Raw genomic sequence first — 64,545 nt, 5'->3', positions numbered from 1 at the left:
AAATTATTAACATCTGCTGCACAGACATCAGGAGAAGTCATGCATGCCTTAATGGCCCCTTGTTTAGTCATTTATGGGTAAGCATGTCATTATTTCAGGATTTATGATCAACCAGATAGAGAATGCATTCTCCCGGAGTTTCACCTAGCAATTATTTATTTTGATTTTTATGGCAACAAAGTTTCCTATCCTCCCTCACTTTCCAATTAATGCTGATGATCAAGCATGTCTTAGTGCTTCAGCTGCTTTTGCTTTTTTGTTTTTGTTTTTGTTTTAAATCCCCATTGGAATTTATCTTTTATCTTTTGCGATCGGCCTGTTTTAGGAAAAAAAAGTCTATTTGTTATGAAAGCGCTACTTTCAGACTAAAGCCACGCCGAATAAAGACGCTACCTGAGATGTAGCACAACTATGACTTAAACAGATGTGCAATTTTTGTGCTTCATTTCTGTTGCTGCAAATTTTGTTTACTAAATTTGGTTTTGCACATTACTGTGTACTGACTCATTGTTATCCAGTAACAGTTGGATACTAGATAACTTACAGTTTTGACTATGCAGGAGTAAGCTATGCACTAAGCAGTACAGTATAACCAAATTTACATTCATTATGAAAAATAATTTAAAGTTAGAACATAACAGAAATAACAGAACACTGGTGGTTTATTAACTATGTATTTGTCAAGGCATGATTGAATTCTTGTTTTATGAGTGTGCACAAATCATCTGAAGCCACAGTTCTCTCTCTCATCAAACTATTAGTATGTCTTCACAGTGAGCTCTGTGAACTGAAATGCTCAGCTATCTTTGTATTTGGGCAGCACACAGCATTTATATAGTTAACAATAAATCTGAGGTCCTATAAATAATCACTTAAATATGACCCTGTGGACAGTCACAACAAACTGACTCAGGGTCCATGTGAAGATACTAGTGTAAGCATTGTAAAGGATACACAGGTGATAGTCACTCGCTGGCCTGCAGGTCTAAAACAGCTTTGATTTGCATCAAACAATCAAAATGTGCAAATGTCTGGCGTGTCCATTATCCGTCTTTTGGTCACTAGTTTTGAAATTTGAATTAACATGATTTGCAGATACAGTATAGATTAACACCCTCAAATATTATTCAAATGAGGGTGCATATTATTAAATGTGGCGTTCAATGCATGCTTTCACACCCTCGCAGAAGCAGGGATGCCAGTAGATTAACCTATTAGCCTGAGTGGACTTCTAATGGCAGGTGGTTTTCTTCAAGCTGCAGTAATAATTCAAACACTGCCACCTGAAAAGTAGCGGTGTGCAGCTAAGCAGTTTTAAGTATGACATGGCAACAATGATAGCACACTAAAAAGAGGCTTATGCATGAAAATGCAGTTAAAAAAATATTCAGTCCTGCTACAAAAATAACACAGCTGAATACAAAAAGGGAACAGAAGTCTCGCTTTGCTCTCTTATCTCTTATCTTTTCCCTCACAACTGATCCCAACTGATCATGGCAGAAATCTGCAGCAGGTTTCTTCCTTTTAAAGGGGAGTTTTCTTTCCCACTGTCGCCAAGTGCTTGTTCATAGGGGATCGCCTGCTTATTGAGGCGGTTTTCTCTATAATTAGCAGGTTGTTACCTTACGGTATAAGATATAAGGCTATTGTTGTGAATGAGCACTAGGTCAGCTGAACTGATTCAGTCATCATAAAGAGCCAAGAACAGAGAAAAGAAAGCATTGTGAAGTCTGAGGTCATGAAATGAAAATATCCCATAACAGAAAAAACATAATCAGTTTACTTTAAAAATAACAATAATTTAAATTTTTTTAGATAAACATCATTATTGTAAAGGCTTGATTGGCATCTGATGTTGCACATATCATATTTCCTGTATGCATGAAATAGTACACTTTGATTATTTAGTAATTTCCAATTGCAGAAAGAACACAGTATATCATAAATACTATGCACAACTGAATCTCACAGTCATCTTGAAACACCTCTGGGCACTTATTGGAGCAGTTATTTGAAGCTTTAATTTAAATTAACTTTAATTTCAGCGGTTAGCAGGACATAAAAACTCTAAGTAGAGAAGTGACAGTCAAATCTGATAAAAAGCAATTAAAAACTTTGCTGACTTTGCCCTAAAATAAGATTTTAAAAGAATTTCCCCTTGAAAGTTATATTTCTGTCACTATCTTTGCTCCCACCGTTTGAATTCTGAATATTTTGAGTACCATATCTCTGTCTTATAACATTCCTGCCATTAATAATATGAAATCTGCACACAGCATTGACTGCCTGATTAATACTGCACATTTCTACATCCATGGGTTGGTGTTGTTTGTTGATGTATATGAAAGGTGCCAAGTGCATCTTTAAAAGCAACTAAATAACCAGCACGAAGACAGGCCCACAAGGAGAGGGCACAAACAAGTAAAAGATATGAACTCTGCAGGTTATTAATATGTACCTTTCCCCTGGCACACGCACATCCACAGGCTGGCACACATTTCTGCAGTAAGAGCATCTTGCACAAACCTTTCCTGACATTTTGTCCCTTTGCCCTGGAGCAGCCCCGAGGAGGCTGCCCCAGATCAAGGCCATCACATCACTCGGTCCCTGAAGCTACCACTACAACAGTCACTGAATGTTGTAGGGCCTGAAAACAGCCTTTACATCAACAGATTATGAGTCTTGCTCCAAAATGAGATTTGACATGAGGTGCACCTGCTGCTCCAAATTGACTGATGGGACAAAAGCTGAAACAAATGCCTCTCTGCAAGACCTCACGTTGCTTATGGTCTGTCTACAATTCGAAAAATTTGATTTTATTTATCAAAATCAACAGCGATCTTTAGAGAATCGAATCACCTTTGGCAAGCTGACGAGCACAGACGAGGCCTCTCTCTGACTTGAACCTAATTGAGGATGCACAGAGGGTGTGTGGGGGGTTTTGTTGCAAAAGCCACCATCTGTTGTCAGTGCGTGGTGTTGCTCACCATGACCAATTGTGTCATTAGATTATTGAATAATTAGAGGACGGATCATGTCTACTCAGAAAACATGCCTTTCAACTGTATTTGAGTGTTTGGCTAATTTCTTGAACACAAAGAGTTACATGATATCTGCAGGAATACATTTGGAGGGGGGGACATTAAAAAAATATGTAACTGAGCAAAGTTTAAGAAAAACTGCAGCTTTGATTAACTCAAATGACAATAAAACATTTAAGAGTGGGTGTTAGCGAAAAAACATTTATTTTTTTACACTATTTCATTTTGTAGTAAAACTCTTCATATGACAATCCAAATCCCAGTTTCCCTGTGCAGACACCGTATCTCCCTGTGAGTCGAGTGTCCCCACTGAGCTGAAGGAGGACTTTAAATGAATCCTACGTAGCTCAGGGCATTTAAGAATCTTTTATTAATGAAGATTGCACTTTGTCTTAGGTGAAATCGTCTCCAGAATGTCAAGGGACTGCCTTTGAAGCCACCCACTGCTACAACACCAAACTAAGTGAGTTTTCTCCCACTTTAAATCATAGATTCACTGTTAAACTTTAAAAAAAACTGGGCTTTAAGAACTTTCTTCGTGGCCAGGTGGGACAGCAGAATGAAAATAAGGATATGTATGAAATCCCAGCCGCTTATAGAGAAAATGAGATTAGAGTGAAGAGGCAGCTCTCGGATTTAAGTCTGAGTCGGCCACAAATCTCAGGTGGAAGAGAATTGTCCCAATATGAGATATCCATCATTTGGAAAGATTGACACCTACAGTACTCCTACAAAATGTTTATTGGCATGAAAGTAAAACATATTATGGTCTGCTTTAAAAGTTACAAGTCATCTTGAGACAACTACTTCCCACGTAGCTCTGTTTTTGAAAACTCAAGCCTATAAAATCTTTTTTTTCAGTTTAACATTATCTGTACATGTCCTGAAAACATCTGGAGACCTCCAGGAGTCATCGACTGTCACAAAGCTGCGTCATGCTGGAAATGAAGTTAGGCAGTTATGACAGCCAACTGCTCTATAAGCGGCTGTATCTCACCTTAACATTAGTCATGTAATTTACTTGAGATGGAAACAGACAAGACAAAACTATCAATTAACTCACAGAAGAAAGTCTAAAAAACACTATTTTGCTGCTGTATGTCAGATCCTATCAGAACATTTTCAGCAGCTAACCTTTGCCCCTGCTTATGCCACTCATGTCTTAGCATATATTCCTGTCGCAGAGGAAACTGCTGGTTTATCTAAATGTTAATGTGGAGAAAAGTGAATTTGTTACGTTGTGACCAAAGTGTACAACAAAACGGAGCATGGTTACTTATGGCTGTAACAGCTTTACAGTGACATTTGTCACTATAATGAGTTCAAATGTGAGTCCGTTTAAGTGAAAAGCTAGAGCTCTGACAGATGGACTGGACTAATTATAAATAATACCACTGGGGCTGAATGACTACTTAAAGAAAACAGGTTTGGGCAATTCAATTCGGTACATAAGAAAAGAAAACTTTGAGTCAGAGTTAATACAGTTTAGTATTTTCTGTTTCGGTTGAACTTCCATTGTTTAACAATGTTTGGTTTTAGTTTTTAGATAGAACATTTATTTTAAAAAGAAAATATACCAGTACTTTTGGAGTACTCCATGCACACATGGACTAGCAACTGACAAAAACTAGTCCTCTGTTCTAGTTAACTACATTACTTTCACAGCTAGTTTTAGTTTTTAGTTTAAGGTAAGTATAACTTCTTTGGCAATAATTAACATAAAAGATAATAAAACAAAATAATCACCGTTTAATTTTTTTAAATATAATTTTTACAAGTGCACGCTAGTTGACATTTCATGGTAGCTGTAATTACCGGAAGTGAAGGTCAATTAAAAATGGTGGTTCATCTTCCCTTGAAGTGAAGTCGTAGATGTGGAGACACTGTGGCAAGTTAAAGCAAATCCCACAGGTGAATAAACGTTTTAAGGGTTTAAATAAAACGTTATTAAAGTAATCTGCACACAGCAAAGGCAGCTTTAGCTGAGTTAGCCAAACGGAGCTGTAGCTTTACTGTTGTTACGAGTCAGATTTAATTTGAACTCGGAGCCTTCACCGGATTTAAAGGTGGATTTACACTTTACAGCGAGAACCAGCCGACATGCCACCTCTGCGTGCTGGGCTGCTGTGCACAGGTATGCGGCCAAAACTAATTCCCCGTTTTCAAAGAGTGAGATTGTGGGTCATATACAGTGTGTGTGCTCTGTGTACTAGGTATATAAGAAATTCCTACCTTCATGAGGCTGAATGTTAGCTGTTTTTTGGGAGTACTTGTGAAGAGGTGTTGATTCATGTTAGTACTGCAGGCTGTAACATAGCTGGAGGTGCTGTGCTGTGTTGTGTCTAATTGATACAGACGAGGTGGATGAAATTCAACCAACGCAGCATGTTTAATCTCAATACAGTGCTAATATTATCCAAAACTCCCAGTTACTGCCATTATGTTTTCTATACTTGTTACTAATTGCACTGCTAATCCTGCCATTATTAGCTTTTAAACATGTCGTTTGTGTGATTGACTGCTTCCCCTGAAACTGTATGTTACCAACGTAATCCTCAGATCTTTTACCAAGGAAAATTTATCTGTGGACGCAGGTAAGAGGTGGGCTGAACATTTACAGACCCAGTAATCAGCCATTTCAGCTTTTCTGGTTCCATTGTGTTTCCATTGCACTCACGGGGTGATGTAATAATATTGTGTCGCCTTTGCCCTCGATTTACAGCCAGACAAAACAACAATGGTGGGAACCAAAATGGGTTCTGCATAACTAGGTCTGTGTGGTGAGTTTTAGACTGTTGGTGGGGCTACGTGAGAGAGCAGCAGTCTGCTGTTGCTTCTGATAGATTGATGCCCCCTCCTCAAAATTCAGCTGTTACTGAATGTAACCACAGCCCTGACAGGGAGTTGTTTGTTTATTTGTTTGTTTGTTTGTTTGTTTGTCTTATGATGCTCTGAGCTGCTTACACTGATCTTAGAGCAGCAGTTCCTAATGTCGCCTGCTCTAAAACAAATACCATAATGTTATAATATTCCTGCAAAAGCATAATAATATAGGCCTACTTAAAGTGTGCAAGGTTAAAGTCTATTTGTGAGCAGTTCATCATAATTACTGATGCATGAAAATCTTCATTAATATAAATGAATGTTCATTAATTCCATTAATATTGAGGCTGGTAAAGGTGGTGATTATAGCTATGATTTTTATATTAACTGCGAAAATAAAGTCTCACTTTGTTATGTCCAACAAGACTGGTCAGGTTAGGTAGCACTGGCCGGTCGACCACACGAGCAGCGACCTGAACCAAAACAATGGAAAATGCACAACAAGACAAAACTACCTATACAGAGTCCATGTATGGTATGTAAAACAGTCTTCAATCATAGCTTTTTGCACACAATTCAACATTTATTTAATGTTTAACTTGTACAAAACAGAAAAGTTAGGTTAGATTTTAATGATAAATATTTAGATTTAAATCAAATTTTAAAAACTCCGGTGTAATCAGTCAAAACAAACACACAAAAAAGGCGACACCACATTGAGAACTGAGTTGATTTCAATCTAAAAGTTGGCAGCCGTGTCCCAAGTTAGTGCGAGTGTTGCTCACTACGCTGGTTTGCAACCTTTCCACAATACATGCTTTGATTCTTCACTCATTCTCATATTCTTCATTCTTCATTTGACAGTTTGTGGTTTATGTTGTAATCACCTATGTTGCACCTGCAAATCAGGAAATAATGCAGACAGTGCAGTGACCTTTTCACTTACCTTTGATTTGGTTTTGGCAAAAGCAGACAGTGTGACCCTGTTTGTGCTCAGCTTCAGTGAAAAATTTCAGCCACCTGTTTCTCGCTGGTCATAAAAGCTCAGAGTAGCTGATCTGGTTTTTTTTGTTCCCCTTGTGTTGCGGTAAAAGGTCCTACCCTTTACTGTGTGTGCCGTTGTTTAAGCTTTGCAAAGTCAAATTGCATTCATTGTAAGTGACTCCTGAAGGCAAATGTAAAACAAAAACAATGTCTGACAGTAATTCGAGCTTTCATTCATGTATTAAAATCCTGTGTTGTGACATTCTGGTCATATGCTGAGCTATTTTTTTTCTAAACCAGTTTATTTAACATGGTGAATTAAAGTGTCAGGTCTAATGTCTGTTATCTTGTCATCCCTGCTGCCCTGAGATGCATTCGACAGGCTCTCTGGCTCCTAGTCACATGGGTTTTATGGCATTTCAAGTCTCTCGTTGAAATGATTTATGTGGTCGGCACAGATGTTGCTCACATCCTGATTTTTCATTCAATTACTGAATCTATCTTGCTGTTTTAATTATGGCTATGAAAAGTCCCATATTCCTCCTCTTCAGCTGCACTCCACAGCCCATATTAGGGCCCTGAGATAATCTGGGCATGCGTGTGGCTGTCAGGTACTTGTTACTTGTTTCCTTTCTTCTTTGTTTGTTGTTGAGTTGGCAGTTTGTCGTTGAAGAAAGTTTCTTGTGCTGGTAGACGTAGATTAACTTGGCTCGAGCTTTTAATGATCCACACTGCAACATGTCAGGTCCTGTCATGGGTTTTTGTTAGGTACGAGCTTCCTTAAAGCTGTAAAAATGTTGCAATTTAGGTGTGGCTCTTATTTACCTACATAAGGAAAATAGTCCACTTAGTGATAAGAAGCCTTTTCCAAAATGTCAAAACTTTTTTTATTTTTAATCACAATCACATTTCTGTTGACTTATCTGTTGACTTGACGGATGTTATGTGATTGAGGGAAGTGTTAGGGTTTTTCAGAAACTAGATGCCTTAAAGTTCTGCTGTTATAAGCTTTTATATTTAGAACAAAGAAGGCCAGGTTGTAACACCAAAAAATTTGTCAACCTCCACCCTCAGCAGAGCACTGGGCAGTGGTTAACTTTGTCCAAATAAATGTTAAATGATTTAGCCTAGTCGATTTTTAATGAGTAGAAATAATTAATCAGATACTGACTGAAGAGTTCATAAGTCATAAACTTTGCCTTGTTTTTTTTGTTTGTTTGTTTGTTTTTTCTGTCTACCTTCTTTAAAGCTTTTGGAGCTGTTTTTATGTGTGTGAAATTGCTACGAAGACTCCCTGATACACTGATGGAAACATTGTTTCTCTAACCCTGTCCTTAACAGTTGCCAGCAACCTTGTGGTTTTAAGAGGTTAAATGTAGCAATATTATTCTTCAAAAATAGTATACAGGTAAAAAAAAAACTAATTTCTTTGCAAACGTAATTTTTCATCACGTCAGATTCATTTCATTTATGATTAGTCAAAGTTTGGAGTAGTTTGTAGTGTTTACATTTTTTTTCTTCTTTTTTTGTCCTACAAATACTTGCCGTCATTTTAATCTCTAAACTTTGTAAAGTGGCAGTTTTTGGTTTTGTTTTTTTGTTTTTTTTTCTGTCATTTTGCTTCAATTAAGGCTGCCACTTCTTTCAAACAGGGGCCAACTTGTTTGGAGGCACAGCTCATTCACGTCTTTCCAAAGTTTGTAACACTGCATCCTGTTCATCATTCTCACTTCTTTGAAATGATATTCAAAACATCCACAGAGCATTACTCTTGACAGTCAAATGGCAGCTTGCATGGCATAACAAGATGACACATCTGAGGTTGATAAGGGAGATAACAAGATGCACATCCTCAGTTCTCGGAAGTGCTCGCCAGCAGTCGTAGTGGCGCTGCACACATCTGAAGCTCTCTCCCCGGTCCTCGGAGTATCAGCTTGGCGACACTCTACCTGCTTTCCTTTCTCTCTGAGGTTTTGTTTTTCCTCCTTAAGTGGCTGAGCTGCTCTCCACATCTCCAGCAGACCTCATACATTTTTATTGCCATCTGGAGAATACAACAGGTCTTAACAATGGGGCTCTTGCTGAAAAAACTGCTTACTGTGGAGACCAACTCAAAGTCAACTTGACTAATTTGGCTGCCCATGACCTAGTGCGTGTGTGTTTGCATCTGGCCTAAGCATGGGGGAACATGAAAGTATGCTATAATTGTATTGTTTTCTTGGATACCTGCTAGATTGTTAAGGTAGCTATTGTTCAGTTTCTATCAGCGGGTTTTACACATACAGTAAAGGCTCAGAAGTGTTAGTAAAACTGTAAAGAAGTAGAAAAATATTGTGGTAAATGGCCTGTATTTATATAGCGCTTTACTAGTCCCTAAGGACCCCAAAGCGCTTTACATATCCAGTCATCCACCCAATTACACACTGGTGATGGCAAGCTAGATTGTAGCCACAGCCACCCTGGGGCGCACTGACAGAGGCGAGGCTGCCGGACACTGGCGCCGCCGGGCCCTCTGACCACCACCAGTAGGCAATGGGTGAAGTGTCTTGCCCAAGGACACAACAACTGAGACTGTCCGAGCTGGGGCTCGAACCGGCAACCTTCCGATTACAAGGTGAACTCCCAACTCTTGAGCCACGATCGCCCCACGCCCCATTATGCCTGTGTACCGCTAGCTGATGTTGAGCCATTTATATTAAGCTGGAGTTGACTAAAACAGTGTGCTTGGCTCACCGGATACATCAAGTGAAGAATTACAGGGATTCAAACCAACGTCGAGGCTGCAAACCCCAACTTGCCTGTAGTTAAGCCAACTTTTCAACCAATCCTCATTTAAAATGTGAATGTGCAGAAGGCTAATTTACCAGTCTTATTTATTAGGAGGAAAAAAACAAACAAAATAAACAAAAATCATAAATGAGGTTAAACAGTGTCAAACATTACATCTCTATGTAGGTGCCAGCTGGAACTGTTAATCACATTCAGTAACACGACTGCCATACGGTTGGCTTTTTGAAGGACTGCATACAAGTGGGTCTCTGTATCCTCTGCATTAAATGTCCATAATATTTCTCTGTGTGTTGCCAGAGAACTACACAAATAGACATCAATGGTGTCGTGAACAAAGTTCACTGTGATTGGGTTCACACTTTTGTTGAATGAAACTATACAGGAGGACCAGACTGAAAGTGCCTTCTGTATATGTATGCATCAAGACTTTGTGCGTTTCAGCAAATAATCTTCTCACACTGTGCCTCCCACCTCCCCCTCCTTCCCTTCCGTTTCCCAGGAGCACCGTAGTTTGATGGGCCGTCCCAGACGCCAGTTGACATTTTGTCCCCAGTCCGACCGGATGCCACATAAAAAATTCACTCAGGCGAGAAGCCAGGAGGAATACCCAGCTCCCCCCTTCCCCCAGCGTGTGCATCTCAGTGGGGAGTGCAAGGTGAGCAGAACTTGAGCTTGTCATGGCTGCACGCCTCTGACAAACATAAGTAGATGCTAATGGCAAAATCGTGACAGAGCAGAGTCCCACCACCATATGGCTAATTGCCACAACAATATCCTCTGTGTTATTAATCACGTTTTCATAGTGTGCCATGATAATTGGAATAATTAGGAGGGGAACAGGCACTGGGACGCCTCTGCAACATCCCTTGCTTGGAAAAAATGAGAAACCTTGCAAAAAATGTGACACTTTCCTTTCTCTGTCCTCCACGTTTGATCCTCCCTTGTGCCTGCAAGTATTCTCACTCACCTTCTTCCCCTTTCTTTTGCCTACAGTTTCCTCCCCTGTTCAATCCCTGAGCCTCCTTTAGCTTGCTAATCACTCTCTTGCTCCCCATTTCCCCATCTTGTTTACAGTTTTGCAGTGAAAAATGGAGTTGATAATTAATGAATACAGTGACTTATCGTGCCTATCGTGGGGACTTTGGCTATGAGTCGTTCTGGGGTGTGTTGGGGGCATTTCAGGTAGCTGAATGAGGCCACATGCACTACTGAGTCTGAACAATGACTATTGCAAGGGGTTAACTCTTTATGGGTCAGGCCATTGCTTTCTCACTTATTTGTTTATTTTATTTATTTTTTATTAATTTTTTTTTTTTACAGTAGTGCAGGTTGCCATATTTTAATTTGGTCTGCTATAATGTGTGTGTGTGTGTAGGGGGGAAGAGGTCAGTGAGTCATAGCTGCATGGTTGTGCTGCAACTGATAAATGTTTAATACATTATTCAGAATCATACTGGTTGTGCAGGGTTTTCAGACCTTCACAATTCAATAGGTACTCCTCGAGCACTTTATAGCATCCTGTGGGCTATGATTTACTATTCAGCAAGCTGCTCTGCAGTTTGGCCCATAAATTTCCCCGTTTATCCGGAAGCAACCTTAATGCCTCGGTGATATCCCGTGCATTTTGAGAACCTAACTCTATTGATTCTGACAGCAAGTCAATCAATAGGACATCTGTAGCATTACAGGGAATTCCGGTTGCTTGTTTTTCCTCTGCCGAAACAGTTCAAGAGAAGAATCCAACTTTTCAGTGCAGCTAGTATTAAAGATGCCATTCCTTGAGCTGCGTGGCCTCCATCAGAAAAATAATGGGTGGATTGAAGGAGATACAAAGATGGAGGTCATCAGTGGGACGGGCGAGAAGTAATCATAGAAAAGCAATCAGAGTAAATAGGGTAGAAATATGGAGTCAGGACATAGATTATAGTAATGATCTATAAACAGAAGCAGCTCCTGTTGTGGCTGTTGTTTCCTGTTTATTGGAGAAGCACTGCTGAGGTACTTGAGACGGCGTTGCTGTAACAGTTTTCACTGTAGGTTTCTTCGATGCCTCCTGTTGGTTCCAAACGTCTTGCCCTGACATGTGGAAACGAATCAATCGGTTTATTAATGCCGTAAGGCACAGCGTCACTACAGCAAACTGTAACTATGCCTATTTCTAAAGCGAAATCTGAATTACATTTCATCTGTAAATTACTTTCCCTATGTGTTAATATGTTCAGGATTTTTTTTTATTTTTATTTTTTATGCCTCACATATTTTCACTCCAATAACAAAGGGTGTGCTTATGCATTTATGCGGATTAAAGCTTTGAAATATAAGATGTCTTTTATGTATCGCAATCATTTCATATAGGTAGTTTCGGGTAGGTTTTGTTTTTGCCTGTAGATCCTTCTGATATTTTTTTTGTGGAACACCTTGAGCAAGGCCTTGAAATATTTGGGGGGGGGGAAGTGGAATGAGGTTTAGAGAATCACTTGTTGTATTTTATAATTTCACTGTTTTCTCTAATCACTCTGAGGGTCTCCATAATGACTAGACTCTCTATTTAAGCAATTAGCCTCTCGCGGGCACCCTGTTAACACCATTCACACCTCCCTCAGTATCACTTATCAACACTTCAGATGACACAGCCGAAGACCAAGCTATTTTTTCCTTGCCACACTTCCCACTCATTCACTTCTCTTTTTCACAACTCTCTCTATTTCTTGCTCCATCATCCTCTCACTCTGTCATCCAAAGACATGTAGTCTACACTCTTACAAAGGCACAGATCCCCACACCTCATCGGTTTTGTGCAAATACAGATAATAATTGTTGTTAAGTTAAACCTCAGTGGGTCAAGTTTAAAAAGCACAGATTTTAAAAAGTGCTGCTGTCCCAAGGTCAGCATGCTTTTATGTCAACGTGTGTCCTCGGCTAGAGAATTGTACCCTAAAATATCTGAAAGTAAAAATTTTGTTTTTTCTTACTAGTAATTATCAACTCAAATTTTAATGAGGCTGTAATACTGGAGTTATACTCATGAGATACACAATTAGAAACATTAAAACCACTGACAGGCCAAGTTAATAACATTCATTATATAATTACAGTGGCAGCTGTCAAAAGGTGGGATATATTAAGCACCGAGTGAACACTCAGTTCTCGAGGTTGATGGGAAGCAGAAAAAATCAGCAACCTCCAGGATCTGAAATGACTTTGACAAGTCCAATTGTGATGGTTAGATGAGTAGATTGAGTGGGTCATCTCCAAAATGGCAGGTGTTATGGAGAGTTCTTGGTATGCTGTAGGTCTGGTACCTACCAAAAGTGGCCCAGGGAAGAATAAATGTTGAACTAGTGACAGGGCTGTGGGTACCTAAGTCGATGCATGTGGAGAGTGAAAGCCGGCTCATGGAGTCTCATAGAAAAGCCACTGTAGCAGTTGGTTGTACCTTTTGTGTGGATGAGGTCGCTCATGTTGTAAGTGTTTAAATGGTCCTATTTTAGTCCAACTGACTTTAATTCATACGTTGCAGACACTGCAACAGCATATAAATCCAAGCCAACATGACGAGCTGATTGATGAGCTACACAACTTTGTCTTGGTTGGGAGACCAGGCCTCAGCATCACCTGATGTGTTAACACCAGAGGAAGTTTGGAACTATTGTTGAGTCAGCAGAGAGTTGGTTACTTCTACCCACCATGCTCTTCAGCACTCAGTCACCCCATCCTGTAAATTCATGTGGTCTGCCACCTGCCACCTTGCTGTGGTTCCTATGCTTTCACTTTGCAATAATACCACTTATAGTTGATCATGGAATATCTAAGAGGACTGACATTTCACAAACGGACTTGTTGCAGTGGTGAGATTGTATTACAGTACTGTGCTCAAATTCTGTGAGCTTTCTAGAACAGCCCATTCTTCCACATGTTCACCTATTTGTAAAAACAGACTTCATTGCTACATGCTGGATTTTACCTGTGGCAACAGGACTGAAAGCACCTGAATTCTAACTTTAAGAGGTGTGGCCTAATACGTTTACGCACATAGTGAAGTTAGTGGTGTATCAGCAAGAGGAAGCCCTACATAACAGTGAAGGTCTGTGCATCTCTAAAACCAACTCTAGCCCTGGCTCCTCCACTGGTGCCTTCCACAAACTTTAGCTGCTGTTGTGTTCATGGTTTCATTCACTGACCACCTGCCCTTGAGCATAGCTTGTCAAGGGGTTTAAGTCAAAAATCATCCTCACTTGTGAACTTTCAATAAGTTAGGGAGAATTAGGTGGAGATATTTCCCCAGTTGTCCTTTTCCACATGTAGCTCACCTTTAATCATTCCTATGATTGGCACATTACCCCAGAACTTGATTATAGAGCAATAAAAGAAGGCAGCCTGAGCTGATGAACCAAGCTTTCTTTGAAAAGGTGTGTGTGTGGGTTTTTTTTATTTTTATTTTTTTATTATGTTGCTCTTTGTTGTTTGCTTTCTCTTCTGTTTTTTTTCTCCATACAGGTGATCCAGGTGTTTTTTTTTTTCTTTCCCCCCTTCTCACCGTCTCTTCTCCCCTTTGGTTTTCTTTCTCTCCCTCTCTTTCTTTCATTCTTTCTCCCTGTCCTATCCCCCAGTCATGTCTGTCCCGTTTGTAGCAACTGAAAATAAAATAAATTCATAATTATAATAAAGGTCAATCAAATGGACCAATATGGCAAGGCCATGATGATCCACTTGGTAAAATAAATCCGCTTGGCATCTTTCTTGGCCTTAAGACAACAATTCTGATGGCTAAAGATCCAAACGGGACACAAAAAAAAAAAAAAGTGTGTCCGATCGACCGACACAGAGGTCAGCACCACGGTACACTAAGGGAAGGGCACAGGCAGCGTGACTCTGTGGAAAATGATCTGCAGGGAAACTTTGGTCCCAATATTATTGTGGATGTTATTTTTACTTGTTCTGCAATAGCGTTTAGGTAATAATACTGCTTTACGGCAGTTTCATTGCAGAAGGATAAAATACCCTGCAACACTTCAAAAAATATCCAGGGTTAGTTTGTGTCTTGCTGTGTTCATGTATCTCTACTTTGAGCATAAACGTATTTACACAGACTTACTCTTTTTGATTCAGATGAAAGCACCATATATCTGTACTGTACTTGCTGATCTTTTTTAACTTTTGAAACTAATTGTAACTGAAATAAGAAAGGCAGGAAGTCACCTAAGCCACTTGAATACTGATATATCTTGAGGTTAGTGTGACTAGGGTCTGTTTAAAAGCTCAAAGTTACTGTTGGGATAAATAAAACGGTATAGATTTTAGCTGATAAGCAGACAGCATTAAAAGGAGGATTGGCGTTTGTTAGTGGGGTATGTTCTGGTCAGTCCTCAGTTTTTAACAGTGTTTGTTAAATAACTGAAGATTCTTTGTATACATCCTTCTCTTCAGGCACAATTTTAGCTCCTTTAAAAAAAGAAAGAAAGAAAAAAAAAAAACACAAAACCTGTTGCCTTCTTCTCTGGACTTGAGTTGTTTAGAAAAATTATGGCTCCTCAGCGCCACCCACTCAGGTTAACTGAACCATCCTAATTATTTGGCCTCTTCAGCATCTGCCTGCAAGAAATGTTTATAGCCTGCCAGCAAACTCCAATCTGTCACAGAGACATCGAATACTATCTGGTGTTATGTGTTTATAGTTGTGTGTGATATATGCTGAATAGGCAGAAGAGAATTATGGTTCTTATATAGAATTAGGAGGGGGGGGTGTTGCATTTCTACCCCCTGTGTTGTCATTCAGACAGTTATGGACCCAAGAATGGCAAAAAGCAGCTGCTCCTCTGACCATAAAGCCCCGAGCCGAGCCCTTAATTGTTCCCGCTCGCACAGGGAATTATTTTCACCCTGGCCCACCCTTGGGAACAGGAGATGAGGAAAGAAGAGGAGACAGTACGGTGGGAGGGGGGCAGGAGGGGATGTGAGGGATGGACAAAATGGCAGTATTGATGGCAAGGTGTGGGCAGATTTTGGCACAGCCATCTGAAGGTGTGGGTGGCAGGTTGAGAAGTCTTCCTCTTTCACAGCTCCTACAAAAACCTAAAGACTTGAGACTGAAACTGGGTCATGACGGAAATTGGGGTGCTGTATATGGATTTTGAATGTTGCATGTAGGCTGCTACTTTTCAGCTGCATGTTTTTATATTTAAAAAAGAAACCGTTTATTCAGTACAGTGCCACTGAGATATAGATGAGTCTCCCTGGCCTAGAATAGCTCCGCTATTGGCCAGGTAAAAATGTTTTAAATGGTTCACAGGTTTTATAACATGACACTTTAAACAAATTAATTTCATGATACACCAACCTAATTACAAGGTACATTATAGGTTCTTAATACATTGCTATTTTTATTCTGAGTTACTTGTCTGTGCAATAATTCTTGCTCTGTGTTGGATTAGAATGGACTTGAGAAGTCTGAACCTATCCTGCTTATTAAAGATGTAATAATTTTATTTGTTTGATACAACATAAAAGCTACACACTTACTATTTTCTGACTCACTTCAATCCTTTATTTATATATCACCAAATAACAACAGTTGTGTCAAGGTGCTTGATGTTGTAAGGTAAACACTCATTGATACAGAGAAAACAGAAAACTCCAACAATTAGATGACCCACTATGAGCAAGCACTTTGGCAACAGTGGCAAGGAAAAACTCAATTTTAACAGGAAGAAGCTTCTGTCAGAACCAGGCTCGGGGAGAGGTGGCCATCTGCTGGGAGGTAGACACAGTCACTAGTCTGTACAGTGTCTTATCACCCATAGCATGCTAGCAGGGTTAGCTTTAAAGCTGAGCAGATGCTGTTCGAGTTTAATGAACACGTGTGATGTGTTCCTTCCCGAGCAGTCGTAGTTTGTTAAGAAAGAGAGATTGGAAAGGTCACTTGGTGGCTTTAATTTATGGCTGTGCAATTAATCAAGTTTTAATCTTAATGACAGTTTAATGACAACAATTAAATGAATATGATTGACTGATACTGAATATGCCAATAGAATCCAGAGCAAAAACGAATCAAATGCTCCCTAATTAACCACGTGCCCACATGTGGTCAGGTAGCACAGGTGTTCCTGCACCGCACAGCTTGAAGTTTCTTCTAAATCAAAAGACGGCTATAAAACCAATAACAGACTGTCAAAAACAAAAATCAAATGTCTGGGACAGCAGAAGGCGAAGAGCTTGTCTCTTGAAGCAGATCATCATCTGTTGTTTAAAATTACTTTGGATTTAAGCCAAGTAATGTTAACCAAGAAGAAATCATGTGCAAAGTTGAGTTGTGTCTGCGCCGCAAAGCAAGATAGCGACTTATTCAGCCACATGAAAACGCAACAGACTGCGTGTATAATGATTGCATCAAGGCTGCGAAACAGTGCAGTGGCTGCTGACGTGAACAGCCCAACATCAGCTCAGACATGCGTGCAAGAGCGCCGGTAGAACACGTCAACGTGTCCGTCAAGCTCACAGACACGCTGAGATCACCAAGGCAGTCTCATTACGTTTGGTCAAAGATGAGCGTCCTGTAAAGACGGTGATTGGCTAAGACTTTACGACAATTTAGATTTTTCTGTTTTTCAGATTCATTGAATTTAGGTGAATAAGGAGGACCAGTTTTATTTTGATGCAAAGATTTGTAGATCGGTAGCAGTAATTCGATCAGCATCGCACAAGATGGTTGTATAAGCAGTACAATATTTCTGTCTTTCATATCTGAGAATTCAGCTGTACTTAGTAATTTAAGCTATGAATATGTTGTGCTAATTCTATATGAGGGACATACCTTCCAGGTTCGAGAAGTGAAGCCAATGCAAAACTGCCTTAAACCTTCATTCTTTCTAATGACCAGACGGAGCTGACTCCTCTGGTTCATTTTCTATGACACAGCAAGCCGTTACCTCCCTTGATACATGCCCTCATTAAACATTTCTCTTTTGCATTTGCAGGCTCAGTTACTAGTTTCAAGTCTTGTTGAATACAACATGACTTTTAGCTTTAACTGTAACATGTGGGCCTACTTTGTTCAAGTTACAATCCACCCCTCGCTCATGAGTCGGTTTATAAAAAGCTGTGACGGTGATGACAAAAATTACTTGAGGTTTCAAAGATGCGACTTTGCAAACCAATAGGTAACGTCACATTGGCTGCTGCTGCTCTTTGTATTCAATCTGTGGTCTCGCTGGACTTTTTTAAGATCATATTTCTATCATTCGTGAGTGTAAACCACTCAGTATGTTGTGACTAAAAGAGGAGCCACGGTGGAGCATTTGAGTGCATTGGCTGTTACAGTTAAGCTTGTGGTGAATTGCGCACCGTGTTTTGTGCGTGTTTCATCTGTATGGTTTATTATATATGCCATATGCCTCTCTTTTTGCTCAGTGCCGTTGCTCTCGACTTTCTTAAAAACAATCTGCGGTGGGATGAAACAGAAAAGAAAATTATCTTCTCATCTGAGAAACTGAAACCAGAAGTTGTTTAGTGATTATATTTTTTTTCCTTAAAAAGATAAGTCGCTATCAAAAATCAGTCATTGAATTACAACTAATCTATATATTCTGCCTACTCCTCTCTCCTGTTCTCGAAAAAGCACACTATGCTCTGACTTGTGGTTAATCACAAAAAATAAAAGACATCGGTACACTATCAGAGGATTTTCTGTCAGTGATGGTGTTACTGCAGTTCAGACTGCAGCTCCATGTTCAGTCCACTACTGCGCATTTATATCTTACACCTTGGTTCAAGCCTTGTGCACCAGAGGCCTCCTCCAGATACCGAGTCACTGTGTATCTGTGTGTTCCTCCCTCTCATCTCTAGAGGTGAGCTCTAGGTTGCTCCACATATTAGTTTGCTTCCCACTTAATGAGGCAGTGGAGCGTGAAGGTCCAAGCAATCCTAAACGCTGCGTTCATTAAACCAATGGTGCTTAATGATGACGGCAAAGGCGCCCGCGACCCGTCAGCTCCTACTGAGGGCGACCATTAGCGTTAGAGCCAGCCAGCTGGGGGGAGACAGTGGCACGGAGGGAGGGAGCTGTCAACTGTCAACACCAGTGTCACAAGGACGTGTTGGCTTCAGTAAATGGCTGCAGCAGAGTCTGTGAACGATGCTGAAACACTGAGAAGTCTTTAGATGATGTTGAAAGTTGGGGGATGCATAAAGCTACAGTTAAAGAAAATGTGAATTTTGCCAATGTGGCATTCTTGATTGAAGTGCTTGTAATTTGGAGCAGGGTTGAACCAAAGGCCTCCTACAGATACAGAGTCGCTATGTTAAGTTTAAAGCTGGTAATTTTCAAGGCTGAAAAATGCATTTAAATGCTGGTAAAACTGGAATAAGTGTTTGGGTTTTTTTTTTATAATTTAAACCCAGGTTGTTTTCCATAACTAACAACGATGAGATATGTTATAATTTCAACAGCAAAACCTCACTGGCATGTGATGCGTAACATAATCAAGCACTACGTGTTACTCTGGATGTTTTACAGATAACATCTGTGAATCTGGCTAGACGCTGAGCCTGAAATTAAAGTACCGGTAAAAAGAATATGGTTTTTAACTTGATTTAGGATCAGGATCATACAACCCACATGGTTGTATGATCTTGGAATGTTTACCCAAAGCGCACTTTGTGAAGATTTAGACTGGAAGTTTTCAGACTGTATTGAGCAAACACAAATCTTTGGTGCCCACCTCTGAATTGTAGTGATCAAATGTGCTATGTGGTTGAAGATATGCTCAACGGTTGTGTTGTATCTAAATTGACTGGCATGCAAGGTACCAATTATAGTTATATAAGTTTAGTACAAGTGTTTTGTACAAGCATATATTTAATTAAAGGGGTACTAATTACCAGAGTATGTTTTGCACGATGCTTTAAAGAACACCCCCATCAAACAGTAAGGCGACGTGAGCTGTAAACCGGGGTATCTTTTTTTTTTTTTTTTTTTTTTAAAACAAAAGAGCTCTTTCTTTTCTGCCGTCATGTTCACTAAACCTCTTAATGTTAGCTAGCTCCATTACTACCACAATCAGCTAAAAAACACCAACTCACACAGGTACATAATCTGTTAAATATTCATCGCTGCAGTACGACAAACATTGACTAATTGCATTAGCACTGATGTTGAGCAAAAATATAGCTGCAAAAACAAACTTGGTGAATACAGAACATTGTAACAGGGACTCAGTCAGACGAGACAAGTGAGCAATCGGAAAAGCTTTGATTTTTGCCTTTGTTCAATCACGTCCTTTGCAATGTTTGCTTTTTCTCAACTGTATAAAAAAATACACTTACAGCAGCATACCAACCTAACAAATGTAGTCTTTTTCTTGGCCTATATCATAAGACAACATAAAGACTGATATTTATAGAAGCTTTAGCAATAATAGCACCTTCTGTCAACCAATACAAGTTGCTATTTGTCCGAGATATTGATGTCTTTCCCACAACCCTCTAAAATAACTTGTGACAACCAGCCAATCAGACAAAATACTGATGACTGATAATAAACTTAAGACAAAGTTTATTGCAAAACTAGTGTGTTTAACCCCAAATTTTTTGCGGATGCAATACATGATAAAAGTATTGGACCACATCTTCAAAGTTGGGTGTTTTCACTTCCATCACTACAAATGTATAAAATCAAGCACCTAGCTATGTAGTCTGTCTTTTGAAGAATGAGTAGTTCTCAAGAAATCACTGATATTTTTTTGCATTGTACCATAATAGGATGCCACAGATGGGAAGTTACTGAGCGGCGTGGTGTGTAAGGATCGCCAACGCTCGGCTGACTCAATAACTGGAGAGCTCCAAATCTCCTCTGGCATTAACATCAGCACAAAGACTATGCTGGGAGCTTCATGGCGTAGGTTTGCGTGGTTGATCAGCTCCTGTAGGTGGTCCAGTACATTCATCCATGAGGTTTCACACAATCAACTGGTCAAACTGAAGCTCGAAACAGGAACTAAAACAAAACAGGATGTCAGTGATAAATCTGATAATTGTGAAAAACTGGACCAGATTCGGATAACCAGTCGCTCTCTCTGGATTAATTTTGATATTATGTGCAGTTGACTTTTATGGGCTCTCAGCCAGTGAACAGAATTATTTACTAGTCCATGTGTTAGGAAATTTAGGGGGAAGGCCAAGGAAGAGCTAAAAACATTTTTGAGTGACTTGAGGTATAGTGTGAGATATGGCATGGGTCTCGGTGGAGAAGCACAACATTTGAGCAGCCTTCTCGTTATTGACAGCTGAGCTTGACGGTGCATCCCACCACTGTCTTACTTAAAAGATTATAATAATTCTAATAGTAACTTCTTTCAGTAATGTTATGTGTATTATATGTTTGCTGGCAGTGTGTGAGATCATTTGCTGCCCTGTCGATCAAATCAGATACAGCAGTGTCCATTTTGGAGCATTTCAGTAGTTAATATCTTCAACGGGTTAGATTTTTTTATTTTGTGCTTATTTAAACAACAAGTCACGCCTAAACATAACTACTTTACACATGAGAGTCGCTTGAAAAATCTTTCTAGGACACTTATCTTTTTTTTAAAGCCTTGAGCCTTTTGTGTTTTTTGTGAAAATGTAATTATTGTAATAAGGCACTTTCTACTTTGTTTACATTCATGATCTGTCTGCCTTATTACTGCATTTGTCCTTTCTTACTGCTCCAGACAGAAGTTTAATGCTGAAGTACTCCATCAAAGGTACTTCATGAGGTATTTAACAAAAGGCTTCTGGCAAAAAGAAGTCCACTGCTCAGTCCAAAGCTCTGTTCTGCCTTTTGCTTAAAAGTGTGTGCGGCCACTTCAGCACATCAATGATGCAGGCATGCTCACGCGCACGCACACGTACGTGCACACGCGCACACACACAGGCTGCCAGTGATTTCCATGTGGCCCTCAGAGGACACACTAATGTATCCAAATATATTTACAGCAGATGTTGCATTTTATTTTTCATGATAAAAACCCATTTCAGAAAATTTACTTCATAATGGGCAAAGCAAGTTTTTCTCTCTCCCTCTCCCTCTCATATTTTTGTCTTCTCTTGAGGTCCCTCCTATTAACAGTGAGGGAAGTGCACCACCTAATGGCTGCAAATGTCTCTTTTGCCAAACTTGCACATTCCAGCATAGAGAATTGAATGATTCATTAATTGTGAGACGGCGTCAGAATAATTTCAGCAGATCAATTCATTGTTTCAATGCTTCAATATTTAAAAGCTCAAAATAGCATTGCACATGTTTTTGTCATGAAAGCAGCTGCAGAATAATTTCTTTATTGAAGAACGCAGCTTTTACTAATTGTTCATAAAGCAAACGCCATCATTTTAAAAGGGTATTCTCAAAATCGTTCTGTTTTCTACACTTAACTAAGTTTAAATTGAATAAATTTAAAGTTTTGTTTTGTATGCCGTCACTTTTTTGGTGTTAATGCAAATATTATGTCTCTTTACAATGAAAATAAAATGAAAATTGGTAGACTTTGAGGGGTCTGTAGCGCTGGAAGCAAAGCAATGGGTACAACTGTGGAGGATAAAGGGGAGAGCAGGGGACCAGAGAGGTCTTGAGCAGAAGAAGAGGAGGAGATGAGGAGGATTAGGTGAGGAAGAGGACAAGAGCGCTCTCCCTCTCAGCCAGCCGGATGGGGAGAAAAAGAGTGACGAGAGAGAAGGCAGGAGGAGGAGGCGAGGGCGTAGCAAAATAGCTGGAGAGACTGTAAGTGTGTGTGCGAGGGCTAAGTGAGGCCTTTATAAATGAAAGCAGATGCCTGGCATTATGAACTTGTCGGGTCGCAGATGGGGATGGCGGTGATGGAGCACTTGACTCCCCGGATGGTTATCACTCACTCTCCTCCTGCCTCTCAGCTGCCTTCCTCATGAGTGTAAGAGGGAGAAACAAAAAGAGACGGCAAGAATATCCACAGAGTGAAAGAAATAAGAGGACAAGAAGGTGGACTTCTGCACTAAGTGATTAGTGGCCTTCTTTAAATAAAGGCCATGAATACACTATAAAGAGAAAAGCTTCAAGTCTTTTTTTCCCCCCCCTCCTTCCTCTTTTTCCTCTTTTGATTGATCTTCGTGTCGGTGTGCGGTGATTGATTGGATTGCCTGCGGAACATCATCCCGCTAACTAGTCGCTCCAAGAAGGGTGTTTGTCACTGCCATTGATCTTCTTGTAAATGAAATGTTCCATTTCCAGTGCATTTTATTGTTAAATGCAGTTCATTAGCTACTCTGAGATTTATGGCCGTGTCTCCTCTCTTGGGCTAGAAAAAGAGGAGCTTTGAAAGGGGCGGGAGTGGAAGGGGAGAAGGGTAGAGACAAGTGTTGATGGTATAGAGTTGCTGTGGACTTGATAGATATAGCCCAAGTTTGCCAAGAGATGAGAGATAATGATGGGAAACTGTGCTTCCTGATATAGTGTAGTTACTCTGCTTGTCATCACTGTAGGAACTTCCACGCTGCCCTTTCAGTACTGTAAGCCCTAACACATGAGTTCTTGGCATCATACCTTACATTTCCTAATGTTATCGGCCTTTTTTCTTTCCACTGGAAAAGATGATGAGATGGAATTCTATTTTTAATTACTCAGTTGTGTAGTTCTTAAACCAGTGTGGGTGGACACGTTTTGGACTTAAAAGCCTCCACATTTGGCTACTGCCCAGTTCACAAAACACTAAGCTGTGGGGACAACAGGGCCCTACTCTGCAGCCTGAGTGAGGTTACTAGATTCCTTGATTTCGTCATCATATGGGTCTTTTTAAGCCCTGTCCTGGGACCATTTTGTATCAAGGAACCCTACTAGGAAATATGCCATGATTAAAAACCTGATTCATTGAGGGGTGGTTGGTTTGGACATTTCTCTGAGATACCTTGGGAATGCCACAATAATCCCCTGTTGAAGAGCTGGAGTCAGTGAGCAGGTACAGTGAGGTCTGTGCAGCCCCTCTTAGACTGCCGTCCTATGACCTGGACCCAGATAAGTGTTAGAAAGTTGCTGATGCCTGCGCTGTTCTTTGCTGGGGTCTTGTTACTGCTCTCAAATCCCAGAAGAGAGCCATATTGGCAGAACACTGCATATGAAAGTAACAATCTTCTTTTGAGTCAGTAGTGAGTGAAATGATGCAGATGAAGCATGAAAGTCTTTGTCCATGAACCCCGAGGCCCTACAAGGATTAATTTCTGCCTTTTTAAACTATTGGAAAAAAACCTCAGTGAAGTGCTTTTGCGTTTGAGTAGCCCTAAAATATGTGATTAGTAGCCCGCTTGTTCAGATCCCCTGACCAGTTTCAAATATCTGAGCAGAGAAAGTAAATGAGCAACTCTCCACACTCCCTCAGCAATTATCGCACATGTGCCCTTGTTCAAGGCACTTACACAAAAGCTCAAGGCTCCACTTACTTCAGTGGAGGAGCTGAGTGGCCAGCAGCAGAGAACTGTGGTTGTACTGGGCAGCTCCCATTGGCATCTCTAAAAATGCTAGTCTTTACTGGTCAGGAAAGGCCAACTGTGCTCAAAGCAACATTTGTTCGTAAGTAATCCGCCTGTCTTACCTGTGTAAATCACATAATTGGGCTACAGCACAGAGCACAGTGTTGTTTTCTGCTGAAAAAGGAAGCTTTTACATGCGCTTCACTCCCAACTGTAAACTTGTGATTTGACATAGCCTTGCCTCTGGTTAATCACTGCTTGTTAAGGAGTTTCTGGCACATTAAAGAGCCACACCACTGTTTGCCTGTCAAACGGTGTAAGAGCAGTGCAATTACAAAAGCAAACTTTACTCACACTCCTGGCTCTTAATGAAAAAGAGCTGTGTGTGTGTGTGTCTGTCTTCTGTAGATACATACATTTATGCACAAACTGCTGATGCTCTGACTCAAGTCTCCTTGCTGTTACATAAAAATGTGACCCAGGAGGTTCTAGATATTTGTATGCTCAGCTTAAATTTAATGCAACATTATCATAGAGTTGTCAGTGTACCAAAGAATGTGCATGTGTGACTCCCTGCTTACTGTCACCAGTACTCTTAGAGGAAGAGTACTGGTGAGTGTGTGTGTGTGTCCCACTTGCCCCTGTGGGGTGGTCTTTTGTCCTTTGGCAGCTTGAGGGGCCTGCGCATTATCTTTGCTGCTCCTGGGACAGAGTTCTGGAGTTCCTGGGATCTGCTGGACCCACTTGCTCAGTTTCATATCTTCTCTAGCTACTCTCTCAGCCCCTGGTATTCCTAGAGCTTCTCTGTGTTTCTTCTTCTTTGCCCACGACTACTATGTCCGGTTGGTTAGTCAACACCAGCTTGTCCATCTGGATCTGGAAGTCTCACAGGTTCTTAGCTTTGTCATTCTCAACCATCAGAGGGGGCATATCCCATTTTCACCTTTTTTCCATGATAAGAAGACAAATCGCCACAAACTCCTGTTTATGAACAACTAGTGCATGTCGACAGTTGGTGCTCCTTACATGTGTTGCAACATATAAATATGTTTCCTTGCGTTAGAGCACATGTTGGGACTGCTGTGTTGCACTGGGAATATAACCCCCCCCCCCCCCAAACCCAACAGCATGTAAACTGCACACATGTGCTATATATAATGCTTTTGTTGGATTTAATGAACCCATTGTCTGCCATATTGGAGGGCTCTCGACAGCTGCCTGTTTCCAAAGCCCTGAAGTTAAATCAGAACTTTTGGGTCCTGTTTCAGTAAGAGAACCGCATTTTAAAATTTCACCAACTGGTAATAATTCAAATAACACAACCGCATTGGAATGGGGCCTTACTGGGCATTTTGTCCTGCTGTTCTATTCATATATTTATGTACATGAGTAATGGTGGTTTTAAAAAAGCATTGCTTATTCAATGTTTCTGTTTTTAGCTCCTGTTTACACAACCCATTTCCCATAAGTCTAAATGACACAGAAGCCACAGCTGTGCAGTAAATATTAATGGTAGCTGTTTTTTTTTATGTATGCTAAAAACTGCATTAGTAGTTGTGGATGAAGGTAAATAAAAATACACCAGGAGAGTTGCACCAGGACTTCAGCGATATAGGTGGTCACAATGTTAAACTTGAGACATGAAGGTTTAGAAGAGCAGGGACTGTACAACGTCCATTTTAAGACAGACGTGGAGTTTTGTTGTTGTTTTTGTTATTTGTTATTCACTGCCTCTGTATATTTTTTTTATGTCTAGTTGTCACCATCACCATCTTGGTCCTTTGAAATCAGATTTGACTAATGAGAGGTGGGATCAGACTGAGGGACACCACTGATTTGCCAATCACTAGGTAAGCTCACCCTAAAAGATTTTCTTCTATTTTGACATTAATTGGAACCATAAGAACATCATGTTGTCTTAATTGAAGCATAAATTTAGTGATTAAACTGCAGCATACTGTTTACTGAGGTCATGGTTCAATAGAGCAGAGAGGTCATTTTTTTTCATGTACATCTTTAGGTCTTATGTAACCAGATGAATCACCACCTCCTGGACTTTAGTAAGAACCCTGAAACTATGTCCATCTTTCATGTACAGTTTGTGGTTTAACGAAATATTCATCTTATTTTCCCCTGTAGAACGCTTAAGACTTAAAGTGGACTTTGATTACAATCATTATGTTTTAGCTAATTAATTAGGATTCCAGTAAGACTGTTTTATATAAAACCACAGTAACTACCAGGTCAAGTACGTACTCCTTACTACTTTCAGCAGTGTCACCTTCTTTTAAAATTTTAATTGACTGAAAATAAAGGCTCAATTTTGCCTTTTTAATAGGTGTCATTATACACAGTGGGGTAGTCTCTCTTTGCAAGTTGACACCACTAAGGTTAGCCTGGCATTTTCAGTAGATGTGGTACTTTTTGATGGTGGTTGAGAAAACCAGAGGGACTTACAGATCAACCGAAATGGGAACACTACATAATTGTAAGAACAGAACCTCTTTGGAATTGCAGTTTCTGCAAAAGGAAGAGCAGCACTGGTTACCGAATATGCATGCAGCTTATACGACTGTCTCTGAAGTAGAGATGAGCAGAATAAGTCAAAGAACTCTGAAGCTGCAGGGGAAACAGATTGGGATACTGCCATGAAACCCAGGAGACATTATAGATTATATGCATACATTTCCTGAAGCAAAGCTGCTAACAAGCTTTGGAGCCAATACTTTATTCATTACCTTTTCCCCCCTTTTAGCTCAGTAAAAAGAAACTATCTGGATCTTTTGGTAAATATCTTGTTCTCTTAACAATTTTTTTTATCTTGCCTTTCCCACTATACTTGCCTGTTAACGGTAATTAATGCACCATGGGACTGTGTTCATCATTCACGTCAAACCATAAAGAAAACAACTACTAGTAAATTTACTGTTACACCTTATTATCGCCTCATGTTGTCACCTCAACAACAGCGGTAACCCACAAGATTAATGTTTTGTTTAGGCTTGTGTAACTACATACTAGTTTTGATTGCTGCCATTTTTCTGCACTGCAGTTAAATCTGAGTGAGAATGATTGTCTTTTTTGCTCGCCCTGCGATAGACTAGCAGGTGAAATAGTATGATATGCTTTGTGACATGTGCTGGCATGTGTGTGTGATGTTCCAGTCCTCTGATCAGAAAACAAGGAAAGTAAACAGCTGAAAAAGATGACTATTCTGTTAACTTGCTGCAGCACAAGCAGTAAAAATTAGAATTACACAGCACAGGTAGTTCGGGTCTGTGGATGCTCTGCCAATTTCAGTGAGTGGAAAAAGTTGAGGTTAGATATTTGAGGGCTTTGACAAATTCGCAAATTTTTGTTGCACATTAACATTTAATAAAGTATAAATAATTAGTTAAAAACATCTAGCATTTCTAATACTGATTGGTAAGGGTGACAGTGTTTAATCATTTAGTCCTCTAGTGGTGCAGATCTGTGTCCATGGCCCGTGATTCGAAACAGTTTTGCCTTACAGTGCAGATCTGCAGCCTTATAGAAACTGTCAAAGGTTTGATTGTGCATGATTGGACCATTTGTGTCAGTTCACTTTCAGCCCTGGTGAGCTAATGTCTTTGTCACTTTGGAAACTGTTGAAGAAATATCAGAGGCATCTTTTCACACAGTGGTTGTGGATGACACCCATCCCACAGAAGTTAGACTCTAATGCCTTTCCTGCATTTCCTCCAGTGTGGACTTTATTTTGGGTCATTTACCCCAACCAAAAAAAGTCTCTGCTGCTTTGTCATGTAGTTGCCATGCTCCCTTTTAGCTACAGCAAATGCTGTAATTGATGATGATCAAATAAAGCTGTTTCAGACACATAAATATGACACACAGAACCTTGCTAGAGATTGCCAGACAGGGCTGCAAGATTGGAAATGTCAGACGCAGCTGGATTGCACATTAAAGGACTTTATCCTGTCAGCTCCTCTGTACAAAGTTCATATAATGGTTGATTTTACCCATGTGAATATAGTACTGATAATTGTCTGGTGCATTTATAGTGAGACAGTAGGAGAGCCTGGCTGTGCAGACTATTCAGCTGAGTGACACAAAGGACATCTAAAACAGTTCTCATGTTGGACAAACAGAAGCAGACACAAGGAACTGCAGATGCACGCAAAAGCAGCTGCATTTCTCATATGGACACAAATTGGACTCTGCAGTATAGAATCAAATATTGTGAGGATACAGAATGAAAGAAACCTCAACAGATTTGTTTCAATATCTCTAACCTAAATGTGTCACAGAATCTGCTGAGTGAATGTTCAGGGGAAGAGGAAGACTTGGAGACCTTGGAGAGGCAGCAGTCCTGTGTTTGCTAGTGCTGCTCTTTATACTAAAGCTGTTGATTGCAGTAAGCAACTTTGGCAAGAAACCGATGTCCAGCATTTAAGTTATTTAATTTTTTTGAGGTAATAAACGACATGAAACACTCCTGCAGTTTAGTTTCAGTTTATATTTACCAGGTTTTATCAGTAAACATGAGATAAATATGACGTTTTTCAGCTAGGATAGTGTTAGATTACACATTTTTACTAGAACTAACAATCCGGTTCATGCAAACTATTTACAATTCCTTCCCTTTTGTTCATCATATTGTCTGGAGCAGTCCGTTATTGGGCATTACACTGGCAAAGAAGCACGGAGGCCAAAGCCACTGAATCAGTTTTATCTTCATTAACGGAAATCTTGCTGGTGGTGTCTACAACTCCACTTCCTCCCCAATAACAAATGAGCACACACCGTCACAGTCTAAACCTGCTACCGGTGGCGACGCCAGGAACCCGAGTTGTTTCTCATCCATATTCAATCCCTCTGAATTGGGGATGGTGACATATGGTTGGTACTCGCGCTACATCTCCCCCTCCTCTGTACAAGAGATACAAATTCAGAATTGGATTTAACACTTCAATTCCCCACTGACCAGCAAGGCTGACACAATTACTATGCTGGAGATGCCACACACACATACACACACACTTGCAAACACACACAGACGGGTGTAATCCAATTAGACCACAGCAGTGTTTGTACTGGTGTGTGAGCTGCGGGATGTGTGAGAAAGCCGGTTTGCTAGAAATTCATATTGCAAAAGTTTTTGTGATGTCTGTGTTATAAATACAAGAAATTTTAATTAGGCTTGAACATGATATTCTTACGAAATTGAATCATTAGGTGATTCATTTCTGCTTTTCAGCAATTTGAACTGCTGAAGTATCACTGAGCAAGACTGCCTGCTGGTTGCAGGGTCAGGTACGAGGACCCAAATCTGACCTCTGACCTTTCTCTCGCTTGCATATAAATATTAAAAAGTGAAACGGATCAAATAGTTTATGTTTGATCAGCCTCTCACCTCATCCATCCATCCTAATTCAAGGTCATGGACTGTGGGGGGTCCTAGAGTCTATCCCGGTTGTCATAGGGCGAGAGGTAAGTCACACTGGTGATGAGCAATTGGCTGGTCTATCGCAGGGCTAGCACAAAAAGACAATCATTTGCACTCATGTTTAGTCCGCCGTATCATTTTCCATGACCTAATAGCCTAATAAAGTTTTAAATTGTCAAATTTCTGCTGTTTCTCAGTTACAAGTTGTCCTGATGTGTTGCTCTCTGGTTTTATGGCATTAGCGGGACATGTCTGTCGCTTCCAACTCGTGTTGGGGTGTGTGTCCTGGTGTGGTAAAATCCATAAAATGTCCTTGTTACATGTGTTGGGAAGAGGCATAGTATTTAGGACAAGGGTGTCCAACCCCAGGTCTCAAGGGCCAGTGTCCTGCAGGTTTTAGATGTGTCCTTGATCCAACACAGCTAATTTAAATGGCTAAATTACCTCCTCAACATGTCTTGAGGTTCTCCAGAGGCCTGGTAATGAACTAATCATTTGATTCAGGTGTGTTGATCCAGGGTGAGATCTAAAACCTGCAGGACACCGGCCTTTGAGGCCTGGAGTTCCCCACCCCTGATTTAGTCCCTTAAATCTAACCAGCAAATGATGTTCAAAGTAAAAAGCGAATAGAAATGAAATAAATCAGTAAGTGGGGAAAAGCATGTACAAAACACAGAAGTCAGAACTGGATGCAGGCGTCACAGTTTTGTTAGTCTATTGGCTAATAAACCTGTGACTTATACCACCACCACCCCTTTCCTCCCATTGCAGACATGGTAGTTCAATCAGCCAGCGCATCAAGGCTCAGGGGTGATGTCTGACAAAGTTAAATTATGTGATCTCCCAGAATGAAAATGTGTTGTTTTGATACCTGAGAATATATGGTAATATAAGTCATTTATGGCATTCTGCCTTTTCTTCATTCCCAAAAAACGTTTTAAAAACACTCTGTGTGACTTGACCATTCTTTACTGTAGTTATGCTGTGAACCTGAAGACGGTGGTTCATGTTTAAGTGGTATGAATGAGGATTCATGTAGGCATCTTCATTAATATTAACTGTATAGCTAGTGTTGCATACCAAATCCCAAATTGTGCGCAGTGATATTGTTCAACATGTTTACGTGGCCCACATAAGATGCTTTAGCAATCGGAAGCTGCTCTTGTTTGAGAGTACACTCATTTCAACACACACCGTGTACCAAAGGGTAGCGATGCATTTCAATAGTTGCTGACATTAGAGCTCAACCTTTAGTGCTCTCCAACAATACCTACAGCATTGCATTGTGGGGTATTTAAGCCAGTGTAACATCCAGTGCTTTCATACTCCAGTTTTCTCCAAAATATAATATTCTAGGTGTGTTCTACTTGGTATATTTAGTTTTTGAGTTGAAGAAAAATCTTCCTCAATATTATAGTGTAATAACTCACAAGTGAGCAAAAAAATGTGGAAGATAACATAGTTTTATGAATATCAAATAGACTTCTCTGATGAAGAAATCTGCTGTTCTTCACCTCTGAAAACACAGCCACGCTCTCAGATATCCCCTCACAGGTTATCGATGGGAGGGTCAATATTGTCTTTGAGTTGATCTTTGGAAGTTAAGGTCATGAGACAACAGCTAACAGGGATCCCAAGAAAAACACACACAGAGAATGTGCTGATTTAGGGGACTTTATAGTCTCTGCTGTTTATACTCTGTTCAGTTCATCTCCTGTTAATCCCCATGGTGGCAATTGGTTTACAGGAGAATAGAGCACCAAATCTACCAGCAAAGTGCATTTTGACAAACCTCCCATTGCGCACACAGTTTAATAGCTGACGCTAGATGATCTATATCCAGCATGCTGCTCGTCCAACTCCTGAGTTCAGTTCCCTGCTGAGTGATAAAAACCACGCTTAATTCCTGTCTTAAAAGTCACTGTGGAGCATCGGCGAGGACGCCGTTAAGAAAATCTGCCACCGAGGCATCAGCTTAAGTTTCACAACATTACATCACCTGTCTAATTGATCCGCTTGCTTGAGCTCATTTCATACCTGCATGGAAGTGCTGATGAAGGGGGTCTGGTTTCTCCCCCCTGGCTGCGTGTGTGTGTGCGTGCGTGCATGCGTGTGTGCAGGGCGGCAGGTATTAGCCCTGACAGATCGCACTGTTAATTGCTAATTGTGTTTCTCATTAGGCGCAGGGGTGACAGGTGTTGTTAGAGTGTTGTGAGTTCTTTCGGCGCTCTCCCATGAATTGCACTCGCTCCCTGCGCACCACATTGCCGATCCGCTCACTAATGGTTCCCCCGAGAACTCCCATCAGCCCCTGGGCTCGGTGCAGCGAGGGGTCGGCTTTAGATACTGTGTAGCAGCAACAGCCGCATTGGGAAGTCTCCTAACAGAGGGCTTTGTGAACTAGCACTTCCTTTTCTAACAGTCTGAATATTACTGTGCACATATATATTATTGTATATATTACAGTAACCTTAGTGCATTTTTTCCTTATTTAATTAATAAATGATCAAGAAAGGTATCCTAATCAGACCGTTTTTGCAGATTTTGCAGAATATTTTGGTGGGCTGGGTTGGGGCTTTAGATTCAGAATAACAAAATAGCAGAGCATGTGAAGTGTTCCTGGTCTTATTCAGGTTGAATTTCAGATCATGTTATCGCTTTCGATTTTTCACTTATTTGATTTCTAAAGTGCTGCTGCTTGAATGTTAAGTCAAACTACTTTAGTGGGACGAGAGCATGAGTGACAAAGAGAATCAGGGTCACATCCTCGCCCTGTCTACTTAAGCTTGAGACATGTTTGACGTCCTTAAGACCACATTTACTTCCACAGTACAAGACAGAGAGGATGCTTATGTGATGCATGCTAAATGTGTGACATTCATATTTAAAACTACACTCAGCCAGTTGAGCTGAGCAGGTCAGTAATTCCACAACTGAGTCATGTACTCACTGGGGACAATGAAATATGAAAATGTGTGCTGTTTTATTGGATGTGGTAATTGCATCTTGGGCCATCAGTGAGGACACAAATTGTGTCTTGGTGAAGGCCTGATATGTATTTTGAGGAAGGATAATGGGCTTCTGCCTCATTTTTGTTAGATTCCTAACGAAAACATTTGCACTTGCTATGCACTCATTTCTACACTCATCACGGGGAAAAAAAAGACTATTTGGTGCAAAATGAATAAACACTGAGCGGGTTAGATGCATAATTTCTTTGTGAAATCAGAGCCACAAAAATTTGATCTCTTGCTTTTCTTCATTTTGTTTATGTTTTGTTAGATTATTTCAGCAGGGCAGGACACAATTTGCACAATTGAAACGAGAGAGTCCTGGACCATAATTACGAAAAATAAAATAATAATAATAATAATAAACTTGTACTTCATGTGCATTGAAACTGTTGCTCCTGCTGGCCTCCTTCCCGTTTGAGCTCTTGGGCAAAGATAACATGTCATTTGCAGTACACTCTGTGTGTGCGCGTGCTGGTTTGGTAAAATCCATAAAACGTGCTCGTGTTTGTGCTACTGCAACCGTACACATCAGTAAGTCAACAGAAATCATACTGATGTACTGAGCAAAACCTGAGCGATGGTGTTGCCAAACATGGCACTCCAATGGAAACAAATGATTGCGTTCCTGAAAAGAAGAGTCGGAGGAATTCTGTTGCGTGGATTTTGGCTCTTTAAAGTCCAACAACAGAGTAGCATGCACTGCAAACTGTGTTTCCATAAAGGCAGGGAACATGCTGCTAGTAAGCACGGTTGAAAATGTCAGATTTAAGTGGCTGACTTAAATAATTGACCCCTGTTAGCAACTCCACTTTCCCAGCTATACACAGAGTGTAGACGGATAGTTGAACAGCTGTTTTGTGGACCTGTGGTCAAGTCTCGCATGTGAGTCATATACAAACCTCAGTGTCCACTTCATCAAGATGCTACTGAACTTATGCCTTTTCAAGGCACAGGTATTTATTACAGGTGAGAGAATTTTCAAAGGATGCCTTATTAATTTTAACATTGATTAACCATATACTTAATACCATTTATTTTTTTCCTTTTTTTAAAAATTCTATAACTCCTCAGCCTAAATCCTTCAAACATACACGTGACAATCATATAGGGTTCTGTAGGCCCATTTAAAATATGTGTGTGGGAATAATGGGCACAGTGTACTTTTATAAGTCATACCAAATTATTTTTGTGGTCCATTGGCTTTGGGTTCAAATGTGTTGAATACAAGCCAATAGCTTTAATGGACAGTGCTGTTAGACTCAGAGGCCTGATGTTTGTTTGACACTTAAACTGAGATCATTTCTAAGCTGAGAAAAGGTTAAAGCTGTTGTTTATTGTGCTGCATAATTACATTGCATTCATTTATTTATTTACGCTAGATCTTGTGTTTGAGGGCTATTCTAATGCTACTGTGAATTAATTTTAAGTGGCAACAAATCCGATGAAAAGATCAGAACTCTGATACTTTTTCACTTCCATACCTTGCTTGTGTCAGTGCGTCTAACTTCTTCTTGGTCTTTAGAAACGGGAACTTGATGCAGTTGTTTGGGTGTGGAGTAAAACATGTTTAAAGGATGTAAAGATGAGAGGTTTATAGGTTCCACAGCTCTGTTGTTATTACTCATATTGGTACATTTTAAAATTTCCAAAGTTGTTCTAATCTAATTTCAGGCTTTGTCCTACTTCATCCTACTTTGGTAAACTTCACCTGCATGTAATAGATATTTAGCTCTGGGGATTGATTATTTATTTATTATTGCTGCACAGATCCCTGTGTACCTGCTTGGCATGCTGCTTTTTCTCTGTAGAGCTTTGTTGTCACTGGCTACTAATTACAGCCTGAGGACTATGCCTCTGGATGGCCAAGTCTGAGTGAGGCGTGTCCCCATGGTTTCACCTGCCTGTCCCTCATTGCTTCTATTAGCTTACTGTTAGCTCCACTTGGCAGCCATTATTAGCCTGGGTATTAACGTCTAGCTGACTCACTGTGATACCTAGATAAGTGCCTGTCGCAGCACCCACGTGCATGTTCATTGTTCTTTAGACCTCGGGGGGATTTACTGCAGCTTGGAGCGCTAATAATAATAATTACCCCTCTGAAGACTGTTGGGTCCCTGCCCGTGCAGCCATGTTTACAGTCAACTCCATCTGGGTCTGTGAGCACTTATAAGGCTTTGCTCAGGGGATTTATTGTGAGTAAGTCCTGATCTATGCACCGATGTTGGCCTGTAAAACTAAATAATGACAGTCGAAGTTATCCCATGCCGATTAAGGTGAGGAAACACTGGTGTTGTGAAAACTAAAAATCATATGTGTATGAAATTACCAGAGTCCTGTCTCCCTGATGCATTCTCTTAATCTTAGCAGACTCTGTGACGGACAGAGTTCATCGACGAAATGTTTTACCACACATTTTTTTTTTCTTTCTTTCTTTTTTCAAAAGTAAATTAAACTTTCAAAAAGAAATGCCCTTTACTCAAAGCCATATCAAACATGAACCCCTGTTGGAACTCATGTAGTGCTTGAAAAGGCTTGAATTTTTTCCGAGGTATACCAAGAATATTTTTATTGTGTCTTTATCTGTGGGGATGTCTGCACCTGTATAAAAACTATACATTTTGTTTGTGTTCTTCTGTAACACTTGAAGATTCTGACTGGTCTGAATGAAACGTTTTATTTTATATCCCTGTGTTATTTATTTAAAATTCTACTGTCAATTTAACATGTTTACTACCTTAATATTAACGTTCTGCACCTCTCATTAATCGCTCACCTTCACGTTGCCACTCCTACCTGCACTCTGAGCTCCTCCTCTGTTACTCTCCTTTTACCATCTGCTCGCTCCTCTCCATGAGCTCACTCAGCCCTAAAAAGTATATAAAGTCAAATCTGTGATTAAGACCAAATATTAAACATTATTTGATGAAATTGAAGTTCCAGATCACCCACATGAGATACTCCACTGGCTGTCTATGCAAATCATTTCTTCTGCTGCTGCTTCTTAAGTTTAAAATAAAGCGTTTCTGAATTTTAAATGCGGTCAGTGGTGTTCATGTTCATAACCCTTAAAAATTACAAAAACGAAATCTTCATCGTCACATTTCTCTTTCCGTCTCCTCAGTTCGTTAACTCGCACTCTCCCTTTTGACCTTTGCTAATGTGTCTGTTTCACATGGCTTACACACACACACACACACACACACACACACACACACACACACACACACACACACACACACACACACACACACCCTGCCAGCTCCCAGTTGGAGGTGACTTGCGATCTCTGGAGATCTTTTTATTTTCCAGCGCACACAGCAGATCTGTCCAGTGCCAATTAGCTTTTTATCAACGCTAACAACTTCACCAACAACCTGTACACTGGGTGACTGATTGACAAGCTGCCAAGCTTTGTTTTTACAGTGAAATCAAGTGGAGAGAATAAAAATTGTCCCAGTTGATTAAATTACGTCTTTCGAGCATGGCCTATTAATAATAATCTCTGTGCCTTCACACTTATTTCAAATCTAAGGACATATGTTCCCCTGTGGTTTTCTTGAGGCTTGAAATTAAGTAGAAACTGAGGTAGAGATGTAAAGATGAAAGGTTTTCTGCCTAATCGGTCTAAAACTTTATTTATAAGACTCACGACCAATAAGTGAGCTGCATCAGTATCCTGTTGTCTGTGTTTCTGAGCAGTTCATGCTTACACTCCATGAATGAGCTACATTGGCCAAAATGCTGTCTTGGAAAAAAAAAACATGTAGTTTATGTATTTACAGTATTTTGCAATAGTCTTGAGCTGCTTTTCATATTTGGTTTCCAAGGAGCCAGAGTGTCTTGCATTTATTTATTTATTATTAATTGTGTTTTTAATGGGCTTGAGGTAGTTCTCCAGGCTTTCTGAAGGTCTTTCATTTTGACATTGGTTGCTTTTTCACTCATTTTCAACTTGGCAAAGAACCCATTTTAAATGGTGTCTTCAGGCTGTTTGTTACTGACAGCGTTTCGGAAAAACAGTTTGTTCCCATTTATTCAGGTAACTCTACAAAAAGTGGCAAGGATGCAAGGTACAGAATTCTATACTATATGTTTGAGTCGTGACTTTACTTTGGGTTACAAAGTTTGACTTTGTTTATGCTTTATATGTTTTCCCTGTGAATTGAATTTTAGACCCAAATATTCCCTCAATTATTTTGCACTCCGTTGATTTTAAAAGTAGTAAAGTTCCAATGGCAGGAAGTTTGCTGTGTAATATGTTACTTTCACTTCCTGATCTTCTTCTCTGTAATTTGTAGAAAATGTGTGCCTAACTGTTGACATTAAGAATGCAATCATTTGTTTTTCAGTGAGTGTTTTAGAGTAGTTTGTCTGTACAGCTGCATTATAAATTATGTTTTGTAAGCCAAAGCAAAAAAATAAAAATGAAGCTCTAAAGGGGAAGGAGTGACGAGAGCGGGATGAATATATCGCAGGGTTTTTGCATTTGAGCAGTAAAATCAGTGACTTTGCAGAGTGAAATTCTGATGTCTTTGTATTTTTTGTGGACTCATACTGTAATATGTGTGGGATATATCTAGGAGCTGGTCCATGGCTGGAAATGACTGTTGAGTACGTGAAGGAGAAAGAAAAGCAACTAGACTTATTTAAGTTTCTTAAAGACCCTTTACTTCACATCTGAGGAGCTCCTTCAGTTCAGTGGAGAGTCCCAGGTATTTAAACCCTAGCAGGAGTTTTTCCCTTAAGAGGGTCACTGACCTACTATTGATCATGTGCCTCATCACATGATCCAAGGTGTGAAAAAGGGTGTGGGTCATTAGCTCTGTCCCAATTCGTAGGCCGCATCCTTCAGAGGACCTGGCCTTCGCGGTCTATGTGGGCCGGGTCCTTTGAAGACCCAGAAGGCCGGAAATGCTTGCTCCTTACTTGTCAAGGCGCCAACTAACAACTCTACTCCCAGTCTGCTTGTCCTCGTTGTTTAACAGGCTCTACTTCCGTCGGTCACACTCTCGCTGTTGTAAATAATCTGACAGAGCTGACAGTGATTCAGAAACTATTTCCATTTTCAGTTTATTAAATGATGCAGGATTTTTTTCACTATGCAGAGACTGTAACAGTGACGCTGACACTGATCCTTACATGATCGCCGCTGTCAACCCAGAGAAGGTTCACCACCCACTTAGTGAGCCGTCCTGGAGCCGTGGCTGGTGTGAATGCACCACTTCGATGATGGGATGTGACAGCAGATCCCTGAGCAAGCCTGAAGTGTCCACACACATCTTTATCCCTGTCATACGCATAAAAATGCAGCCACACTGCACCACTGGGCTCACATTGCTGCTTTTGTTCATGCTTATACTGTATCTTTGCTTGTGTGCCTTACTAAACGCTTGAGGTTTTTAGGATTAAATGAACCTTGGCATGTGTGTTGTGTGCTAATACAAGAGCAATTCTCAAATACCTGACATGGTGTATCTTTCCAACTGTATGTAAATGATTTAAGATGCAGTCACACAGGCCTTGAGACTGGTTGATGAACCTTGACAAACTCTGGTCGCAAGAAACAAATGTGTATTCTACAACCAGTTTATGTGATTACTGGGTGTTGCCACGAAATTGGTGTGAAAGAGAGTGCTTCACCAAAAACCCTGTGATTTGCTTGCTAGCAGATTGCTAAAATCGCTTTTATTTTGGATGAAAGATGCGGACTTCTCTGCAAACGCATCTCGTTTCTTTGTTTTTGTTTGGAACCTGCTAGCAACCAAAGCAATTGCAAGGAGGTTTTCGGTGCAGCGCCATATACCTCATTGTTTCCAGTTTCACCTAGCAACTACCTGCAACCTTCATCAACTACTTGCCAGACGGTTGCGGAATACACAGTTTTCCCTAGTAACCAGTATATTAGTATTAGTATATTATATAGTAACCAGGGTATTATTGACCAGCCTACAGGCCTGCAGCCTATTTGGCAGTGACTATCAGAAATCAGTGGGGAACATATATTTCTCCGTTACAAGTAGTGGTTGCCAGATGGCCTCATATTGGTTTTTGGGACTTTGCTAATTGGACTTTTGATGACTTTGATGAAAGAACTTTAATTGGCAACAAAGCTCATTTTGTTACAGTCAGAGAGGAGAATTATCTTGTTAGACAGAAGTTGCGTGCTGGTTAGAGTGTATTGTAGGTGATTTACAGCCACGTTTTTATGATCACACCCAGTTTCAAAACACCAAGATGGTCACAGTGCAAAACACTTAGTTTGAGGCCTTATAATCGATCTAACCAACAAATAACATAGACATAGTTAACAATGATATTAGACAATTTATTGGTCTATCCTTATTATATCATTGTGAACTGCAGCATATACATTTTCCTTTATAAAATTTAAGATCAGGCTTAAACTGGGTTGGCTCATATTCACGGACATGTTCAACACTTAACAAGATCAGATGTTCATCTTGAAGCAAAGCTTCTAGTAACCACCAGTTACAAAGCAACTTTAATATTTAGTAAGAATAGTTTTTTTTTTTTAGGCAGCACAGAGCTGCTGGAACATATATGGATAAAACTTGCCAACAGGCACCACTGACTTCACGTAAATATGATGTTTAGGCTGTATGTCTGCTTTACCAGAACAAAAGGAAAAGAAAATTGCACATTGTTCTGTATTCTATTCACTGCTTTATTGCAGCTTTTGTTTTTAGTGCACAGACATAGACAGTCGACACTGTCAGACTCCATCTGTCATCCAAGGATGTCAAATGGAAAACGGCTGAATTCCAGTGTATCCTGGAACCATTTCCACCTCTTCCATTTGAGTGAACCTGGGCAGTGATTGTACCACGCCCACTCTTTACACTTAATTATTTAATTGTGGAATTTGGTTCAAAGTGTGTTAGGTGTGCTAACTAGTAATGTTGGGCACTGTATTAAAATACTCTAACAAGACAAGGTCACCTACAAAACTGGAGACTGTAGATGCATTTGCTTTAAAAAAAAAAAACACACACACAAAAAACTAACATGCAGTTAGCTTAGCTAGCATGATTTCCAGGGTAGCTTGTTAGCTCAGAAGGTTGTTGATTTCTGTGTGCAATCAGATAAAGCCATGTCTTCACTGCACGTCACTCCAAAATCATACACAATAACCCTTTTCAGTGTTAACAAATCAAAAAGGAGCCCCTACCTCGTGCTAGTATTTAAAAATTGCCATTTAGAAGATTTTTATTATTATTTTTTTTTAACCAAACTGAAATCTCAAGGAGGTAAACCAGAAATTAGTAGAACAAAAGTCACAGAAAACCATTGCTCTCAAAATATCAACCACTACTGGACATGGACATTTGTCATCATCCCTGCAAAAAGTGGAGTGTGACTGCACCCTCAGTCACCGTCTTTCTTTGTCTTTCTCTTTAAAATGTTTTGTTTCAAATGAAAGCAACTATGTTTACTATGTGCTAAATGGATCTGAAATTATTGCTAGTGAGAATGTGAAGCTTTGGAACAATTGTAAGATTTAAAAGATAAGTATCTACAAAACAATGGCTCATTGGGGTTTGTTTTCTTTCTTTAATAAACCTGACTTCAAATGCCATTTATCCCACAAGTCTTCACTTAGCCGAGGACTCCCTCCTCCTCACGCCACCACCAAACAGCAGTCCATCTAGATTCCACCCAGTCTCCTTCCAGCAAACACTATTTAAACAACCCGGTAAACATGTCTGTCTTCATTCATTACCCTGCTTCTCATCATGATCAAGCCTCCCGATTTAATGAGGCAAATAGATATTTCTGCGGTGATTGTCTCGCTCTCCCACAAAGTATTAAGACTATTAAATGGACACATCTGTTTTTAATTAGGAGCTAAAGTCACCTCGACGCTGCCTTCCATGTTAATGGACTCTGATTCCATCAAACCTGCCTGACAAACAATGCAGTGCAGTGCGGTTAGCAGTAAACAAAGGGCTCTGGGTGTGAAGTAAAAAAAGGACTGAGATACTAACACACAATTCTGTGCAGACAAAGATGCAAAAGACGTTACATCTTTTCAGATATCTATAGGCTGTTTTTAGAATTGAATTTCAGTAGCTTACTTAAGTGTGGTTGTAAGAGGCCACAGATTTAGTGACGGCACATGTTCCTGATTGTGTCAAATTTGTAAGAAAACTGTCTTACAGATATCAGTCCAGCATCATTGCTATTCTAGCTGTTCAGTTAGAGCCACTCACTGTTAACTGTCTCACCCAGATGAATATAATTCAGCTATCTTGTGAATAAAGATGCAAATAAGTCCTGTATTTTCTGTTTTATTCACATGAAACTTGATTACGCTGAGCTTTGATGAATTGCAAGTTGTAGCAACAGTCAGTCTCTCAGAGGATCGATGGTAAGAGTTTCACACGGTTACCATCAAAAGTTACAAGTCTCACTTCATATATCTTGCCTTTGAGGAGACGGGGGAAGCTTGTATTCATATGCAAAATTTATATTTAAAAAAAAAATATATCCTTCACACCCTGTGAGCTTCCAAGCCTGTCAGCTTTTATATACAGCATGCCATAGTAAAGGTTAAGTTCTGACTTATTTTGTTATTTTTCTTTTTTAAAGAAAGTGCCATATGCTCACAGTGCCACAGCAGTGTTTCCTCACGGAGGGCATCTGCGCTGCATTGTGGGAGCGGGTTACTGCATTCCCCCGGCATGTAGGCAGAAAGGAAGTGGGCAGGTGTGATACTCTGGGAGGCAGTTCCCAGCAGAATAAAACATGATTAGATGGAAAACTCAGGAGCATCTTCAGGGGACGGAGAAACAGGCGGCGATTCTGAGCTCCACCTGCCATCTAGTGGAAATGAGATTTATGTGCAAACAGAAATAAACCACACATTATTTTTTCTTCTTCTTCCATATAAATTTATAAAAACTACAATCATGAGAGCAAGCCAGCATTCTTTTTTTTTATTACCAGGAGTAAGCTGTACGTAAAGATAACTCTGCTTTGATTTCTAATACAAAAGGTCTTGTGCCTTGCCGTGCTGCAGAGCGTTGGCTGGAATGTGCTGACGCTGGCCTGTTCTCACCTGGAAACGGCAAACATGAAAAATTAAAACAGGTCATGTCTTTATTTAGAGTAGGAAGTGCTGTGTGGACAGGGTGCAGTTGATGTGCGCAGCTGTGCGTTAAGTGTCTGACTCCCCTGTGACTGCACATGATTTACACTACAATGCTCTCCTCTTACCACCAGGTGGCAGCAGATAACCACGTCAGACTCTTCTTCCCCAGGCATCAGTTTCCTGTCTCAGTCTGCATCACAGGAGACGTTCCAGACAGTTAAGGATTGCAATTCTGTTTTTTCTTTTTCTTTTCAGTGAGAAAATACCAGCTTTAGTTTGACTGCAATCTTTATTATGATCATAACTGCGTTATTTGACACATTTTATGCTCCAGTTCGGAGTTATTAGTGACCAAAGATTCATGGCCAACTGTAACTATAAGGGCAAATGTCAGAACTATGCATCTGTTACGGGTTAGCCACAGTGTCTATATTCACATCTCATTGTCACGAGTAGTTTTTTTTTGGCACAATACACAGAAAATTGTGGATTTTGGACACAGAGGATCATTTATCTTATGTTAGAACAGTTTTATAGTTGTTTTTATTAAATATTTTCAGTGGTTTGGTTCTTTGGCTCTTTACTGTAGTCATGTTATGTCCTAACTGACACCATTGATTTTGTTAGAAAAAGATATGAGCAGATTAAATCACTTAGAACGTTTTATGTCATATTTATTTGTCCAAAAGCGGTCTCCGAAGCTCCTCAGGATTGTCTGGTGCTGCTGTTACCCTTTTCTTGGACAGTTGCTCAGCATATTCTATGACCTACTTGTCTTTAAGGTTTGCTGTCATGTTTTCTTACAGAGCAGCTACTTCTTATTGCAGTACAGCTCGGCTGTGTTCTATATTTTTGCTTACTGAAGCTAATGTGTGTGTCTACGTGACCGATACAGCTTCATCTTGTTTAACATTAGGCTGGTTTTTGCTGTCTTCATCGTCCCTCGTGACTGAGTTACACTGGTTAAGAATTCTAGCTGCAAGCAAGGAGGAAGCATCCCAACCTGTGTGTGTGTGTGGTCTTTGTGAATGAATCAAAAGACTGGATATATATTAGAAGGTCATGATGCTGATTAGACCATTTACTTTGATTTATAAAAAGAAACAAAGAAGAAAAACTTAGGCTTCTGACAAAGTAAGAGATAATTAAATAGGATTCAATTACGAGTCCAGTGACTTAATAGCAATTATAGAAAGTCACTGAGGTCATAATTCACATCCATCTCCTTGCAGATGGTATATATTAAAACTGTTACACTCTAAGCTTGGCTTTTTCCTTTGTTTGTTTTTTTTTTTACTCGGCACATATTTGAAATGAATACTCCTCCTATATCCCATGACCTCTTGTGCCTGAAGAGTAAATTTAAATAACATAATGTAGGTGTTTACTCAGTGATGACAGCTGGCCAGCATCCAACATGAATGCCTCTGAGAAGCTGTGTTTTGGTCTGGATAAACACAGTCAATGATGGCTCTCTGCTTTTACTGGAGGATGACTGACAACTGATGTGTGTGAAGCAGCTTTGGTAAGAAGCACAGGACACATGTTAGGCCTTCTTTTATTATCATTGTTTATTATATTAAGAAATAGATATTGTACTAGAAGACTCATGGATTAAAACTAAAGGGAGAATTTGGCAGCAGCAAAGATCTTTTAGTAGAAAAATAAATTCTGGAGCTTTTTGAAACTTTATTTTGGTGCAAGGTTATTTATCAGTGTTGACTTTTATGATTCTGTATTTAGTTTTATGTCAAGGTGGCTGTTGAAATTCGCAATAATATAGATAATGCTTGAAGATATTGCGCCTCGAGGTGTAGCAATGTGGCTGCTTGTGGTAAAAACTTTCTTTAGAAATTTCTAAAAGGGAATAGTTGCTTCACTAGTTCAACATTGTACTGTATGAACCTACCAAGTGACTCATTGTCAGACAAACTCCTGATTAAGGCTCCTTGATTACAGCAGTAATTCTAATCTGTTACTTAACATGATTATTCATTAAGTTAACAAACATTTATGAATCTTCCTCTTTTTTTCATGAGAAAAAGGTGGAACCCCACACTAGGCTGTGCTTTGATCTTTAATGACCCGAGGTTTCCAGGGGGGTGCCAACCAGTCTCTAGGCCTGTGTGACCGGGGCCTAATGAGAGGTTAAAGGTCAGGTGTAGCCGTACATTGAGAGGAAAAGATTTGCTTTACATAAGTCAGATAATAATGTGGCGCTTTGCAGCAGTGGTTGGCTGACCTGTGCTGATATTCCAATATTCGCTGCTCAGCTGGCTGCTCAGCAGCTAACTAACATCGAGCACAGTTAATGATCACTCTTGGCTGCTTCAGGACCGCAATTTCAAATCCAAAAATCCTCTTTGGCCACCAGCATTCACAAATGGTGACGCACGTTTCCAACAGCAGTAAGTGTTTGTGAACATGACATTAAAATATGAAACATGAAGGAACATGAGCGGCCTTTTATGGGCAAGAACAGGAGCTCCTGCCAGGTATGAGATGCAGTGACTGTCTCCCTCATCGATGAATGGGAATATTTTAAAAAGTATAACATGGACTTCAGTTGTTGAGATAAAAGCTGATGGGACTTAGCGATCAGACACACTGTTTGTCAGTTGTGCAAACACAATTTCACGCACTTCCTCTTTTTCTTGCTCTTTAACAAGTGGTTATTGTACCATGTTTGTTTCCCCTCTTTCTCTGATTCCCCTCTCTCTGGTTTTTCCCCTCAAACAATGGATCATAACTCAGACAGGAACCAGCTGCTTCAGCAATTACATTAATATCTGTCCCAGACTTTATTGGCTTTCCAGCCACTCTAATCAAGTCAAAGGGAACTAGGCTATCCCTCTTCGTAACAGAAAGTTCACCCTCAATCTGCTTTGATTGAGAATGGATGTCATTCCTCTGCCGTTAGTGCTGTAGCGTGCAGTGTTCCTCTTAACCATTACATCCAGGCGATGTGAGTTATGGTATCAGCCCCGAGTAGTGCCGGAGAAGAGCGGCCGAGCTCATATCCTGCCAGTGTGCCTCTGAGCAAGTCAGGCGAGACGCACGCGCCAGTGACCGCACCATTACATCAGCTACTTTCACTCCACGTATTCTGGCTGCTGCTTTGTGTGAGAAGAAGGAGCCATTATGTGGTATAGTATAGTCGGAGTTTGTTTGGAGAGCTGGCGAGGGGAAGCAGAATTCTGACAGAGCAGTTATGGCATTAGTCCAAACAGAGCTACACTGTTCAATGGCAAGAACAAGTCGTTATTGTGTCACACTCTGAGAAATACTGTAGGCTGCACTGTGACATTGTCCCCAAGAACGGGTCATTCAACTCCGCTTCCTTCCTGAAACCTCGGCCAACTTATCATTCTCACTTTTTTAGCAGCAGCACTGATCACATACATTACAATTTGTTGGATGTACTTTGAACCAAAGCCTCTGAAGGTTTCTGTTAAAGAAAAGCTGCACAACGTTTTAAAAAATGATATTTGTGTTGATACTTGGTGTTTTTCCACCAAGAAATTTAACTACATGTTGACCATATCTGTGATCAGTCCTTTTGGTGGTAATATGTCATGTAAACACATTATCTTGATTACGTCTTGATGCATTCTCAATCATCCAGGAAAGTAATTCTCCAAAAAGTTGATTCTGTTCATCTGGACGTAGCGTTTTGTGGGAGAAACGTTTCATCACTCATCCAAGTGACTTCTTCAGTCTCAGCTGACTGCAGGTTTCCCCAATCTTATAAACAGTCCATTTGCATAATGACTGAAACCAGCCCACTGAAGGAACAATGGGCTGGGAGGTCAGTGCCTTAATCATAATTATGCAAATTCTCATGACCATTGATCAACAACCACTGACCAAAACCCACTGATCAAAGACCACTGATCAGTGGCCATGAGTACCATTCACAGAGAGTTGGGGAATGGCTGCAATCGCAGCATAGCAAGATGCCGAAAGATGTACCCTTAGGCCCCCGTCCTCGATTCAGAGATGGTCTTTCCCTTTTCACGTAAATGGCCTCCTTGACTCCGCTCTCAAACCAGCGTTCCTCCCTGTCCAGGATGTTACATCCTCATCCTTGAAAGAGCGTCCACTGGCCTGTAGGTGTAAATAGACTGCAGAGTCCTGGCCTGACGAGGTGGCTCTTCTGTGTTGTGCCATCTGCTTCACCAGAGGTTGTTTGGTTTCCCCGATGTATAAATCCTGGCAATCCTCCTGGCACTTAACAGCGTGCACTATGTTACTCTGTTTGTGTCGAGGGACCCGATCCTTGGGCTGGAACAATTTTTGACGCAGCGTGTTTTGGGGTTTAAAAGCCACAGAGACCTGGTGTTTAGAAAAAATGCGTCTCAACTGCTCCGATACTCTGTGGATATCCGTAGTTTTTTTCTTTGTTTTGCTCTGACAATCACTCTATAGATGCAGTTTCTTTTATTCATATTGTTTCTAGGGCAGTAACTGTTGCTCAGTATTTATTAACTCCAAGTCCAACAGGATCCTTTCCGCTTGCAGAGTAATTCACAAAAACCAGCGCACAAGTAGAAGGATAAACAACTGCGACGGCCACTTGCGTAGGCAACGGTATAGGCGCTGTACAGATTCAGTGCAGGGTTTATAAATCAAGCTTAGAAGTGAGAAGGGAAACAGATCAGTCTTACCTCTGTGAATGAAGTTAATCCTTTAGTTCAGTTTTGTATAAACAGTTTGCTAGGGTTGGGCTAAATATATTTGCAATCAGCAGCTGGCCTTTCACAGAACCATGTCTCTGTTGTTGTGGCCTTTGTGGATGTTTCTTTATCTAGAGGCTTCAAGGCATCCTTCATGCGACTGTGGTAGTCATTAGCTTGTGGGCTTTGACTCTAGCATAATTTATAATAAGTATTTTTGTTCTTTGACGCAGTGTATGAGGCATTGGGGTTTGCAAACACACCTTAATGAATAATTGTACAACTGTTGGTTCTTGGACTGATGAATGCCAGTAGGAAAATTATAACAGATTACCTAACCCTGCTTGTGCATTATGTTAGTAGACGTTTGGCTCAAACCTGAGTACTGTATGCGGATGTTGCATATGTTATCTGGACACGGAACAACTATTCCATTCTTTGTAAGCTAGTTTTCTTAGCAACACAATCCACATCACAGTAGCTGGTTGAAAAATGTTAACACTTCTCAAAAGGGCATCCACACAGGTGAGACGGGCAACACGTGGCAACCAACAGAGCAGGAAATACTGATGAAATCCAGCAACTTGCAGCGATAATGGTCCAAATTAGTAGGGGTGCACCACGCTGACTTTTTCTAGTGCCAATCTGATATTGAGATCTTGGCTTCAGAGTTCTGTCCATCCAGAGTACTGCTCTGATACCAGTGTTAAATTAATATGCTGTATATATTTCTAAGTACAAGGAAGTGTGGTTAGAGTTATGTCACCATAAGTATTAGGGTTGGGCGATTGGATAAATAAATCTATGTAAATAAATTTTTACACGGGCGATTTATTTATTAATTTGCCCATGAGTAATTTTGCTAATAATGATGGAGGTAATAGAAGCAGTCAACAGGGAAAAAATAATAATATCGCTGTTTTTAACAGCACCTTTTTTTCATCTGTGAGCAAATGCACCCTCCTCAGAGTGCGCTCAGATGTTTGTTGATGGAGCTGCAGAAGCTGGTGATAGCCTAGCATACTTAGACGGATGGTGGACACGCTCATGCTCATGCAAGTTAGTTTGAGTGCTTTGCTCGCACTATATGTCTGCACAAGTGGCACACCGCTTTGGTTACATCCGTAGGTTTACCTCTTTCATCTGGTTTAAAGCCAAAGAGATCCCAAAGTGGCGACCTTATATATATTTTTTATTATTGTCAGAGTTGATGCGCAATCAGCACGACTAACGCAATTTAACAATTAACCCATCTGAAGCGCAGACTGAGTCAAAATCCCTGAAATGTCTCTGTCAACCTATTTCGGGCAGTTTGTCCAAAGTTTGTTCATTCTGCGCTCCAGATGGGTTGAGTGTGCTAAAAATTTTAATCGTGTTAGTCGTGATGACCAGGTCAACGCCGCATTAATGCCTTAACGTTAAATTTTTGGGGGAAATTAGTGCATCCATGTTTGGACTTCTGTGTCGTAAACACGCAAATTAGTCTGTGCATGATCACATTGCTCCACACATCAAAAAGTCTGCGCATGCGCGAATATATTGCCCATCGTCGATTATTGGACTGACGATTGTCGGTTGGAAAATTTCTACATATCACCCAACCCTAATAAGTATACTAAAAGTTTCCAGACAAGTGTTAGATTGCACACAACAACAGTGACAGTATCACTGAAAGAAGCTGTGAGAGAAAGCAAATCACCATCGTGTTCACAACATTTCATAAATTCTTTACACGTGGATGCGGTGTAAATGCTTCCCAGAATCCCTTAGGCCTAACATGTCGATCTTCTTTTCATGCAGAAATGTGAAACATTCGTTTCAAGTGTTTAACATAAGAATATCATCTCCGTTATAAGCAACACAATAACTTAAAGACTTTTTTTCAGAAAAAACACTGAATATTCCCCCAAATAACACCAAATGTAGGTAATTATGAAGCCCTGCTGTGCTGCTTTGATGTTAATAGCATGAAACATTGTTTAGTCAGGCTAAACCTTCAGTGTCAATAAATAAACTTAACTCCTTGCCTTTGGGCATAAAACGCTTCATGGTTATACAAGGCACCCTGTAAAACTGAGTGCCCTGATGGCTGTTGGTGATATAAATTTTCCTTCCATTAAGTGTCTCCTGAGATAAGTCTGCCAAACAGTATCTCATCGTTCCAGAGGAGAAAAACGGTGTCATTGGCTGCTGCGTTATCCATGGCATCTGCCCAGTTTCTTGTGCACTTCTCAAATCTTTTGAAAGAGAAGGCTTGTGCTTCAGCCTTAAGATGAGCACTTAGAGTCTGCATTTAGTGAACCTTTCCTGAACATGGCCTGTATATGCCTCCACGGTCTCTCCTTTAACTGCACCATGGGGCTCATGACTGTGTCATGATCATGGCAATGCTTAATCTACTCTAAAATGCACTAAGTGCTACTGAAGAGCAAACACTTGCCTCCCACAAAGGGGAAAGATGGCGCTCTGGGACAGGCAGTTTAGTGTCGAGCAGAGCATGAAATATTCACTAAGAAAAGATGTGAAGGATGGAAGAAGTGACTGCCACAGTGTGTGGCGTTCGTGTGTGCCAGGTCTAGATGCTTCGAGGCGAGGAGACTCGTGAGCACAGACAGAAGTACAAATGTAGTGGGAGTCTGCAGTGATTCGCAGGTCATTTGAATGGTCTGATGTCCTCGTTTGAAAGACTGTCGCTCTCTGGACCTAAAAATATCTACAAAATGTCTTTAAATGAGTTTTAATCTTTTATAGCTACATGACAAAGCCACACTATTATTGAATATTCACCAGGAATTTGTGTTGGGTTATCCTTTGTTGTTTATCTCAATAAGCTTGGGTCTATTGATTAAGTGTTTCTGGTGGTCAATACAGGTCAATAAACAGAAGTTGATAAGTTTATTGAGCTTTTAAACCCAGAAGCATCTCATTTTAAAATGTTTATTTAAAGATGGAAAAACTGTTCTGTTGAAAAAAAACAAACAAAACAAGTTAAGGTCTCTCGTGGAAATGAGATTTTGAATCTCAATGAGATTTTTTTTTTTTTTTTACCTGAATAAATAAAGGCCTAATAAAAATGTCAAATTCTGGTTTATTTTAACCTGACTTACTGTCAGGATAAGGCTCTGAACCACTTTAAACAAACTATGTTTTTCACTGTACCACAACCAAAGAACGAGTCTGAACCACTAAGGATTGAAACATCAAGGCCTCCACCTGGCCAGTCCAGGGCCAGTTTGACTTGGGAGACCCTGCAGGGGGCATATTGCCCCAGACAACAGAGCTCCTGTGATTCACTGTGCCGTGAGCCAACGTTCCCCCAAAACGTTTTGGAATGAGTTTGTGACCAGAGCTGAGGAAATCAGCTATATCACTGTCGTATTCATGAGTGAGGCAAAGAGGGAGCCAGAGAGACGGTGTCCCGCAGATGATTTACAAACACCTCGGCGTTCCCACAGAAGTGTTGGAGTGGGTGGCTGGTGAGAGGGAGGCTTGGGAATCTCCTGTTAGACTGCAGATGGATGGATGGATGGATGAGTGCATTCATTGTAGTAAATAGGTTTAGCATAAAGTCCATGTTTATCATTCATTTGACTGTAATATAGCATGCGTCTTCCTGCAACACACTGATCACTTTCAGCCGTGCCTTTCTTGTATTTTTGTATATATTTCTCTTGTTTGCTAATTATTCCTGCTGTCTACTACCTATATTTTAGTCAGCACAGTTGGTGTGGAGCACCCAGAATTTCATTGTAGATGTACAATGATAATAAAGGGCTATTCTATTCTAGTCTATTCAGTAGTGAAGGAAATTTTACAATTGGTCTTGTGGCACAGGTGACATCCTATCACTGTACGAGCTCCTGAGAGCAGTCTGCACGCCTAGTTGCTCTATTTTATACACCTCTGACCATGGAAGTGATTGGAACACCTGAATTCAATAATTTGGATGGATGGAGTGAATACTTTTGGCAATATAGTGTATTTCATTTAGGCTGGGAAGGCTAGCAGTTAGAGTGCAATCCACACACTAGGAGATGCGAGTTACCCCTTGGGACCAATCAAATGACCGAAGAGAGGAAGAGATTTTAGTAGACCAGAGGTTTTTGGGTTTTTTGGTTTAATTAATGCTATGGAAAAATATCCTCATGATAGTTTGTCCTCTGTTTGCTGTGTGGAACCAAAAATGATAAACCGCTGCTGAAAACCACATGCGTGCAACTCGTAATACCCCCTTAGCTACAGAAAACAGAATAATCAACCCTGAGCTGTAAAACAATTTCTGCATTCATCAGTGATAATATCTAGCAGTTGATATGGGAATAACCATGAGTTCGATTGTTTCGATTAGGTTTTTAAATGAACTCTTTATTTTTGCCAGAGTTTGACAACAGGTCTCTTTTAAATGCTTTTCCAGCCAATATTTCCAAACCCAAATGTTTATTCTATTGTTTAAAGTCCTAAAGAAACAACAAAACAAAACCGTTTGCGCTTGATAAATGATGCAAAAAATCATTAGAATAATTTTGAGTCAGTCAAATAATCAATTAAACGACTGGTCGTTTCAGAGCCACGCGCAATATCGGGTCAATAAAAGGACCAGAGTGCACGCACTCTGTCAATAGCAGCATGTTTTATTTTAGCAATGCATCGTGGGATAAGGAAGGTTTCTATGACCCATTACTTTGATATTATTTATTATTAAAATATTAGTGGTTAGTGTCAACCAACAGAAGCTATGCAGTAAATTAATAAAGCGGTCCACAGAAAATTAATCAGGGTCATTTTTGGTAATTTTGTTTCCAGTATTTAAAGTAGGCACAAAATTATCCAGTTTCAGCTGCCAAGTGTGATAATCATCCACTTTTGTATGTCAGATACCTTAAAATGTAAAGAAAAACCCACATTCATCTTTATCCTAAATTAACAACTAAACCCAGTAGTTCAGTTTTAGCTTTAAAACCTCTTCACTTTGTTTTTGTATTGATTAATTTTTTCAGACTGAGCCATTTAAATAAACTTTATGGAAATTACCACATGGAGACTTTTTGATTGATGAAGTTGTGAAATCAAAATCAATTAAAGTCACACTGCAAATGCGTCATTGAAGGTTAATCCTGCTAGTATGCAAGAGCTGGACAATAACTCTTACACTGGCAATTATTCGCTGCCAAGTTCCAGGAAAACAAATATATCAACATAAAAAGACTTCTGGCAGCAGCTGTTTGGATCACAGGGAGTTCTGAACCCAATGGCATTTATTAAACAGTCCAGGAGTAATACATTAGAACCATTACACCACTAGAGTCGTGAACATTTTTGTATTTTTTGTGTTTTTTATTTTGTCTGTTGGCTGAATAAAACAAGCCGTTATAAAATGTGTTTTTATTTTAAAAATGCATTTATTCATTTTTGTGACTATGAATTTCAGATTAAGTATTCTACATTACCACTCAGAAGTAGTAGTTCTTGATCTAAAAAGTAAAGCCAGTGTGGAACTGCCTCAACCATCCACCTCAACCACCTGTTTCAAATGTTATTGAGTACAACATTATGCTGATGTTGTAAATTATGGTAGTTTTAGATGATAAAGCAAGGACACTTTGTGGCCATTAAACATACAGTTTATTGTCCCTGTCTGCGTCTTACTTGTTACATTCAGTTTGAAAAGGTGAAGCTGGTGATGGTGACACCAAACATTTTGCATCTTCAAAACAGGACTGTGCCAATTAATCAGTAACGTCATGGTGGTTTATTTAAAATATTAGTGAGATTTTCCCTGGGTTCAGTGGTGCAGAGTCAAGCAGTGTCTTTGTCTTCACCAAGCTGCTACCGAGTGTACTAAAAGTTCCATCCATCCATCTTCTTCCACTTATCTGGGGCCGGGTCGCGGGGGCATGAGCCTAATCAGGGAAACCCAGACCTCCCTTTCCCCGGCTACTTCCTTCAGCTTGTCCAGGGGAAAACCAAGGCATTCCCAGGCCACCTGAGAGATATAATCTCTCCAGCGTGTCCTGGGTCTGCCCCGGGGCCTCCTCCCGGTGGGACATTCCCATAACACCTTACCCAGGAGGCACCCAGGTGGCATCCTTGTCAGATGCCCCCACATCCTCAACTGGCTCCTTTTCATGTGGAAGAGCAGCGGCTCTACTCTGAGCTCCTCCCAGATGGGCAAACCCCCACCTCATCTCTGAGGGAGAGGCCAGCCACCCTTCGGTGTCCAGTCCAACACACACCGGCAACTAGTCCAACTTATTGCCGGCTATGCAGACCAAGCTCCTGCAGCGGTTGAACAAGGATTGAATGGCCCATAGTAATGGGCCAGACACCCCATACTCCCAAAGCGCCTCCCACAGGACACTCCGAGGGACAAGGTCAAATGCCTTCTCTAGGTCCACAAAACACACGTAGACCGGTTGGGCAAACTCCCATGCACCCTCAAGTATCCTTGAAAAGGATAGGGTTAGGTTAGGTCATCATAAAGCTGGTCCAGTTTTCCATGACCAGGACGAAAAGTGCATTATTGCTCCTGCGTCTGAGGTTCACCTAACAGACGAACTCTCCTTCCCAGCACCCTGGCATAGACTTTCCCAGGGAGGCTGAGGTGTGATCTCCTATAGTTGGAACACCCTCCGGTCCCCCATCTTGAAGATGGGAACTACCAATCCAGAGGTACCGCCCCTCATCTCCATGCAACATTGTAGAGGCAAGAGGCCAAGACAGCCCTAGAACAAACCTCGTCCACCCCAGGGGCCCTGCCACCACGGAGTTGTTTAACCCCTAGAGATAGACAAGTTGTCACCCTCATCCCCAGACTCTGCTTCTTCCATGGAAGACGTGCCAGTGGGATTAAGGAGGTCCTTGAAGTATTCCTTCCACCGCCTGAGAGCATTCTCAGCTGAAGTCAGCAGCACCCCACCCGCACTATACAGAGTGCAGGTGGAGCACAGTTTTCCCCTCCTGAGGCAGTCCGAAAGTCTTTTTCCATGGCCTCTCTGAAACTCTTCCCACACCTGAGTTTTTAGCTTCCGCCACTGACCGAGCCATGTTCCGCTTGGCCTGTCCGGTACCTATCGGCTGCCTCAGAATTCCTAACCAATCCCAATAGGATAGTGTATAAAAAGAAGTTCCACAGTTAAATAATGTCTCCCATCATTTTTCTCTTTTCATTATATTTTCACCATACTGTGTGGTTATGTTTTGTGTGTTATCTATTATCTCTGAATTTTCTTACTCCTGAAAATTCTGTATCCACCAGGCTCTGCTTATAACAACATGGGAATTTAGCCGGTCTTTTCTTTTCCCCATTTTTAGAGTTAAGCTCCACGCTCCAGGCTTAGGGGTCATTCACACCACTCTTCACATTCACACAGGCTTCCCGTGGGGTTTTAAATGTCATCTGACTGCTGACTGACGAGGTGTCAAAGATAAGAATAGTTCGATCTGTTGAGAGGATGGAGGAGGAATCAATAAGCTGAAGAAACAAGTGAGGAAAAGAAGATCATGATACAGAGTGGTATAAAAACAGAAGGATGGAGTCTGATGAACTGATGACCTGTACTCCATCTCAGACCTCATCTGCAAAAGGTATCTGGAGTCTATCACAGCACGTCAATGCTGTTTGGCTGCAGTAAACTCCTCCAATGCAAGCAGGAGGGACACGCACTGTTCTGCCAGCGTCGAGCTAGCACAGGATTCAGTGACGCCTGCTTGGGAAACCCAAACAGAACGCATCTTCGCTGACAGCCTATGCTGCACTGCCTTTTGTTTTATGCCTTGTCCAAACAGCTTCCCACAGAGTTCGCTTGAGTGCCAGCGCACTGCTGTAAACATGCAGATGATGATTTAGCTTCAGACGTTGCACTCAAGACCCATCCGTCTATCCGTTCATCTTAACCGCAGTGCTGTTGCTTAACTTCTGGGAAAGTGTGAGCCAGGCTTCGTCTGCTGATTAATTCCAGACGATGTTTAGTGTCATAACCCTCCACCCTTGTATTGTTTGAGAGCCCTCTTCATTGTAAGAAAGCTCTCCTAGGAAGTTGATTTACTCGACCACAAAATTTATACATCAGGACAGCCTCGATTATCACATCGCCACGTTTCAGGTGACGTTTGCTAAATCAAGCTATTTTCTTTTCCAGAAAGGAGTACTTGAATATGTCTTTTTTTTTTTTTTTTTTTAGGGTTTCAATTATGATTTGTTATCTAGCACAAAGATAGAAATTACTAGTAAGATCGTAAAACCTGCAGCCTTGACACTATAGAACAATATTTAATGAGTCCCACTGACAGCAGAGCATGGCTCAGAAAGTGCCGATACCCTCGTTTTGAACTCTCTGATGGCTAATAAAAGACATTTTGCTGTATAAACATTCGGGTGACATGCTAACGCTCGTTAAAAAGCTCTTTACAGAAAGCATTAGAGGGCCATTCGGGTCAGTTTCAGTGCTCTTTACACCCATTTAGCTGATTGTCACTGCCTCCACGTGTGGTAGATCATTGAGGTTGACCCCCAATAAAAAAGGAAAAAAAAAAACCCAGCTGATTAATAAATTAATCTTTTTTAGTGACCATGTGTGAAATCGAGTATTGGTTACTTGCTCTTTACTCAGTTTTTGCAGTTTTCTCAGTTAGGGACTCCAAACATAATACACTCGTGACTCACTATATAAATAAAGTTTGTTTGGTAGCAACTGCACAGCTGTCTTACCCATAAAATAGGGTCTGCCTTTGCTTGCTACCTGTGCATGAGCACTTGTGAGTGTGCATGCTGGCGACAGACCCATCCAAAGCAAGCCTAAGCTTTATTTCCCCAGGCTGGCTCTGCTCAGCTCAACACACAGGGAGCTAATCGATACTGATGCATGTGCAAAAAAAAAAAAAAAAACAGCTGGGGGAGTTGGAACGAGGCATCTCTGCCCTTGAAAATAGTCACATCTTTGTGGACTCACGCACTGTGAACATGATTGATGTGAATATTAAAAGCGAAACTAACCTTGGGAACATTTAGCATTTAACATTCCAAGGCTGTAATGTGACTTGGAATAAGAGCAGCAGGAGACTTGGATTTGGTTCCTGGATTAGAAACCATTAGCGAGGCCCGCGTGAGTCAAAGCTGCAGGGAGGGGATGAAAAATAGGTGGAATATTCCTTTAATGCAAGAGGGATTTTCTTATTCTTTGAGAAGGAGCAAATGGGGATTCAGTATGACGCTGGGATGTAAATTACCTAACAGAGCAACCTACATTGGCAAAAATAGGCAGAAGCAGGGCTGACTGGAGTGGGAAGGTCAGTCTGACACGGTGCAGCCTGAAGAAGAGTGGAGGACGGTTGCTGCAGGGAGGCGGGCGAGCTGATCACTGTGCAGCAAGAGAGCAGATGACGGGAAGTAAGTAAACACTGCCTAAGAACGAGGAAGCTATCTCTGCCCCCAGGTTAAAAAGTATCGAGTAAAGTCAAACAAACACATGATCTATCCAACAATGTTTATTGAGTTCATTTTTTTTTCTTTTTTATTTGACAGGTAAAGAGACTTGAAATACAGCTGAAATGCTCTCAACAACAACTGTAAATACGCCAACTGGCACAGCACTGACGTCTTGTTGTGGGTTTATGATCTGCAGGAGGTGTGGACAGCATTTAAAAGAAAAAAAAACGCACATTATCATGAGCAACAAGGAAGAATTTGAAAAAGGATGCAGACATTTATGGATGTGTTTGGCTACACTGACAGCTAGCAGTTAAATCATTTTTATTCTGTGGACAAAGATATTGATGTTCAGCTTGTTTGAAGAGGGCTACCACCCTGTTTTAAAAGAAAAATCGTGCCACAACCCAAGTCATGTTTGTTGAGTGTAAAAGACGGGCAGCTGGTGAGCAGAGTCACACAGTTAAACTTTTTAAGGTTTCAGCTTTATCTCTTCCTAAATCGCAACACCAGCGTCAATGTCGCACTGACTTAATTTGTACTCTCCTCAGATCATTAAGTTCTCCCCATAAGGCAACAAATCAGATACTTGTTTTGAAAATTTTCAAAACGAGACCTTCTGTGGTCCAACACATTATTGTTGGACTCGTGTAGAGTAGCTTTCAGAATAATCCTCAGCACTGTACCTCAGTTCATCATCTGTCTGACCTCAACCAGATTCTCTTCATTGGCTGCCCCTCATGAACAAATCATTTAAATAGGTGGGTGAGGCTTCTGTGCGCCTCAGGTGACCATGTTAGGGATATCCGCTCTCACAGTTGGATAACAGGAGGCCCACAGAGGTCACTCACACAAAGGCTGATCTCCATATTTGAAACTGGCCATGTTAAATATGAACATCCACTATTTTTAATGTGTATACATAAAAGACGAGCATAACCGGCCTCCTTTTAAAGGCTCTGAAATGTCAAGTGCATTTTACATCATTTTCTAGGGTTAATTATTTTATATATACTTATTATTTCAGGCCGCCTTTGTCCAGTAATTAAAAATATCTACTTTACTATTGTGAGATTATAAATAGAGATAATATTGGAGGGACAAATGAAAGGCAAGCCGGCGTGTCAATGGAGCAACGTCACAGTAAAGTCATGTTCAAAGACAATGCCCTTTTCTCAGTCCCTGCTTGCACTTGCTTTTAGTTAGCAGTAGCGAGGCACAGTTTAATCAAAGGGTAACTGTGGATCGATTGCTGCTCTGTCACCAGGAATGGTTATGAAGCTTTTATTACTTTGAAGTCGTTGTGTCCTTCTCTACCATCTCTTCAGCCCTGAGTTTATATTCTTACAAAGGGTTGTCAAAGTGCTGTTAATCACAGACAGAATCTGCTTGAGCTGTATGATACAGTTTTTCATCAGGTGAGAACTTAAAAGTGGATAAGTGGAGCTGTGGTAACTGCAAAATGAGGCATTTCAGGGAAACATCTTTGTGGCGTAAACTGAATCCATAGCCTTTTCTTTTTGTACTTCCCATACAAAGTGAGTGCAGCATGTTCTCATACCCGTGGTGTCAAATACTGCCATTCTTATCAAAGCTGCTAACGTCTCAGACACACAAGGAGTCCTGTGGCACCTCTGCCATGGTGCACCGGAGTACTGCAATAACAAGACCGGTTTTACTTTCAACTAAAGGTTTGTGGAGGACATGGTGTTACAAATAAATGCACAGGTTACATTTTCAGTGTGCAGGGCTTTCTAAATATAGCCAGTCAGTATTTAGTATTGAATGAACGCAACTAAAACTTGTGACTTAACGTGTACTCACAATGGCTTCCCTGCACCTTGGCCAAACATAACTCTCTCCTACCCAGACCTCCCAGGCACCAAGTGCACTTGAGTTTATCTCAGCATCTCAAACATGGAAAGTATAAAAGATGGATGCGGCGAAGCTAATGTGCTTTAAACTTGTGTTCTTTCATGGCCAGCAGGGGAGCAATGACTCTGGGTACAAAAAACCTCTGATGGTAGGGGAATCTCTGGTAAAATACCCCAGACTTCTTCGCTTTCTTAATAACGTAAACGCTTCTAATGACGATGGGATCAATCGCTAGGTTTGGGTTGTCTTAAACAAATGGGGAAAGCGCTCGGCTTCATAACAGGATTTTACTAACCAGTGACAAAGTCACGGGGCTGCACCCAGTCTACAATGGGAGGTCCTGTCTCACAAGCTCCCAACACATGAGGTTAGTGATTTCAAGCATGTTGGGGTTTAATTAGGTCACCTTTGTCTGTATAGATTTCATTACTTAACACAGCGATTGTCATGGAGACGGCTGTTATGGACTGTGTAATGGTTGATGATTATCACTGTTTGTTGAACACTGGTTTTGACTTGTGGTTGTTTCAGTCTGTTAAAAATGGTAGATGCAATAAGATGAAGGCTCATCCAGCACTTTTTTGGGGGGGTCAATAATTTGTTCTATTTAATTCAGTTCTTTTGTTAATTATTTTTATTTGGTGTTGTTTTCAAAACCTTTTTCAAAATTACTTATTTGTAATTTTGAAGAGTACTACTGTGTCCATTTAATATCACTGTGACCTTTGCACCAAGACACTGAGGCCAAAGGTCAACTTGTACGCGTGTCTTCAGCTGTGTCTTAGAGAGCGGCAGTGTTTGAAGCCTTGAGATGAGTCCCTGTAGGATCTATTCAATGATTCTGCTCAGCAAAACCAAGTAATTACAAGAAAACAGACTGATGAGTTTTCTTTTGTTTCCACAGCCAGAACAGATTTCTCATTTGGTTTATTTTGAATATCTGTGGAATTGGTTTGGCTTTTTTTTTTTCTTGGAAGAAATCTAATCTTTTTAATATTTATTACAGGTTTCAGCACTCTCGTGTGGGAGGAGCATGCTCCAAAAATAAAAGCCCCATATATTCCCCAATGAAACGCTAATGTGATTAAAACTGCGAGCTGTTGAGTGCATTAACGTCCAGTCACCGGTTTCGTCCGTGCAGTTGCTGGTTCTGAATTTTGAGACTTTGTTGTTGTTTGCACCAAAGAAAACTGTATGAATACATTCTCTTATTCGTCCTTCTGTCTCGACGTGTTGGCGCGCTCCACCGGGAAAACTCGGGTCACTTCTCCTCGTGATAAACCTCGTTACTAGATGTCCACAGACAAATAAAACTTTGTATTTCCACAGACATATTCATATATCTTTTATAAAATAAATCTTGTATTTCCAAGTGTACAATAATAAAATGATGCACTCTGCAGAAAAAAAGGTAACAGAAAACTCCATATATACACACAGTATACTGTTTTGGCAGACAAAAACATGGACAAGTTCAGTATTGTAAACAGCTCTTTACTCCCATTCACATGTGTTCGTCTACCATTTATTGACTTCTCCCGTCGGCTTGTTGTTCCTCCTGTCCCGTTACATTCATACAGTAAATCCAGAAAATTGTGCTTTAGGAAATCTCTTACAACAATCCGCGGCTTTTTTTCCTTCATATCTTTTCTTAACACCTGTTCTGCTGAGTAGAAGTGCACTGTCTCCAAACAGCTGAATGTCTTAAACAGTCTGGTGGCTGGTAGTTCACTCATCTCTCCTGGTTCAGTCAGGAGAAGAGTTGGGGTTAGACGAATGGCAGCAAACTTGTGCAGTGGCGTGGAGGATGTAGAGATCTGAGCTTGATGACTGGGAAGGTTTGGTGGCACATGTGCAGCAAATGCTCCATTAGTAATTTGCCAGTTATCTAGACTTGAATTAACTTGCAGTGAAGCCGTTTGGTGAACTGAGCTCGTGCCTGGAAAAGCAGCGTTTTACTGATGGCTGAAGTTAGAGAGGTTAAAGCTGCGCTTGGGATGCAGGAATGTTTGTGATGGAATGTGAGGAAACACTAGCGTGCACGGAGCAGTGATGTCTGGGTAAAGACACAGACTGGTGAAGGAGCAAAGCTTTGGGTTTTGAGCTCAGGAGGCAGGAACAGAGGGGAGGTCTGAAGGTGGGCGTCAGGTCTGCGCGTCTAGTTGTCCTCGTCCGTCAGCTCCTCCTCCGCGACGGCCTTCTCCGGGATGGCCTCAAGGCTGCATCTGCTCTTGGACTCAGAGCCGAAGGAACCGCTCACCGCGCTACCTTTAGTCAGTTTACAGGTGAGCGCGGCATAGTGGATCTGCTTGAGGTTCTCCTGGACTTCGCTTCGGGCATGCTTCAGTAGATCCGCCTGGCCCTGAGAGGTAAACACAGATCACAGAGTCAGACAGCAGCAAATTGGGTGTCAGGAAAAACTGTAGCTTGTAAAACTTCTTTCAGTTTCATTTGTGCAACGCTAATTCACTACACAAACATCTCAAGGGGTGTTACACTGTAAAATAAAGAAAACCATATAATATCAAAGAGCACCCCAAATATTTGATGGTATATTATTAGCATATATTTTCTATTCTCTATGAACAGCACTTGGGAACAGTGGGGTTAAAGACCTCTAGTTGAACCAGGCTCAGGGAGGAAGCTGCAGAGCTGATCGCTCTTACCTCTGTGTTTAGATTAATGTGTTGTAGAGTTGTGTCAGTGTCAGATTTAAGATGTTATTGGCTCCGAAAAGTTTATTACAAATGCTTTGTGAAGGTCACTGACTCACAGTCCATAAACATTCCAGTTTCACTAACGTCCCACAAAGTGTCCTCGTGCCTCTGCTGTGTAGTGACAAACGTAACGAATCATCCATCCGTCCATCTTTTTAAACGCTTGTCTAATTCAAGGTCACAGAGAGGGTGGAGCTTATCCCAGCTGTCATTGGGCGAGAGTCAGACCCTGAACAGGTCGCAGAGCTGAACACGTCTCCTGTATACTTTAATTTCACTGCAGTTGGTTTTATAAGCACAACATACAGTTGAGTTTTTAATGAAATTTGAAATGTTTTTCACACCTAGTTCTACTTCTAACTTTATTTTTCTTAAACATGTATTCATTGCTTCAACATTACCTGAACATCTGTGCAGTTCTAACACTGAAAGTCCACAGCAGGCTTAAATAGTTCATTTTAAGTTGGTTAAAACACAAGTCACATGAGGTTTCTTTTATACGTGAGAGCCTTTATCATTGTGGAACACGTCACTGTTAAAGCAGCATTTACGGCCGACTAGATCATTTTCCTGACCAACAATCAGATTTCCTCCCAGCAGCCGAGACGAGGGGCGTTTCTCTGTCGTCACTTCCTTTAAATGTCAGAGTAGCTGATGCTGCAATCATCAACGTGCACTTTAGTTTAACTTGTCAGGCTGACTATGATCAAAACTTGATCTGCACTGTAACACCTTATTGATTAACAGCGATCAGCTCTGGTCCTGGTGCTGTGGCAGGGAACACACTCGGTGCTTTTAGCCATAAATCATGCAGCTCACTGTGGTGTATCTATTTATTCCTTTCCTTTGTTTCGTTTGTATACAGTCTACATGCCATTGTAGCAGGATAAAGGTTAAGCTGAGCGTATACAAGCAATCCCTGTGTCCTGAAAATCTCAAGACTCCTCTAAACACTTGCTTACAGGCACTTTTTTTTTCCAACTGATGTCATGATGTCAAAAAGGATCAGAAGAAATGTGGCTTAAAGCGAAGTGAGAGGATGAAGCGAGCAGGGCCCATTGTATGATAAATAAAGGTTATTATGCAAAGCTCCTCTAAGCAACGTGGTGGCATTGGCCTCCATTAATAAAACTGGCTTGACTTATAAGTGATGTGACTGAAAATCTCACCTTCAGAATGGTGATGTTCCACGTGAAGCTCTCCACAGCCTTGTGCAGCTTTCTGCCTTTCAAGCCTTCCTTCACAGCCAGGTCGTGGAGGTTCTCGTGAAATTCCATAGCTGCGAGAGAGAAACAGACGAGAATGAGTGTCGAGTCAGTGCGGTGTTTGTTTAGGAAAGAAGAACAGCTGCTGCGAGAGTGGAGTCTGGGATATGCGAGGCTTGCTAGGCTTGTTGTCACTGTGAGGAAACGCATGCAAGCAAAGACCCTGGCATGTACTGTCGACATTCACATTTCTCCAGCAGCAGAAAACTTCAGTCTGCGGAAGTACAGAGACTCTCCGGAGGTGGGAGAGCATTACTGTCTCCTCACTGCACGCATACGAGGTGATAATGGATCGCAGTGGCCACAGTTACATACATACCAGGTCTGGAAAGCAGGTGAGATTGTCCTGTAGCATAAACTCAAGCGCCTGCCATGAAAATATTAACAGTCGTGTGGAAAGCAGATGTGATGGAAAATGTGGTCTGTTTTTCAGCTTTTCATTGACCGCGGAAGGAAAATGTATCCGACTTTTCTTGGGACTGCTTTGTTTTATTAGAATCCACACAGTGTTTATACATAGATTTTCACTGGGATGTCCCTGTCAGCGGGGGACTGTTTTATGCCTCTCTTCAGCATCATCAATGGGAAATCTATATCATGCAGTGACTAGTGTGCAAATCCTGGGTAAACCCTCCTAATACAGGGATGCTAAGGGACAGGAGTACAGATGAGGAGAAGGAAAGAAAAAACTGAGGGGAGTGAAACAGTGAGGTGGGATAAAAGAGACCCAGAAACAGAGAGAGTGGGAGACGGACACGACGCTCTTTCACTGTGGATTAGCATCACGGCCTCCAACAGAGGAGGGATTTGTCTCCTGAGGAGCTTTCCCACCTCTTCCCTCCTCTCCTATTTTTTCCCCCTCCTTCCTCTGCATGACTGAGTCCGACTAAGGACATGTTTAAAGTTGACTTTGCTTAGCAGGGCAGCAACAGGAAACTTCAGCCTGAGAACCATAAACCAAAGGCAGACAGAGCAGAGACTCCATGACTGCGTAACATCTCTGCACTGGAAACTCCACATACATTTCCGCTTGAATCTCTGATAACAGCTTGAGCCAGTCGTAGTTCCTGTCAGTGCTGTTGCCATGGAAACATGGTGTGCACGAGAGAGAGAGAGAGAGAGAGAGAGCGAGAGACAACAACCCCCCCCCATTTGTGTGAAATCTCCATTATAGGTGTGTGGTGCTGGGCTGTTTTGGAGCCACTCAGCTGAGGATTTGCGTCTGTCACCAGACTTCTGGCATGAATACAACCTCAGGAAGCTGACGGGACTCAGTCAGTTGTGACACATTTATCATATTTGTAGCAGATGTCACGTCACCGCTCCCAAGTTGTTTTTTTTGTATTTTCCCCACCATTTTCTTTGCTATAATCGAATGTGAAATGACATCTGTTTAATTCCAGGTCACTACTGTAACTACAGAGCTGCTGCTGCTGTGCACGTGAACCATGACGGTGCTGAAGAAGGTGCACGTCGCACACACACTTAACTTACACTGAAGGTTGCCTAGCAACGTTTTATGGAGTCTGGCAGGCAAGAAAGGGGAAAGCTCGTTCTTAGCAAAGCATTTGAGACTCTAATCTCTGAGGTAATGCTGCAAGACGGCAACTGTACAGTAAAGCCCGCTTCGAGAAGGCTGAGGCGTAATGTGAAGGATCGCAGCATGACCTGAATTTTTCAATAGGTTAAATTCATAATTCTTTCAGCAAGACAGGATCATATCTACTTATACCACACATGCCACTAAAACCTAATTTTATCAGACATGGAGTACAAATCCAGATTAAGCAATTATCCAGGTCTGGGTCACAGGGGCAGCAGTCTAAGCAGAGACACCTGACCTCCCTCTTCCCACTATATCCAACAGCACTTTCACAGGACACTGAGACGTTCCCAAGCCTGCCAAGAGACACAGAGCCTCCAGGATGTCCTGGAGTGCTCTAGGTAGGACTCTATGTAGAAATGTTCAGAAATCTACATCTTAAAGTAGAAAAGCTGACAAGCAGATAATTAGCCAGAAAATGAAAAGAATCAAAGTAATGGTTATTATATCCTTAAAATATCCACTGCTCTACAAACGGATTAAAGAAAGCTTAAAGGGACAAGATTGTTTTAGACAATTTGATTTTTGAGAATCTGTCATGTTATCTTGTAATCCTGCCAAATGTCACAGTGGCTCCACTTTGCACTGAATACTGTAATTTTGAACTTGGCATTTAAAAGAACATCTTCTGTGCTGATCATGTTAGTCTGCAGCAGCTTTGGCCATCCAGCTCCCCCAAATGTTAATTGGAACCTAAGTGAGTATCGGGTGAGGGAGGTGACATCCCTGTTTGAGCTGCAAACACCTGACTGAGTTCGCCGACACCACCTACGTCCATTTTTTTTCTCTCTCTCTTCTCCTTCGTCTGAGCTGATGTGATGGATTATTCACAGCTTTAATAGCTGCTCCTGCTGAAACATTCTGCTTTCTATAAAGGGGGAATTGGGTTTATACTGACCCAGTTTCTACTCAACAGATGCACAAAACCATGCTGCATGCACCGCTGGGATAGAATTATGTCAGTTTGGGATGGAAAATAAATCAATGTTCAAGTTCATCAGTTTGCCATCTGTTGTGTCCTAGTTTGCAATTGTTGGTTGTTTAATTTTCTCCAGTTGATTTTGGATAATCATATATAAATATGCTTTGAGATTTAAGTCCCCATCATGCTTCTCTGGAAGCTTTTGAAATAAAAAAATATGTTTGTCTTCTTAAATTTGTACTCCCGTCTTACTCGTTTGTTGGACTATGGTTTCATTTAAAGTGTCCTAATACGCCCTTCCACACAGGAGGTTGGCCGCTGCACCCTGCCTACATTTTTGAGGCAGCTCATGGTTTTCATGTGTAATATATGCTGTTTCATGTCGTTCGGCGTTTCTATTGGTCG

The 64,545-nt window shown here is 40.9% G+C and overlaps 1 protein-coding gene and 1 long non-coding RNA gene across 2 annotated transcripts in view; one reads left to right on the top strand and one right to left on the bottom strand.

Annotated features, from left to right (window-relative positions):
* The first annotated feature begins 4,863 nt into the window (after positions 1-4,863).
* On the top strand, positions 4,864-42,344 carry LOC102309183. The gene is made up of 4 exons (XR_315895.3): positions 4,864-5,175; positions 10,138-10,293; positions 25,861-25,954; positions 41,790-42,344. It is a non-coding gene; the product is annotated as an uncharacterized LOC102309183 (long non-coding RNA).
* Positions 42,345-58,953: 16,609 nt separating this feature from the next.
* Positions 58,954-64,545, bottom strand: part of LOC102309498 (inactive phospholipase C-like protein 2) — a gene marked incomplete at its 5' end in the record, with an annotated part of 48,902 nt that continues 43,310 nt past the window's right edge. The window contains 2 exon segments of the mRNA XM_014334019.2: positions 58,954-59,995; positions 61,520-61,629. Coding sequence (XP_014189505.1) covers positions 59,792-59,995; positions 61,520-61,629 — 314 coding nt within the window. The 3' untranslated portion in view covers positions 58,954-59,791.

This window comes from Haplochromis burtoni, unplaced genomic scaffold (assembly GCF_018398535.1).
Source record: "Haplochromis burtoni strain Fernald_Lab_line unplaced genomic scaffold, NCSU_Asbu1 Contig_64, whole genome shotgun sequence".
NCBI classification, from domain to species: Eukaryota; Metazoa; Chordata; class Actinopteri; order Cichliformes; family Cichlidae; genus Haplochromis; species Haplochromis burtoni.
The sequence above is the reverse complement of the archived record's forward strand: the minus strand, read 5'-3'. Positions and strand labels throughout refer to the sequence as shown.